This window comes from Rhincodon typus, chromosome 42 (genome assembly GCF_021869965.1).
Source record: "Rhincodon typus isolate 14 chromosome 42, sRhiTyp1.1, whole genome shotgun sequence".
In the NCBI taxonomy this organism is placed as follows: Eukaryota; Metazoa; Chordata; class Chondrichthyes; order Orectolobiformes; family Rhincodontidae; genus Rhincodon; species Rhincodon typus.
The window spans coordinates 3,698,816-3,770,904 of record NC_063373.1 but is presented as its reverse complement, the minus strand read 5'-3'; the positions used below and the strand labels follow the sequence as shown (position 1 = coordinate 3,770,904).

Sequence of the window (72,089 nt, the reverse complement as noted above, 5' to 3'; positions counted from 1 at the left end):
AAAGAAGTTCCTGGGACTACCAAGTGTCAGCTGCAGGCATAAATTACAACACCTACAAAGGAGAACTTTAGAGAAAACAAATCCAGAGCACCCAAGATGGCAAAATAAATAAATTAAGATGAAGGAGGAAAGCGTGTTTGTGACAGATACGAGGTTGCCAATGCAACTAGAACTAGGTGGAATTTGGAAGGTTCAGGGGGAACTGAATGAACAAATAAGAGAGGCAAAGAGACAGAATGAGCAGAAAAAAGAAGGAAAAATAGAAGGCTTATCATTTCAGGTTTGTCAGCATATATAAATTGTAAATATAATAAATGACAAGTGAAGCCAATTAGGAATTGAAAAGTAGATTTACAGCTGGGGGTAGAGAGATGACTGAGGTATAAAATCTCGATGGTTTACCAAGGAAGTTGACATTACCCTGGCCATGGTGAAAAGAAACGTCTTTAAAATTGAGGAGAAGGAGGCATCAGATAGGTTGTCTGCCAATATTGATAAGACATCAGGACCAAATGACACATATCCATGGATTAATGAGGGAAGTGAGTGTCGAGGTTCGGGAAGCAATTCAATTCCCCTAAGACCCAGGGATGGTGAGAAAGACCTGTAGAATTTTACATGTTACACCCTTGTTCAACAAGAAAATCATGGATTTGTTATGGATAAAATATATTTTGCTACTTTGCTTACATTTTTTGATGCCATAGCAAAGAGCTTTGTTACAGTTACAGTTAATGTTGTTGATGTACTTTACATGGACTTCCAAAATGCATTTGAGCAAATGCTATGCGATAGTCTTGAGAGGGAGGTGAGAGGTTCGTAGAATAACAGGAACAGTAGCAATTTGAATATGAGACTGACTGTGAGACAGGAGAAAGAGATAACTAGTTACTAGATGTCTTTCAGACTGCAGGAAGGTTAACAGTGGTGTCTAAAAATGTGGAGCTGAAGAACCACAGCAGGTCAGACAGCATCGGAGGAGAGGAAAGTTGACGTTTCATGTCTGGACCCTTTATCAGAACTGGGAAGCGATCTTTTAAATGCCCAGTTTGGAGCATGTACTCTAAAAGTGCCAGCAATTTAATATCCCATCTACGTGTTCACAGTGATGAGAGACCTTTTCAATGCCCAGACTGTGGGAAGTGCTATAAAAGTTCTGGGGATCTGACACGCCATCAACATATTCTTACCAAGGAGAGACCTTTTAAGTGCCCAAAATCCGGGAAGTGCTATAAAAGTCCCACGGCACTGATAAACCATCAAAAAGTTCACTCTGGTGACAAAGCTTTTAAATGACCAGATTATGGAAATTGCTTTAGAAGTTCTGGTGAACTGATGTCCCAACAACGTATTCACACTGACGAGAAACATTACTTCCCATCAACATGTTCAAACTGAGGAGAGATGGTTCATGTGTTCTCACTGTGGGACCGGATTCAGATGATCATTGGACATCACTGAACACTGGTAAATTCACACTGGGGGGAGGCTGCTCAAGTGCTCCATGTGTGGGAAGGAATTCATTCTGTCCTGTTGCCTTGTGGCACGCCAGCGAGTTCACACTGGGGAGAGGCCGTTCGCCTGCGCTAAGAGTGGGAAGAAATTCACTCAGAATTGTAACTTGATGAGACACCAGCGAGTTCACAAGTGATTTCAGGAGTTGGAGTTTACTGTTGGTTACTTCCAGGACTGAACCCTGTTGATTGGTTCCCTTTACTCCTGATGTTAACAAATGCAAACATAAGTTTTGGTCTTCCAATCCTGAATAAAAGTCAGCTAAATCGGCTTTGTGTTAAACACATAATGTGTTGAAACTTGTTAATATTTCTGATACAATTTAGGTACTTTTGTAGAACTTTCCCTTTCCTTTGTCTCCTCTGGATTCACCTTCAACTCGTGTGAGTTATGCTCTGTCAATAAGCTTCCAGTTCAGATTGGGAACACATTTTTCTTATAAATTTGCCACAGTTTCACCTTGATACTTGAGTCTTTGAGTTTTTGTAGGTTTGACAAACATTTGAGGCACTGTGCAGACGCATAAGAGTCTACCTTAAAATGCCAGCAGTGCCAGGGTAAGCAGTCTTCGGGTTCCTGGGTAAAAGTAGCCCTGTTGATGATCTACATTGATATTGATTACAATTAGTCAACTGTTAAATAATTCTAGGATGAAATTAAGGTGTGAATGTTTTGAAGGGACGGCATCATGAAGCATCAAGTTCCCGAGAGAAATTTCACAGTGAATCGACATGCATTTTCTAACCACCTATATTCATCCCAAAATTGCAGCTGCAGTGTTTCTGCTGTCTGTCTTTAAACCTCAATTCTTCAGTCCACATTAGCTGCAGCTGCCATTCATGTAGTGAATACAACAGACTTTAGCTGTTCCTTCACACCGAGCACTCAGAAAGCATTTCGTTTGATCAAGTCAATAAGATTTCTTTTCAAGTGCAGCTCTTGCGTCAAATTAGTCATTTATGCCAAAAGCACAAAGCAAGACTGACAACATCTGCATTGTAGGAGTGGATATACTTTGATTCAGACCTCACACTCTACCACTTCGTATGGCTGTGATGAACATTGAATCTTGGACTGAAAGCTGTGTTCGCTCTTGAACATAATCAATGACTCAGCCTTGGCAGTTGTCTGAGTAAATAATTCCATAGATTCATTACCGTCTGAGAGAAGGGATTTGACATCATTTCTGAAATGGCAGCTACTTGTTCTGAAATTACACCTTCTGGTCCTGGACTCTCCCACAAGGGGACATAACCTTTCTGCACCTATGATGTTAAATCTCCTAAGAATCCTGATTGAGTCACCAGACTCAAAAAGTTAACTCGGTTTTCTTCCCATAGATGTGGCCAGACTGTTGATTTTATCCAGCAACTTCTGTTTTTGTTCCAGATATTAAGCATCCACAGTGACTTTTTTTTTTCTCTTTTAGTTTGCCCCTAAATGTCTTGTACATTCAAATAAGGCATGGGTTTTTTTTGCAGTAATGTGGCCGAGCAGTCTCAGGTGGAGGATACAGGTGCTTCCTCCTCTTTGTTCACAGATCCATGCAATGCTTTCAGTTCTAATGTGAAATCCATAGTGATTCTGCACTAACGTAGACAATTCCTGGTCATTTTAGAACTTCTAGAAGAATAATATATTCCCCTTCCCTGACTAAGAATTGAATCCTGCTCACGGCAGTGAAAGTGCCAAATCCTAAGCACTAGAACTTCAGGGAACATGCCACCAATGGTTGCATCTTTTCTCAATGACATTGTTTTTGACTTTTGATTTTTCAGTCGACAGTATGTTAACCAGAGGTAAGTTTCTCCAAAATAAAAAGTCAAATCATTTTGTTTTTACAGCACAAAGAGAAGCCCTTCAGCCCAGAGTCCACTTTTTTGGTTCAGTGACCCTTCTTCAGAACTTGAATTGAATCTGCTCTGGGCGACAAATTACCTTCACTACTTGGTAATGCTTGTAGGCTCCATACATAATACAATGTCCTTCGTACAAAGCCTCAGCCTGGCTACTGTAAAGAAAGGAAGCATTCAGCCTCTCTCTTGTCTGTGTCACTGCCCCATTGGTTCCCCATCACTCTGCAGTTTATACTGCCTTACCTCGTTCTTCCTGTCAAATTGGAACATTGCTTACATCAGCTGCTTATTCTCCATCTGAATGCTCTTCCTTTAGTTCCTGGAAGGAGAAACAGGAATGTGGGATTCCAAACACAAACAGACCAACAATGAACTATGGAGGAAATTGAACCCTGTTAAAATATTTATCAGAAATACTAAGCACTCTTTCTTTGTTGTTGCAGGGAGCAGGAATATGAAACGTTCCAACTCACAGTCCCTGGTTTTCAAGGCCGGTCCTTCAACCATTGAACCATGGAGCCTCAGTTAAATAACTGCCTCTGATATGGACAAAATTGCGTGTATTTTGATATTAAAAGATACAGAGATGAGTATATTTAACCTGTGACAAGTCTAGAACTGTACCCGCTAAGACACCATCCCGTGCAATATAAACTACAATGTAATAGATAACTGGAAAGCCTGTGTAACATAAATCAAGACAACCGGATATAACAAGATGGAGGTAGGACCAAGTGGTTACAAACAGAAGGATGGGAGGACACAATGACGAATCAGACAGTGTCCAGATTGACGTAAACTGAGAGCTGGATCATTGTGATTTAATGTAGGGCCGACCCCTGCAGTGAAATCACAATTGTCCTGACTACCTAAAATGAGTGGGGTCACAATGAGCCTGACACCCTGCAGTGAGGTCACAATGGAGTGACCCCTTGCAGCGAGTTAAGTCACAGTGGCCCTAGCCCCTGCAGTCAGTGAGGTCATAATGTGCCTGAACCCTACAGCGAGTGAAGTCATAATAGCCCTAAACCCCTGCAGTGGGTGAGATCACAATGTCCTTGTTTCTCTCACTCCTCCTCAATTTCGGGCTCATTGCCGTTTATTGCCAGGAATTCACTCAGACAGGTTTGTGGTCATAGTGGCATTTGTTTGGTCCATAAAGATTTATTCAATTAATCCAGCCAGTTTATGAACGACTTTGTACCAAGATTCAATGTAATTGGTGATCAGAAATATTGGTATACTTAACATTTCCGTCCATGGAAGTTTACTGGGTATTCACAATGAAAGACACAAATTTACATCGATTCTCTTCATCTCCTTTTTTTGTCCCTATATCTTCAAAGGCAGACAATTCCCATAATTCCATCTTCAGTCACAAAATATTGACAGCAGAGTGTTCCACGCAATTAGACTGTGAATATACAATGCCAGATATTTACACCATGCAATGACATCAGCTGAAATCGGCATTGGCTTCATATTGGTTTATTGACAAAGTGAATGAACTGAATGTTCACAAAGTTTCGGGATGATATCTGGCAGTTGCTGACAAGTCTTAAACATATCACAACCTCAACTTAAGTAAACCAAGTGTGGAGAATGAAGCAGTCTATTAATGTGCAGCGAGGTGAAGCATCAGATGAATTGAAAAATGTTAACTTAAAATGTCAGCAAATATTTACAGTTTAGTTGATTTTGAATGGTAACAGTTAACAGAAGCCCAGGCAAGACAAAACTGTGATCAATGGGAAGCTTAGGAAACCTTTGCATTAGTTGGAGTCATACCCAGCAAAAAGGATGTTGTTGTCAGATGTAAATTATCTCGATCCCAGGACATCACGACAGGTGTGTCTCAGGTTAGCATTCTCCGTCCAACCATATTCCACAGTTTCATAAATAATTTGCTGCAAATCATAAAGTCATAGAATACTAGCTGATAATGTATTTATAAATGCTCTGCTTTACATCCTTTCTACTAGCCTCCAAGATTTTTCCATTAGCAAATGTTAAGTTAGCTGGTCTACAGTTACCTATTTTTGTCTCAATCCCTTTTCAAATCAAAGCAATATATTGGCAGTTTTCTAATCCTCTGAGACTTTTCCGAAATCTAAAGATTCTTGAAAGATGACTACCAGTGCATCCAGGATCTCTGTAGCTGGTTCCTCTAATGCTCTAGGGAGCAGCCCATTAGTTCCAGGGACTACTTTGTCTTCAGCTCCATGAGTTTTCCTAACACTTTATCTCTAGTGATAATTATTGCATACATTTCCTGATCTCCTTTTGCTGTTTGATTATTCAGTAATTTTTGAATGTAATGAATGGCGTCAATTGTGAAGACTGATGTAAAATGTTTGTTCAATTATTTTGCCATTTCCAGGTTTACCATTATTGTTTTCCCATTTTATTCCATAAAGGGCCTATTCTCACCAGGTTGAGATGGACGGATTTTTGTTTTTAATAAGAAATCAAGGGTTATGAGCAAATAGTAGGAGCGTGGAGTTGAGGATGATCAGATCTTCAATGATCTCCTTGAATGGTTGATCAGATTCAATGGGCCAAATGGCCTACTCTGTTCCAACATCTCATGAATGGCAGCGTTTTCATACATGGTGGAAGCCATACTATTGGCAGAATGCTGCTGTGGCATCTAATCCCGATTAGATGCTCTCCTTATGGATATTGTCAGGAATGAATAATCATTCCGACTACGAACCTTGTTGAAAAAGCTCAGCAGGTCTCGCAGCATCTGTGAAGAAAGTTCAGAGTTAACTTTTCCGGTCCAGTGACCCTTTCTCATTCCAACTAACTCGATTCCTTTTTATTGTCGTTACTTATACATTAAACCTGAAGCAATATGCCAATTTACTACACAAGTGCATCTTGCTCCACCGAATGGTGAATTTGACTACAGACACAGATTTTCATAAGCGTGGAAGGACAGATATCTGATCGGGAGATTTAAGCATTGCCTTCTGGGAGAGATGGCGTGGATTTAGGTGGGAACAATGCATTACAGGGCTTTGGACGGGAAAGACAGGTACAAATGGAGACACTAACTTGCAGGGATGGTGGGGTCGGCATGCGAATATGGCAGATTTTATAGCAAAAAAGATAGTACCTGTAGGAGAACTGTTACCAATGCAACAAATAGAGAGAAGTTCAGTGGTCAGATATTTAATGGGAATAGGGCCAATGGGCGGGAAGTGAGAGTGTTGGTCAAAGTGAGTCTTGACAACATGAACTTTGACAAGCTATGCCAGGAAATGAGAGGAAAAGTGGAGAGAAGTGTATGTTCAGGGTTCAGATACGGAAGAAAGTTTAAGGCAGTTTGTCCCAGAGACCAATTGGAAGGAAGGGAGGTAACAGAGCAAGCTGATCGATTGTCTTAGTCTTAATGACAAAGAAACTCATGCGTTCCTTAAATCTGTTGTTGGAGGTAAGGGTGGAGAAGGCAGGAGAGAGGGAGAGCCCATCAAAAATAACAAACTTCTGTTCATTATTAAAATAACTCAAAACACTGTAATTGATACACATCTGATATATTTGACACTCAATACTAGCACATTTAACTGGTCTGGAGTTTATTGACATTAATAGAAACAGACCCCGATGAACATGGATCAGTTCCAATGTGATTAACAGCAAAATCCCATCACTAGAGCTGCTTGTTGCATCGCTGCTATCTCACAAGATGGGATGAATGAGCAAATTTCTTCTCACGGGTGGAGCAGGCATATGGTCTCTTCTCAGTGTGAACTCGCTGGTGTATAGTAAGATGAGATAATCGTCTGAATCCAGTCCCACAGTGAGAGCACCTGAATGGTCTCTCGTCGGTATGAATATATTGGTGGGATACCAGTTCCCTAGAGCTTTTAAAGCACTTCCCACAGTCTGGACATTTAATTGGTCTGTCATCAGAGTGAACATGTTGATGATGCTTCTGGTGGCCAGAACATTTAAAGCACTTCCCACAGTCTTGGCATTTAAAATACCGGTCATCTGAGTGAACACGTTGATGGCATTTAAGGTGCCCAGAACGTTTAAAACACAATCGAAGAATTTAATTTCTTTTTTCATCAGAATGAACACGCTGGTGGAACTTGAGTGGGATAGGTCAATGGAATCCCTGCCCACATTCAGAGCAGGTGAATGGCCGCTCCCTGGTGTGGAGATGCTTGTGTATTGTAAGTTTAGAATATGTTTTAAACGCAGTCCCACAGTGACACCACCTGAACAATTTCTCACCAGTGTGAATATGTTGATGACCAATCAGTTCCCCGCAACATTTAAAAGACTTCCTTTAGTAAGGACATTTAAAATGTCTCTCTTCAGTGTGAACACTTTGAATGGATTGCAGTTGGCTGGAATTTTTAAAGCACTTACTGCAGTTGAGGTCTTTAAAACCAGCCACACAGTCACAGCATCTGAACCGTTTCCTCAGTGTGAACTCGCCGATGGGACATCAGAACACCTGATCTTTTAAAGCACTTCCCGCAGTCTGATCATTTAAAAGGTCTCACCTCGGTGTGAACATGTTGATGGGACTGCAGATGGCTGGAACTCTTAAAGCACTTCCTGCAGTTTGGGCAAGTAAAAGAAATCGCTGGTGTGTCAGCAGGGTGGATGACTAAGTGTATCCCTTTCCACACAGCGAGCAGGTTGAACAGTCTCTCTTCAGTGTGAACACGTTGGTGAATTTTCAGTGAAGAGTGGCGACTGAATTCTTTCTCACAGTCCCGCATTTCCACAGTTTCTCCCCACTGTGACTGCATTTGTGGTTATTGAGCTCAGTTGATTGGCTGAAGCCTTTTCTGCACACAGAACATGTGTATCTGTTCTGCCAACTGTGAAAGGCGCTTTCTCCTTCCATGGTTAAAATCTGTTAATCCTCAGGTTGTGATAAATTGAGTGACGCCGCGAAATCATGTTGTGATATTTGGATTCAGTTTCATGACTTCAAATCCTCCACTTCACATACCCTGTGAACTTGACTTAAAGCGGAAGAAAGGAATGAGAGAAAAGCCGCAAAAAAAAAAGCATAAAGGCACGCTATGAAATTGTACTGAGTTATCTGGCAATTTGCTGGACTGGTACTTGGGAAAAATATCAATGAAAACTGCTGAATTGACATCGAAGCTCAGCCAGGACTGAACTAATGTCAATCAGGGAAAGGACCTACTACTTGGTTTAAGTCTACACAGGACTGTTGGACCCCATACGGAGCAGAATTAGGGAGAAAAGGGAGGGACATGGTGAGGAGAGGCGTGGAGCAAAGGAGAGGGACTTTACATCTCTACAATGTGTCCAGAAATTTGGCAGGATCTCTCAAATCCTCAAGCTCCACCATTTCAAATGATCAGATCCTGTGGGATCTATGGGAAAACCATCATCACCAAGTTACTCTCCAAGATACACAGTCCCGATCTGTTTTTGGACTGGGGACTGGTGCAGGCGATCAGCGGCTTGTGAGCCTAGGTCAGACCACATGTGGAAGTCTCCTGCATTGATCTACTGCACGTTCTTCAGAGAAAGTCTGTATTGTTTCTGATTTCTCTTCGCTGATACAGCCAGACCTATTGCCTTTGTTTCTGATTAACAGCATCTGCTGTTCTTTCGGTTTTTATTTAGACTGTAAAGTTTATCTATTTAAGTTTAGTCCTTATTTTTCTAACACATACTATGAATGACTGTAAGGTAATGTAACTTTTTAAAATCTATTTTGTATCTAAAATTTATATCTAGGTACTTTGTACCTAAGATGGCGCCTTGTGGGTGATATTGTAAAACTTTCACTATACTGCTGTATCTCTGTACTTGAGTACACGTGACAATAAACCTTTCCTAATTCATCGTCTCTCCTGGTGCTGAACTACTGCACCTGCTCCAAAGCTGATGGCCATTACCAGTATACACGTGCCAGGAGGAACCCACAGGTTGTCCCATTTTGTGGAACACAGATTGATTGATTGATTGAGAGAGATAGTAGGAACTGCAGATGCTGGAGAATCCGAGACAACAGGGTGCAGAGCTCGATGAACACAACAGGCCAAGCAGCATCATAGCAGCAGAAAGGCTGACGTTTCGGGCCTGGACCCTTCATCAGAAATGGGGGAGGGGAAGGGGGTTCTGAAATAAATAGGGAGAGAGTGGGAGGCGGATAGAAGATGGATAGAGGAGAGGATAGGTGGAGAGGAAACAAACAGGTCGAAGAGGCGGGGATGGAGCCAGTAAAGATGAGTGTAGGTGGGGAGTTAGGGAGGGGATAGGTCAGTCCAGGGAGGACGGACAGGTCAAGGGGGCGGGATGAGGTTAGGAGGTAGGAGATGGGGCTGCGGCTTGAGGTGGGAGGAGGGGATAGGTGGGAGAATGAACAGGTTAGGGAGGCGGGGACGAGCTGGACTGGTTTTGGGATGCGGTAGGGGGAGGGGAGATTTTGAAGCTTGTGAAATACACATTGATACCATTGGGCTGCAGGGTTCCCAAGCGGAATATGAGTTGCTGTTCCTGCAACCTTCGGGTGGCATCGTTGTGGCACTGCAGCAGGCCCAGGATGGACATGTCGTCTGAGGAATGGGAGGGGGAGTTGAAATGGTTCGTGACTGGGAGGTGCAGTTGTTTATTGTGAACTGAGCGGAGGTGTTCTGCAAAGCGATCCCCGAGCCTCTGCTTAGTTTCCCCGATGTAGAGGAGGCCACAACGGGTACAGTGGATGCAGTATACCACATTGGCAGATGTGCAGGTGAACATCTGCTTGATGTGGAAAGTCTTACTGGGGCCTGGGATGGGGGTGAGGGAGGAGGTATAGGGTCGGGTGTAGCACTTCCTGCGGTTGCAGGGAAAAGTGCCGGGTGTGGTGGGGCTGGAGGGGAGTGTGGAGCGGACAAGGGAGTCACGGAGAGAGTGGTCCCTCCGGAAAGCAGATAAGGGTGGAGAGGGAAAAATGTCTTTGGTGGTGGGGTCGGATTGCAGATGGCGGAAGTGTCGGAGGATGATGCGTTGGATCCGGAGGTTGGTGGGGTGGTATGTGAGGACAAAGGGGATTCTTTTTTGGTTCTTATTGCGTGGACGGGGTGTGAGGGATGAGTTGTGGGAGATGTGGGAGGTGCGGTTGAGGGCGTCCTCGACCACTGAAGGGGGGGAAATTGCGGTCCTTGAAAAATGAGGACAACTGAGATGTATGGGAGTGGAATGCCTCATCCTGGGAGCAGATGCGGCGGAGGCGAAGGAATTGGGAATAGGGGATAGCATTTTTGCAGGAAGGTGGGTGGGAGGAGGAGTATTCTAGGTAGCTGTGGGAGTCGGTGGGCTTGAAATGAATATCAGTTTATAGGTGGTTGCCCGAGATGGAGAATACCGCTCACGCTCGGATATAGCGCAGTTTTTCTGCCGCCTCCGCCTCCACGATTACTTCTTCAATGTGAGCCTAACCCTTCCTCTACTGACCCCTTCTCCCGCCTCCAACACACCCCCTCCTCCTGGACACCACTCCAAGGCCTCCTACCCTCCCTCGACCTCTTCATCTCCAACTGCCGTAGAGACATCAATCGCCTCAACCTCTCCACCTCTCTCACCCATTCCAACCTCTCCCCCGCAGAACATGCAGCCCTCCGCTCCCTCCGCTCCAATCTCAACCTCACCATAAAACCCGCGGACAAGGGAGTCACTGTTGTAGTATGGCGCACTGACCTCTACATCGCCGAGGCCAGACACCAACTCTCCGACACCTCCTCCTACCGCCCCCTTGATCATGACCCCACCCCCGAGCACCAAACCATCATCTCCCAAACCATCCACAACCTCATCACCTCAGGTGACCTCCCACCCACGGCCTCCAACCTCATCGTTCCCCAACCCCGCACCGCCCGCTTCTATCTCCTTCCCAAAATCCACAAACCTGAATGCCCTGGTCGACCCATTGTCTCCGCCTGATCCTGCCCCATCGAACTGATCTCTAACTATCCGGACTCCATTTTCTCCCCCTTGGTCCAGGAACTCCCTACCTATGTCCGTGACACCACCCATGCCCTCCACCTCCTCCAGAACTTCCAATTCCCCGGTCCCCAACACCTCATCTTTACCATGGATGTGCAGTCCCTCTACACCTGCATTCCCCATACAGATGGCCTAAAGGCCCTCTGCTTCTTCCTGTCCCGCAGGCCCGACCAGTCCCCCTCCACTGACATTCTCATCCGCTTAGCCGAACTCGTCCTCACCCTCAACAACTTCTCTTTCAATTCCTCCCACTTCCTACAGACAAAGGGGGTAGCCATGGGTACCCGCATGGGCCCAAGCTACGCCTGCCTCTTTGTAGGTTACGTGGAACAATCCCTCTTCTGTACCGACACTGGCCCTAAACTCCACCTCTTCCTCCGTTACATTGATGACTGTATCGGCGCCGCCTCGTGCTCCCACGAGAAGCTTGAACAGTTCATCCACTTCACCAACACCTTCCACCCAACCTTAAGTTCACCTGGACCATCTCTAATACCTCTCTCTCCTTCCTGGACCTCTCTGTCTCCATCTCGGGCAACCACCTAGAAACCGATATTCATTTCAAGCCCACCGACTCCCACAGCTACCTAGAATACTCCTCCTCCCACCCACCTTCCTGTAAAAATGCCATCCCCTATTCCCAATTCCTTCGCCTCCGCCGCATCTGCTCCCAGGATGAGGCACTCCACTCCCGTACATCTCAGTTGTCCTCGTTTATCAAGGACCGCAAATTCCCCCCCTCTGTGGTCAAGAACGCCCTCAACTGCGTCTCCCACATCTCCCACAACTCATCCCTCACACCCCGTCCACACAATAAGAACCAAAAAAGAATCCCCCTCGTCCTCACGTACCACCCCACCAACCTTCGGATCCAACGCATCATCCTCCGACACTTCCGCCATCTGCAATCCGACCCCACCACCAAAGACATCTTTCCCTCTCCACCCTTATCTGCTTTCCGGAGGGACCACTCTCTCTGTGACTCCCTTGTCCGCTCCACACTCCCCTCCAGCCCCACCACACCCGGCACTTTTCCCTGCAACTGCAGGAAGTGCTACACCTGCCCCCATACCTCCTCGCTCACCCCCATCCCAGGCCCCAAGAAGACTTTCCACATCAAGCAGATGTTCACCTGCACATCTGCTAATAGAACATAGAACATAGAACATTACAGCGCAGTACAGGCCCTTCGGCCCTCGATGTTGCACCGACCTGTGAAACCAATCTGAAGCCCATCTAATCTAAACTATTCCATTATCATCCATATGTTTATCCAATGACCATTTAAATGCCCTTAAAGTTGGCGAGTCTACTATTTTTGCAGGCAGGGCATTCCACGCCCTTACTCCTCTCTGAGTAAAGAACCTACCTCTGACATCTGTCCTATATCTATCACCCCTCAATTTAAAGCTATGTCCCCTCGTGCTAGCCATCACCATCCGAGGAAAAAGTCTCCCACTGTCCACCCTATCTTATCGTCTGCTCATCTTGTATGTCTCTATCAAGTCACCTCTTAACCTTCTTCTCTCTCACGAAAACAGCCTCAAGACCCTCAGCCTTTCCTCATAAGACCTTCCCTCCATACCAGGCAACATCCCAGTAAATCTCCTCTGCACCCTTTCCAATGCTTCCACATCCTTCCTATAATGCGGTGACCAGAACTGTATGCAATACTCCAAGTGCGGCCGCACCAGAGTTTTGTACAGCTGCAAGATGACCTCATGACTCCGAAACTCAATCCCTCTACCAATAAAACCTAACATACTGTACGCCTTCTTAACAACGCTATCAACGTGGGTGGCAGCTTTCAGTGATCTATGCACATGGACACCGAGATCTTTCTGCTCATCCACACCACCAAGAATTTTACCATTAGCCCAGTACTCTGTATTCCTGTTACTCCTTCCAAAGTGAATCACCTCACACTTTTCCGCATTAAACTCCATTTGCCACCTCTCAGCCCAGCTCTGCAGCTTATCTATGTCCCTCTGTAACCTGCAACATCCTTCCGCACTATCCACAACTCCACCAACTTTGGTGTCATCCGCAAATTTACCAACCCATCCTTCTACGCCCTCATCCAGGTCATTTATGAAAATGACAAACAGCAGTGGCCCCAAAACAGATCCTTGAGGTACACCACTAGTAACTGAACTCCAGGATGAACATTTCCCATCAACCACCACCCTCTGTCTTCTTACAGCTAGCCAATTTCTGATCCAAACCGCTAAATCACCCTCAATCCCATGCCTCCGTATTTTCTGCAAACGCTTACCGTGGGGAACCTTATCAAACGCTTTACTGAAATCCATATACACCACATCAACCACTTTACCCTCATCCACCTGTTTGGTCACCTTCTCAAAGAACTCAATAAGGTTTGTGAGGCACGACCTACCCTTCACAAAACCGTGTTGACTATCCCTAATCAAATTATTCCTTTCTAGATGATTATAAATCCTATCTCTTATAATCCTTTCCAACACTTTACCCACAACCGAAGTAAGGCTCACTGGTCTATAATTACCAGGGTTGTCTCTACTCCCCTTCTTGAACAAGGGGACAGCATTTGCTAGTCTCCAGTCTTCTGGCACTATTCCTGAAAACAATGACGACATAAAGATCAAAGCCAAAGGCTCTGCAATCTCCTCTGTAGCTTCCCAGAGAATCCTAGGATAAATCCCATCCGGCCCAGGGGACTTATCTATTTTCACACCTTCCAGAATTGCTAACACCTCCTCCTTATAAACGTCAATCCCGTCTAGTCTAATAGACTGTATCTCAGTATTCTCCTCGACTACATTGTCTTTTTCTTGTGTGAATACTGACGAAAAATATTCATTTAGCACCTCTCCTATCTCTTCGGAGTCCACGCACAACTTCCCACTACTGTCCTTGACCGGCCCCAGTCTTACTCTAGTAATGTGGTATACTGCATCCGCTGTACCCGTTGTGGCCTCCTCTACATCGGGGAAACCAAGCGGAGGCTCGGGGACCGCTTTGCAGAACACCTACGTTCAGTTCGCAATAAACAACTGCACCTCCCAGTCACGAACCATTTCAACTCCCCCTCCCATTCCTCAGACGACATGTCCATCCTGGGCCTTCTGCAGTGCCACAACGATGCCACCCGAAGGTTGCAGGAACAGCAACTCATATTCCGCTTGGGAACCCTGCAGCCCAATGGTATCAATGTGGATTTCACAAGCTTCAAAATCTCCCCTCCCCCTACCGCATCCCAAAACCAGTCCAGCTCGTCCTGGCCTCCCTAACTTGTTCATCCTCCCACCTATCCCCTCCTCCCACCTCAAGCCGCAGCCCCATCTCCTACCTCCTAACCTCATCCCGCCTCCTCGACCTGTCCGTCCTCCCTGGACTGACCTATCCCCTCCCTAACTCCCCACCTATACTCATCTTTACTGGCTCCATCCCCGCCTCTTCGACCTGTTTGTTTCCTCTCCACCTATCCTCTCCTCTATCCATCTTCTATCCGCCTCCCACTCTCTCCCTATTTATTTCAGAACCCCCTTCCCCTCTCCCATTTCTGATGAAGGGTCCAGGCACAAAACGTCAGCCTTTCTGCTCCTATGATGCTGCTTGGCCTGTTGTGTTCATCCAGCTCTGCACCTGATTGATTGATTGATTTGATTTGATTTATTGTCACGTGTACTTAAGTACAGTGAAAAGCTTTGTTTGTGCGCACACAGGCACATCATAGTAAGCAAGGACGTACAGAGTATAGGGTGAAAAAACAATTGGACAGAGTAAGGCATACTGGTTAGACCGCTCGGGACATGTGTGAGGCAAAATCAACATTAACAACGTCAGTATTATTTGAAGTTCGAGAGTTCATTCATACTTATGATAATGGCAGGGAAGAAGCTGAACCTGCTGGTGTGTATGTGTGTCTTCAAGCTTCTGTACCTTTTGCCTGAGGCTGCTGGAGAGCATTGTCGGGGTGGGATGGGCCTTTTCATGGCAATGAGATGGATTGGAAGGTTGGCTTCCACGACGGTCTGGGCTGTGCACACAACCTTCTGTAGTTTGTAATGGTCCTCAGCACAGCAGTTGCCATACCAGGTCATTATGCACCGGACAATATGCTTTCTATGGTGCATCTGTAAAAGTTAGTGAGAGTCCTTATAGACATGCCAAATTTCCTGAACTGCCTTAGAAAGAAGACGGTGTTGTTGTGTCTTCTTGACTGTTGAAGTCCAGGACAAGTTGTCGGTTATTGTCACTTCCAGGAACTTGATGCTCTCAACCCTCTCAACCTCTGCTCCATTGATGTAGGTGGAGTCGTGTTCTCCTCCTTGCTTTCTGAAGTCAGTGATCAGTTCTTTAGTTTGCTGACATTGAGAGGGAGATTTTTTGTCATTGCACAACTTCACCAAGCCCTGTATTTCCTTTCTTTATTCTGAATCATCGTTTTTTGATATCCGTTCTACCACAGTGGTGTTGTCAGCAAACTGATAGATGGCGTTCATTCAGAAATTGTCACATGCCTTGCCAATTTTTGGCAGATTGGCGACAGAGTAAGACACTCCTGCCTGAGTTCCTCTGCTCTGCCTGTTGTTTTTCTTTCTTTTTCTTTTTCTTTTTTTCTCTCATTTTCCCTCCCCTTAGCCCCAGCGGCAAATTCTGGATCAGCAGCAGGGGCTGGGAGCAAGTCACAGAGCAGCGTGGGCAGCGAGTCTTGGAGTAGTGCGTATGCTGTGAGTCCCAGTGCAGCACATGGTCAATGAGTCCCAGGCAGAAGCCGGTGCAGGGGAGGCAGTCCTGCAACTGACCTTGGAGCAGCTGAGTGTTGGCATCGAGCAGACTGGAGGCTTGAGTGGAGGGGGAACAGCTGTTGGTCTAGACAGTCAGACCACATGCAGAGGTTCTGCATTGAGCTGCTGCAATGTCATGTTTATTTGAAAATTTTACCCGATTGTAATGTCATTCCTTTTACAATGTCTTATTCCTAACTTACTTTTTAAACTCTGTAAAGTAATGCAACTATTTTTTATTCCTTTTTTGTATCCAAGATTTTTACTGAGGTACTTGTACCTAAGATGGTGTCATAAGAGGCATACATTGTTAAAGATTTTCACTCTATTCCTGTACTTCTACAAAGAAGTACATGTGACAATAAAAGATGTTCTGTTTTATTCAGAGATTTATGAGGTTGGAAGACATTAGAGATACATCAGGGTTATGAGGCCAGACAAGAGTATGGATTTGGGAAATTTGTGAGGCTGGAGGGGATTACAGAGATAGGAAGGATTGTGAGGCTGGAGGATTTTACAGAGATAGGGATGTTTGTGAGGATGTAGGAGATTAGAGATCAGGAGTATTGTAGGGACTTGAGGAGGTTGCATAGATAGGATGTTTGTGAAGTTGGAGGAGGTTACAGTGTTAGGATTGTGAGGCTGAAGGAGATTACAGAGAAGGGGAGTTTTGTCATATATGGAGGAGGTTGCAAAGATAGGGAGTTTTGAGGTATTGCACAGCTAGGGACAGTGGTTGTGGCTGGAAGAATTTACAAATGTAGCAAGAGTTCTGAGGCTAAAGTCGATAATAGAGATTGTGAGAATTCTGAGGCTGTAGAGATTACAGAGGTAAGGAGAATTTTCATTCTGGAAAGGATGACAGAGATTTATTTATTTATTTCCATTATACTTCATTTGGAGAGAGAAATTGTCACAACTTTTGGTCACCACTTTCAGGTAATTGGCATATAATGAAGGGTGAAAATATGAAGATTATTTCACAATATAAATTGAGAAGAATTTGCAGACCAGGAACTCAAAACAAGTTCTGACAGTCAGAAGAGTCATCAGAATCTGAATATCGTTGGCATTTAACTGTGGAAGGAAAAAGGTTTGTATGTTGTGTCTGTAGGAAAAATAATTCCGCTATGTTTGTAACTCTAAAAGCAGCTAGATGTTTAAACTCATGGTTAGATCACCCCTGGTGTATGTGTTCAGTTCTGGGGTCTACAGCTGAGGAAGGAAATATTGGGGTATTGGCCTGAAAGGGGCACAGATTTATCCAATAACATGTTGTCTCTTTGAAAGAACTGTCATATTTTGTCCCAATCACCCACTTTATGATTTTAACTATAAATTCCTCATTTTCAAAATTCTACAGAACTTCCTTCTAACATTGCTTATGGACTGGAATTCCAGCACCCTTTCAGGTGGAATGTTCCAGATCCTGACAACTCTGTTGTCCTGAATATGCTGAAGTCCATGTTGAGTATTTTGGGTTATAAAGGGCTGAACTGAAAGATGAAATGCTGTTCCCTGAGCTCCCAATTAGCTGTATTGGAACAGTACAGGAGGTTGTGGTCATAGCAGATGTGAGCAGACAACTTAAATGATAACGCTGCACTGTGAATGCTGTTTGGCTCAACGAGAGTGCTTTGGAGTTGGGTGAAAACAGATAGTGAGGTGAGAGAGGGAGAAGGTGAACTTGAAAGATTGAGTGTGGTACTCAGTCTCAGTTTTGGCAGTTCAGAGAGTGACACGATCCCAATGGAAACAGCCAATTATTAAGTGATACCTGCAGGGAATTCTCTTCAAGATTTTTGAAGTGTAATATTCAGCTTAAGTACAGACAGGAGCTTTCAATTATGTTTGAAACGAGGGATAAATCCCCAGCTCAATTACATTCTCTTCAATGGAGGAACTAGGATATTCTTGAGAGAAGACATGACAGGAGACCTCATATCCCTGGCGTGGTAATATCCCCATCTTGCACAATGTGGGAAATAAGGGACACTTCCAATGTCCCTGATGGCTACGTGTGCAAGAAGTGTGTCCATCTGCAACTACTCGATAACCTTTTCGGAGTTGGAGCTGTGGGTGGAGTCATTGTGGAGCATCTGCAATACAGAGAATTTCATAGACTGCACAGTTAATTTCATAGAATCCCTACATTGTGGAAACAGGCCCTTCAGCCCAACAAGTCTACACTGACCCTCAGAGCATCCAATCCAGACGCATTCCCTTACAACCCACCTAACCTAAACACCCCTGAACATGCTGGGCAATTTAGCATGGCTAATCCACCTAGCCTGCATATCTTTGGACTGTGGGAGGAAACTCACGCAGACACGGGGAGAATGTGCAAACTCCACACAGACGGTCGCCCAAGGGTGGAATCGAACCCAGATCCCTGGTGCTGTCAGGCAGCAGTGCTAACCACTGTGCCACCGTAATCTTTAGCGGGGGCAATTTGCAACAGCGTTTATTCTCATGCTTGTTCCTCGGTGGGGGCAGGGCAATTTGAAGAGGAGCATTTACACAGAAAACTGAAGCCAAGAAAAATATTTGTCTTCCTTAGATTTCTAAACGGGGACTGAGAGTGATTTTTTCTTTTGTGAATTCATTTTACAGGATATAAATTGAGAAGAATTTGCAGACTGGGAACTTAAAACAAGTTCTGAGAGTCAGAGCAGTCATTAGGATCAGAATATTGCTGGTATTTAACCGTGGAAGGAAACAGGTTGGTATGTTGCATCTGTAGGAAAAATAATTCCGCTATGTTTGTAACTCGAAAAGCAGTGAGATGTTTAAATTTGTTGTTAGATCACCCCTGGTATATGTGTTCAGTTCTGGGGTCTACAGCTGAGGAAGGAGATATTGGCCTGAGAGGATAAAGAGGATAAAGATGAATGCGTGTCTGGAGAAATGGTAAACAAGAGAAGGGTTTAGAATCTTGAAGCATTCGGACAGTTTCTGAGGAAGGTGGAACCTGTGTAAGTCGTCTGGTTGCACCAGGCAGAGCCAAGACAAATATTCTTGTCAAGGATTTTGCCAGTCCCATTGATGAGGTTTTAAACTAGTATGGCAGTGGGATGGGAGCCGAAGTGTCAGCTGGGACATGTCAGATTCAGATCAGGAAATGGGAGGTCAAATCTTAGGAGGAATTGAAGGGGATGGGGAGAAAACAGGAACAGGGTTGAGTTACAGGTCTATAAAATGCTTCTCCTTCATTCCTGCCTCTTCCACCGATTGGGTAATAGTCATACAGCATGGAAACAAACTTTTCAGTCTAACTAGTCCAGGCCAACTCTGTTCCCAAACCAAATTAGTCGCGTTAGAACGTAGAACATAGAACAGTACAGTACAATACAGGCTGTTCGGCCCACGATGTTGTGCCAACCTATTATCTACGAAGATCAAACCACCCTGCAAACCCGACATTATACTATCATCCATGTGCCTATCCAAGAGTCGCTTAAAAATCTCTAAAGTATCTGACTTCACTACCCCTGCCAGCAGTGCATTCCACACACCCACCACTCTCTGTATAAAGAACCTATCACTGACATCTCCTCTATACCATCCTCCAATCATCTTAAAATTATGCCTCCTTGTCTTAGTCATTTCCGCCCTGGTAAAAAGTCTCTGGCTATCCATTCTACCTGTACCTCTCATCATCTTGTACACCTCTGTCAAGTCACCTCTCATCCTTCTTCTCTCCAATGAAAAAAGCCCTAGCTCCATCAACCTTACCTCATAAGGCCCGCCCTCTAGTCCAGGCAGCATCCTGATAAATCTCCTCCGTACCCTCTCTAAAGCTTCCACATTCTTCCTATAATGAGGCTACCAGAACTGAACACAATATTACAAGTGTGGTCTAACCAGGATTTTGTAAAGCTGCAGCATAACCTCGGGGCTCTTAAACTCAATTCCCCTGCCAATGAAAACCAACACACCATACACCTTCTTTACAACCCTATCAACTTGGGTAGCAACTTTGAGGGATCTATGGACGTGGACCCCAATATCCCTCTGTTCCTCCACGCTGCCAAGAATCCCGCCATTAACTCTGTATTCTGCATTCAAATTCAACCTTCCAAAATGAATCACTTCACATATTTCTGGGTTGAATTCCATCTGCCACTTCTTTGCCCAGCTCTGCGTCCTGTCAATGTCCCGATACAACGCACAACAGCCCTCCACGCTGTCCACAACTCCACCAACCTTCGTGTCATCGGCAAACTTACGAACCGACCCTTCCACTTCCTCATCCAAGTCATTTATAAAGATCACAAAGAGCAGAGGTCCCAGAACAGATCCCTGCGGAACACCACTGTTCACAGGCTGAATACTTTCCATCTACTACCACCCTGTGTCTTCTATTGGACAGCCAGTTTTGTATCGAGACAGCCAAATTTCCCTGAATCCCATGCCTCCTTACTTTCTGAATGTGTCTACCATGGGGAACCTTACCAAATGCCTTGCTAAAATCCATATACACCACATCCTCTCCTCTGCCTTCATCAATGTGTTTTGTCACATCCTTAAAGAATTCAAAAAGGCTTGTTGAGGCATGACCTGCCCCTCTCAAAGCCATGCTGACTATTTCTAATCAAACTGTGCTTTTCCAAATAATCATAAATACTATCTCTCAGAATCCTCTCCAATAATTTGCTCACCACAGAAGTAAGATTGACCGGTCTGTAATTCCCAGGATTATCCCTATTCCCTTTCTTGAACAAGGGAATGACATTTGCCACCCTCCAGTCATCTGGTACTATTCCAGTGGGCAGTGAGGACACAAAGATCATTGCCAAAGGGGCAGCAGTCTCATCACTTGCATCCCATAGTAACCTTGGGTATATCCGGTCTAACCCAGGGGACTTATTTATCCTCATGTTTTTCAAAATTTCTAGCGCATCCTCCTTCCTAACATCAACCTGTTCAAGCATATCTGTCTGTTTCATGCTGTCCTCACAAATGGCAAGGTCCATCTCATTGGTGAATACTGGAGCAAAGTATTCATTAAGGTCCTCCCCTACCACCTCTGACTCCGCGCACAAGTTCCCTCCATTATCCCTGATTGGCCCTACCCTCACTCTGGCCATCCTCTTGTTCCTCACATAAGGATAGAATGCCTTGGGGTTTTCCTTGATCCTACCCGCCAAGGCTTTTTCATACCCCCTTCTAGTTCTCCTAAGTCCATTCTTCAGTTCCTTCCTGGCTACATTGCAGACCTCTCGAGCCCTGTCCGATCCTTGCTTCCTCAACCTTAGGTGAGCTTCCTTCTTCCATATCCCTCCAAACCTTTCCTATTCAAGTGCTTAGCCAAATATCTTTTAAATGTTGTAAGTGTACCTGCACTCACAACTTCCTCTGGCAGTTCATTCCTCATGCAAACTACTCTCTGTTTAAAAAAAAAAGTTGCCCCTCATGTCCTTTTTTTAAATCTTTCTCCTCTCATTTTAAAACTTTGCTCCCTTGTTTTGAAATCCCCCCACCCAAATGAAAAGATCCTTGCTATTCACCTTGTCTATGCTCCTCATGATTTTATAAACCTCTAAGGTCACCCCTCAACTTCCTACACTCGTGTGAAAAAAGTCCCACCCTATTTTTATAACTCAAGCCCTCCATTCTTGTCAACATCTTGGCAAGTCTTTTCTGAACCTCTCCAATTTAATCATGTCCTTCCTACAGCAGGGTGACCAGAACTCTACACACTTTTCCAGAAGATGCCTCACCAACGTTCTGTGCAACCTTAACTCCTACAGTCAATGGTCTGAGCAACGAAAGCAAGTGTATTAAACGCCTTCTTAATCATCCTGTCTATCAGTGACGCACATTTTCAAAGATTTATATACCTGAATCTTGAGATCTGTCTGTACTACAAGACTACCCAAGGCCCTACCAATAATTGTATAAGTCCTGTCCTTGTTTGTTTTACGAAAATGCAGTACCTCACACTTATCCAAATTAAACTCCATCTGCCACTCCTCAGCCCATTGACCCAATTCATCAAGATCTCTTTGTAATATTAGATAATGGTTTTCACAGTCTACCATACCACCAATTTTGGTGTCATCAGCAAACTAAATTCTTATCCAAATCGTTTATGTAAATGACTGACAAAAACAGACCCAGTACCGATCCCTATAGAACATCACTGGTCAGAGGCCTCCAGTTCGAAAAACAATCCTCCACCACCACCCTCTATCTCCTACAGTCAAGCTAATTTTGTATCCAATTGGCACACATACCCTGAATCCCATCTGATCTAACTTTACTAATTAGTCGATCATGTGCTAAAATGTCACAAAGGCTTTCCTAAAGTCTATTTAAACAAAGTCTACCGCTCTGCTTTCATTAATCATTTTAGTCAGTTCCTCAAAAAACTGAATCAAGTTTGTGAGACACGGTTTCCCTTGCATAAAGCCACACTGCCGATCTTTCATCAGTCCTTGCCTCTCCAAATGGAGACAAGTTTTATTGTTCAGAATCAACTCCAACAACTTACCCACCACTCGTCAGACTGACAGGTCTATTTTTTCCAGGCTTCTCCTTACAGCCTTTATTAAATAAAGGCACAATATGAGTCACCCTCCAGTCCTCTGGCACCTTATCCATGGTGGTAAATAATACACTAAGGTCACTGCAATTTCTTCCCCAGAGATTTATCCACTGTTAATGTTTTCTAAGACCTCCAGCACTTCCTTTCCTGTAATGTAAACTGTTTTCAAAGCAGTAATAATTATTTCTCTGAGTTCTCTAGCCTTTTCTTTCTCCACAGTAAAAACTGACATGAAATATTCGTGTATTTTCTCTCCCAACTCCTGAGTTTCAACACGTAGTCAACCTTGTTGAGCTTTAAGGGACCCAATTTTCTCTCTAATTTATCTTTTGCTCTTTATGTACTTGTAGAATCTCTTTGGCTTAGCCTTGGCAAACAAGATTAAGGATATCTCATTCCCTGTTTGCCTTTCTGATTTCCCTCTTAAGAATGCCCCTACACCCTTTATACTCTTCAAGAAATTCAGTTGATCCCAATTATCTATATATGACCCTTTCCTATCCTCGATCAGAACCTGAATTTCTTTATTCATCCACTACTGCCTACTCTTACCAGCATTACTCTTCACTCAAACAGAAACATAATGTTTCTGAACTCTCATTATGACACTTTTGAGAGCCTCCCACTTGTCAATCATCCCTTTACCCAAGAACAATCTACCCCAATCAACTTTTGAAAGTCCCTATCTTATACCATTAAAATTTGCCTTACTCCTATTTAATGTTATTTTTATGGAAAGCCACTTTTCCCATAATTATTTCAAAGTTATTAAAAATATAATCATGAGTCCAAAAATATCCCCCTTACACTTGAGTAACTTGCCCTGCCTTCCTTCCCAAGAGAGTCAAGTCTAGACAGTACATTTACAAATTAATAAAGAAAAAAATCTTGAACACATTTAATAAACTCCTCACCTCCAAGCCCTTAACACTGTGGCAGACCCAGTCAATGTTTGGAAAATTAAAATCCCCTGCTTTAACAACCCTATTGCTCTTACATATATGTGAAATCTCTGTACGCATTTGGTCATCAATTGCCCTTTGATTACTGCGGGGTCCTGTAATATAATTTCATCAAGGTGATCATCCCTTTCTTCTTTCTAAGCTCTACCCATATAGCTTCACTAGATGATCCCTCAGAAATATCCTCTCCAATTAAAGTAGTAAGGTTTTTCTTTATCAAAAATGTCACTCCCCCTCTTCTCTTTCCTCTCTGAAATCCAGAACATTCAGCTACCAGTCTTGTCCTTCAAAGTTTTAGCAAAGATTTGTAGCTTGGGTTGTGGGTGAGGTGTTGACTTGCTCGCCGAGCTGGCTTGTTTTCTTTCAGACGTTTCATCACCATGCTAGGTAACCTCATCAGTGAGGCCTTCGATGAAGCGATGTTGTTCTATTACACTTGGAATTTATACTGTCTGGTCTGTTATGGTGAGTAGTGTCATTTCCAGTTTTGATCTGTATGGGTTTGTATATGGGGTTCAATTCTATACATTTCTTGATTGCATTACAGGTGGAGAACCACGCCTCCAGGAATTCCCATACGTGTTTATGTTTGGCTTGGGCTATTATAGTTATATTGTCCCAGTTAAACTGATGGCCTTCATTATCCAAATATACTGATATTAAGGAAAGTTCGCCATGTCGTTTTGCTGCTAGCTGATGTTCATGTATTCTGATGGCTAGTTTGCTTCCTGTCTGACCGATGTAATGTTTGTGGTAGTCGATGCATGATATTTTGTAAACCACATTGGTTATGCATTTTGTGGGAATGGGGTCTTTAATCCTTGCGGGTGTTTGTTGTGTTAGTAGGCATCTGCGGATGAAGTTGCGTGGATATCTGTTCATAGCGAAGATTTCGTAAGGGTGCTCTTCCTCTTTCCTGTGTAGTTCTGGAGTGTTGGTGTACTATTGATCTGTTTGAATACTTGACCATTAAAGATGAAGTGTGTGGTGAGGCACAAGTCTAGTAGTTTGTATGGTACACCAATCGGGTCACCCATCTCGGGACTCATTGCAGAAGCAGTCATGCGTGGACTAGAACCGTCCGTCGCATTCAACCTAAACTGTGTATCCAGTACATGGACAACACATTTGTCATTGTTAAACGCAACAAAATAGAAGAGACCCACCAAGTCATTAACAATGTATTCACAGGAATAAATTCACAAGAAAAGAAGAAAACAACAATCAGCTTCCGTTTCTGGGCGTCAGAGAAAATGTATGACCAACAGGGAGTTCCAAACTTCAGTAGACAGAAAAGCAACCCACACTAATCAAATCCTCAACTTCCACAGCAACCACCCCAACATGCACAAACAAAGCTGCATTAGGACACGACTTAAACGGGCCACGACCCACTGCAACATTTCAGAACTATGCAGGAAAGGGGAAGAGCACCAATACAAGATCTTCGCTATGAACGTATATCCCTGCAACTTCATCCACTGGTGCCTACTAAACAGATAACAAGAGGACACAATACACCCTAACACACTGGCCACACTGCCCTATATCAAGAACGCATCAGAATTGACAACAAGACTCCTAAGACCACAAGGAATCACTGTAGCACACAAGTTCCCAGCCACTCCACGACAAACACCCACAAGGATTAAAGACCCCATTCCCGCAAAATGCAGAACCAACGTGGTTTACAAAATATCATGCAACAACTGCCACAAACGTTGCATCAGACAGACAGGAAAGAAACTAGCCATCAGAATGCATGAACATCAGCTAGCAGCAAAATGACATGACGAATATCAGTACACTTGGACAATGAAGGCCATCAGTTTAACTGGGACAATATAACTATAATAGCCTAAGCCAAACATAGACATGCATGGGGAATTGTAGAGACATGGTTCTCCATCTGTAATGCAATCCACAAACATATAGAATTAGACCTCATGTACAAACCCATACAGATCAAAACCGAAAATGACACTACTCACAATAACGGGCCAGATGGTAAAAATTCCTGTGGAGTAGAACAACATCACTTCATCGGAGGCCTCACTGGTGATGTTACCTAGCATGGTGATGAAACGTCTGAATGAAAACAAGCCAGCTCAGCGAGCAGGTCAACAACGTCAGTCCTGTCCTTCCCTCAGCCAAGTTTCTAAAATAGCTATTTCATCCTAATCCCACATTCCCATACATGCCCTCAGTCCATCAGCGTTACCTGTAAGACCCCTCGCATTTAAATAAATGCAGTTTAATTCTTCAGAGATACCCCATGCTCTGACTGAGGAAGTTCTGAGGAAGGGTCACCGGACCCGAAATATTAACTCTGTTTTCTCCTCCACAGATGCTGCCAGACCTGCTGAGCTTTTCCAACAACTTTGGTTTTGTTCCATTCTCTGACTTGCTGTTTTCTGCCTTTTTAATTAACTTGCTCTTTTTTCATTCAGAACCATCCTCATTTCTCTTTCTATTTTCATTGCAACTTAGGAAGCCCCCCGCTACCCCCCCCCCCCCCCCCCCCCCCCCCACACCCACACACACACACACACACACACACACACACACCTCCTTTCTACTAGTTTAGATGCTCCCAAAATAATACTAGCAAATCTCACTGCTGGGATATTGGTCCTTGTCAAGTTCAGGTGAAATCAACCCCTTTTTGAACAGATTTTGCCTGTCCCAGAAGAGATCCCAATAATCCAAAAACCTGAATCCTTGCATATTGCATCATCTCTTCAGCCATTAATTTATCTGCCCTAAAGTTTTATTTCCTACTCTCACTAGAATGTGGTACTGGGAGTAAACCAGAGATTTTAAAAGTACCTTTGAAGCGCTGCTTTTTAACCTTCTTCCTAACCTCCCTTATTTACTCTGCAAAGCCTTAACTCTTTCTTTAACCGTGCCATTCTTACCAATGTGTACAACAACTTCTGACTGCTCATTCTCCTCTTTGACAATATGCTTTAATTATTTTGAAAGGTCCTTGACACTCGCACCAGAAAGGCAACATACTATCTGAATCTCCTGCCTGTGCCCCTGACTGAAGAGTTCCCCCATCACAATTATTCTTTTAGATCTTGACAAACTCTGCTTAACATTAGATTCATTCCTCATGCAATAAATCAGCTTTTTGTTAAACTATTGTGCATTGAGTCTTTATCTTATTGCTAAAGGAGACACAATTATTTTGACAGCATGTTCCTCTCCCCTATCTCCTCTATCCTCACCACCAACAAGTGTGAGGAACTCATTGAGTTTGTCACTGAGTGGGACAATCAGTACGTTTCACGAAGTGGTTGGGACAAGGCACATTCAGAGTGAGGGGCAGCCTGTAATGCTGGAAATTTAGTGCACCATTGGAATTTTGCGTAGAGGGGAAGAATTTTTTTGTTCTTTTTCAGATGAGCACAAAAAGAAATGCGGATGCTGGAATCAGAAATAAAAACAGAAATTGTTAGAAAATCTCAGCGGGTCTGGCAGCATCTATGGAGAGAAATCAGAGTTAATATTTCAGGACCAGTGACCCTTCCTCTGAGGAACCTACTGAGCTTATCCAGCAATTTCTGTCTTCACTTCCCATGAGTAGTTAGGAGAAGGCACATCCAGCGTGAGGGATGGCCCATAATGCTCCTTAGCGCCCGAGGCCCACAGCTGTGTTCCCGTTTGCTACAAACGCGCGACGGGGAGTGTCTAATTCGGGTCGAGCCGACACCGGGTCTTTATGAAACGACCCAGTGCAAACTGACTGCTTTTCATTCCCAGCTTCTGCTGTACCTCCTCGGGTAGACAGTCATGTTTCATTCCGCTAGCCGCGCCCCTATTTCACTCCAATTGGTTGGAGGACCAGGCGCTTCGTTTTGGTCCGCCAGCCTCACCTACTCTCCTCCTATTGGTCGGTGAGCTGCCGTCAATCAGCCGGGACCCATTGTGAGGTGTTAGGTGGGATCCTCTCTCCCTCGGCCCTGGGACCAGCTTCATCGTTCACAGTGAATGAGGCAGTGTCACAGAGCGCAGGGTCTGGTGGCTATTCAGCCCATTGGGGCTTTACTCTCTCTCGAGAAACGCTGCAAATTTATCCCAGCTCCCCGACCCTATGCCCAGAGCCCTCCAAATCTGTGTCTCTTTTTGCATTTTCTCGGGCTCCGTCTCGATGCATCGGCCTCCCTCCCCTCGCATTAATCAGCATGCGTACCACCATTCGGCCTGCTTTCAGTTCCGGTGAAGGGTCACTGCACTCGACACCTTATGTCTCCTTTTATTTAAAGATGCTGCCAGACCTGCGAAGTATCTCAAGTGATGTGTTTGTTTCAGATCTTCAGCCTCTGCAGTTCCTTGTATAATTTGCCCTCCAAATTCTTCCTCATGAAGTTACATTCCAAATCGATAGTAAGAATGACAGCTGAACCTGCTTACACTCATCAATCAGCCTGTTCCAGATTTCCAGACCTCTCTGAGTAAAATAATCTGCGCATTTTCACTCGACATTATGTGCCAGTTGTCTGAAAGCTGAATCCTGTGGATACCAAACGTTCTGCCAATATAAATAATTTCTCCGTTGTGCTGATGAAATCTTCTGGAAATAAATTTATGTATTGATGAAATCATTGCTTAACTATCTAAGCTCCAAACAGAATTATCCATGCTTCTACAAGCATGCCACATATCAGAACACCCTCAATTTTTCTTCATTCATAGGATCAGCTGTTCCCCACATAGATTAATGTTTATTACCTATTTACTACCTGAAAAGGTTGATGTTAGCTGCTTCTTGAAATGCTGCAGCATACATGATGCAGGTACACCCACAATGCTTTCAGCAAGGGTGTTTTGGCATTTTGACCCCATGATATGGAGTTAATTGCAATAATATAATGGTGATGGGGAGGTGATGGCCTAGTAGTATTATGGCTAGATTATTAATCCAGTAATTTAGAAAATGTTCTGGGAACCCGAGTTCAAATCCCACCAAAGCAAATAGTGGGATTTGAATTCAATTTTTAAAAATCTGGAAGTAAGCATCTACACATGACCATGAAACTATTGCCGAGTGTTGTAAAATCCCAACTTCAGTGAAGGAAACCGTCCTTCTTCACCTGTTCTGGCCTATATCTGACTCCAGACCCAAAAAAATGTGGTTGACTCTCAAGTGCTAAAGTATTAAATGCTGGCCAGCTCATGACACCTACATCCCACGAGTGAGTATTAACAAAAAATATAGTTCCATGTCAAGGTAGTGTGTGACTTGGGGTGAGAGGTAGTTCTAAGTGATGGTGTGCCTGTGATTCTGTGCCCTTGCCCTTATCGGTGGGAGAAGTTGTTCGTATGGAAGGGGCTGTCAAAGGACCATTGGTGAGTTACTGTTGTGCATCCCATTGATGATACACACTGTGCTTTACTGGTGAAAGGAGTGAACATTGAAGTTGCCGGATGGGATAGCATTCAAGTATATTGTGTTGTCCTTGATGGATTTGAGTTTCTCCCCACAGGTGATTTTTCCTTTGTTAACTCTAGATTTAACTATTCTAATACATTCTCAGACAGTCTCCCACATTCAATCTCCCTGTAATCTCAAGCTCATCCAAAACTCTGCTGCTCCTGTGCAGACTCTCTTGTTCAGCCATCACCATTCTAAAGTTCGAATTGGATGGCAAGATATCCAGTGAAATTAAACACAGGGAAGTGAAAAAAAAACCTAAAAGATTTCCTAAATTGGAAGGAATAAAGAATTCACAAGCAAAGGATAATATGCAGAGGAAATGAGCAGTAAAGAGATGGGAGATTCTAGCCGATGCCCTATTTTATTACTCACCAATTTTGAGAACCCAGGATCCACTTGTCAGCTTTTGTCCTTTCCAGAGATGTTGCCTGACCCACTAATGTTTCTGCAGTTTCTGTTGGTGTGAATAAAAGCAGCAAACAGTCAGAAATTATTCTGTCAAAATTACATTAATTTAAATTACCATTACTTGCAACTTACATGGGGAAAATCAGAGGTAGCTGTGCACTTAGACTCCAATACCGTATTGCAGCAAGGGAGTTTATTTTGTTTATTCATATGATGTGGATGGTGATGATGAGTCTCTATGCTCCATTGCTGGTTGCCCTGAAGAACGTGCTAGTGAACTGCCTCTTGGACTTGTGACAAACACTGGGGAGCAGGAACAGCCGCAGTGCTGTGAGCAACTGAGTTCCAGGGTTTTACGCCCTGCTGCACATTGCCCTCTATAAAAAAGGTACCCATGCACAGATCTCACTGAAAGTTGCCCCTATTAATGATGAAAACTCAGGCCTGTCGCTGACTGAGGCCTGTGGCTGTTTTCCCATTTGCTGCAAATGTGGAAATGGACGTTTCTAATTTGTGTCTAGCGGCATAAACTATTCATCATATACTCTCCTGCATTTAGTCCCCTTAAAATGCATCACCTAACACTGTTCAGGATTAAATTCCATTTGCCACTGTTCAGCCCTTCAGACCAGCCCTGGTATATCATCCTGTAGTCTAAGGCTTTGCTGGTAGAACCCACAGTGGGAATCAGCAACAGCTTATTGCTTCACAGCATTGTCCATGGCACCTCCCATTAGTTTACTCACAATTGATATTTGATTGATGGAGCAGCAACTGGTCAGTTTGGAATTGTCCTGTTTTGTGTAAGGACAAAAATAAATCTGGGAAATTTTCCATATGTTTGGGAAGATGCCAGTGTTATGACTGTACTGTGTTTACTACACTCCATGAGACAGGTTTATGTTTTTGACTCAAAGATGACAAGGATTTTGAGAAGATGAGGTTCGAAATAGTAGCATGGACAAAAATCTGATCAGAGGATTTTGAATGTGGAGTTCTGTGAAGGTAAAGCAGGGATTCAGGAAGTGCCAAAACATTCCAGGACATTGGAGAGGAAAGGGACATTGCAGACAGGGCAGTAGTTTGCAGGACAGGCATTGAAATGTTTTTGACCGATATTAATGGCACATTTGAGGGAGGGGGAGAGGGAGGGAGAGAGAGAGGGAGACAAGATTTGATGAGACACAACTATCAACAGTATCAGCAAATGTGTGGAAGTGACGTGACCACTTACTGGGAATGAGGTTGAGGCATGGACAGGTTGAGCAGTAAGTGAAAATATGGGGAGATGGGAGAGAAACTGAATAAAGTGTATGTTCAGGACTCAGGAAAGGGAAGCTTTAGAAGACAGATTGCTCCCAGAGGGCTAGTGGGAGAGAGGGAAGCAACAGAGGCAGCTGATTAAATTGTCTCCATGTTAGTGACAAGGAAACTCCATGAACTCCTCCACTTCGTGCTGGAGGTGAAGATGGAGGAGATAGGGAAGAAGAAGAGCATTTTGAAAGGCATTACCCTGTATTGGAAACATTAAAGACTTGACACGCTGCATGTTTAACACCAAACTGATTTATTTGACTCCTGTGACACATATTATAAGTTGTAAAACTTGGCTGAGGTTCATGAGAATTATTCGAAACAGATGCCACTGAACAGGGTTCACTCCTCGATGTGATCGACAACAAAATCTAATCACGGTCGTTCCTGGTGAACTCGCTGATGTTTCCGCAGGCTGGCTGACTGAGTAAATCTCTTCCCACACTCAGAACAAGTATACGGCCTCTCTCCAGTGTGACTGCGCTTGTGTCTAACAAGTTCAGACGATGTCTTGAAGCCAGCACTGCAGTGAGAGCACTTGAATGGTCTCTCGTCACTATGAGCACGTTGATGACGGATCAAATCCTCAGAACTTTTATACCATTTCCCACACTCTGGGCATTGAAAGGGTCTCTCATCAGTGTGAGCCCGCTGGTGTCTCAGCAGATGAGAACTATCAATGAATCCCTTCCCACATTTAGCGCAAGTGAATGGCCTCTCCCCCGTATGGATTCGCTTATGTTTCTGCAGGTCAGATGAGTCAGTGAATCCTTTCCCACACTCACAACATCTGAATGGCCTGTCTCCAGTGTGAAATCGCTGATGTTTCACCAGCTTGGATGACTCTGAGAATGCCATCCCACATTCAGAACATCTGAATGGCTTCTCCCCCGTGTGAAATCGCTGATGTTTCGCCAGTTTGGATGACTGAGTGAATCCCTTCCCGCACTCAGAGCAGGTGAATGGCCTCTCCCCAGTGTGAACTCGCTGATGTACAGTGAGTTCAAATGATCGCCTGAAATGAGACCCACAGTGAGAGCACTTGAATGGTTTCTCGTCAGTGTGAAGAATTTGATGGGAAATCAGTTCACCAGAAGTTTTACAGCATTTCCCACAGTCTGCACATTTAAACGGTTTCTCCCCAGTGTGAACTTGCTGATGTGTCAACAGTTGGGATGATCTAATAAAACCCTTCCCACACTCTGAACAGCGGAATGGCTTCTCCCCAGTGTGAACTCGTTGGTGTTTAGTCAGGTCAGTTCCTCGTTTGAACCCAGTCCCACAGTGAGAGCATCTGAAGGGTCTCTCATTGGTGTGAACATATTGGTGGGATACCAGTTCCTCGGAGCTTCTATAGCACTGTCCACAGTCTGGACATTGAAACGGTTTCTCCTCAGAGTGAATCCGCTGGTGTCTCAGCAGCCTGAATGACTGGGTGAATCCTTTTCCACACTCAGGGCAGGTGAACGGTCTCTCTCCAGTGTGAAGTCGCTGGTGAACAGTGAGCTTCGATGAACACCTAAACCCTTTCTCGCAGTGAGAGCACCTGAATGGTTTGTCATCTGTGTGAATGCATTGGTGGGACAGCTGTTCCCCTGAACTTTCATAGCAGTTCCCACAATCTGAGCACTTAAATGGTCTCTCATCAGTGTGAACATGTTGGTGGGACAGCAGTTCCTCTGAACTTTTACAGCAGTTCCCACAATTCAAGCATTTAAAAGATCTCTTGTCAGCGTGACCCTGCTGGTGTGTCAGCATGGTGCAAGAAATGTTGCATCCCTTCCCACACGTGGAGCAGTTGAACAGTCCCTCCTCAGTGTGACTACGCTGATGTGCTTCCAGCTCAGATGGGAATATGAATCCAATCCCACACTCTCCACATTTCCATGGCTTCTCCCCAGTGTGAATGTGTTTATGCCTCCACAGGCCAGATGATCAGCTGAATCCTTGTCCACAAACAGGACACGTACAGATTCTGCTCAGTGTGTATGGAATCCTTTTGCTTCCATGATCAAAATCTGATGCTCTTCAGGTTATGTTAAATGGGGAAAGTGTCAGATCCTGATGGGATGTTTGGTTTCAGTTTCTTGGCAGCAAATCCTTCCCTTCTAATACCCTGTGAAACTGATTTAAAACAGAAAAAAAGGGAGTGAGAGAGAGAGATGGCTCGAGGATGAAGTGAACTTTAACGCTTCTAAATTTTAGAAAAACCCAACTGGTTCTCTAATGTCCTTTAGGTTCTCTATCCTGAAGGACATTAGAGAATCTGGTGCCCTTCAGGACATAAACAAGACTGTCCCATTCATGGGAGCAGAGAAAGTCAGTGGGACAGGCAGGGAGTATGAGACAGCTTTTTATAAATCTACAAACCAAGCACAGGATTGATAGAATCTCCCAAACCCTCAGCCTCCACTAACAAGAAGAACTGAGATAGCAGGTGGATGTGAACATCATCACCTCCGAGTCATGCACCATCTGATATCCAGTACTGGGTAAGCAGAAATATCTCCCATTGAAATGAGGAAGGTTGAAGTCACTGTCTTCTCCCCCTGTCACAAACAGCACTCCCTCACCAACGATTTCATCCCTCTCCCTGGTAACTCTCTAGGGGTGATCCAGACTGTTCACTATCGTGGAGATAAATTTCACTCCAAGATGAGCTTCCAACAAAACATCCCCATTAATCAGCAATACACCCTACTTCCAGCTCAGTAACATCATCCCACCCCACCCTAGTCTCAGCTCATCTGCTGCTGAAACTCTCATCCATATCTTTTATTTTCTCTCGACTTAACTATCCCAATGTGTTCCCAGCTGACCTCTCACATTACCAACTCCCCCTAATCCCGGCATACAAACCTCTTCTGCCTCTGTGCTTATCCACACCACCATCATCCCTGACCTCACTGGCTTAACAAGAACCAAGATGCCACCCTAACTCTAACCTCTCTTGCAGCCCCACAACCTTCCCTCTCTCTGTAACCTCCTGCAGCCCCACAACCCTCCCTCTCTCTGTAACCTCCTGCAGCCCACAACGTTCCCAAAAACAAAAAAATGCTGGAAATCACAGGAGGTCAGGCAGCATCCATGGAGAGAGAGCAAGCTAATGCTTCCAGTCTAGATTACTCCTCATCATGCTCTGACGAAGTCATCTAGACTCAAAACGTTACCTTGCTCTCTCTCCATGGATGCTGCCTGAATCAGTGTTTTCCAGTAATTGTCATTTTCAGTACATATTCCAGTATCTGCAGTAATTTGCTCCCACAATCTTCATTCTTTCTGTAACCTCCTCCATCTCTCTGTAAACTCCTTCATTCCCTACACTCTTCCCTCTATGCAACCTCCTCCGTCGCCTACACGTCCTCCATCTCTCTGTAATCTGCTTCATCCCCACACACCTCCATCTCTCTGTAACCCCCTACAGCCTGAGAATCCAATCACATACCTGTAATCCTGTAATTCCAACTTCTTTGTCCAACTCATATTTGTTCTGAAACAAAGCATAGAGGATCCTTTCGAAACCCAGCAGGGCTGGCAGTATCTGTGAACAAAAATTACTGTTAACGTCTGGAGTCCGGGCCGGCTCGTCTTCATAACTGGAATCATACGAGACTCAAAACGTTAACTCTAAATGTGGATTGGAGTTTGCAATAAGGTGAGCCACCATATTGTTGATTATAATTGTCTCTCTATCGTCGACACAAAACAGCAGCAGGACTAACATGTACGAGAAGCAGTGGAGGTATTGACCCCATTCAACCACCTTCCACATTCACTGCCTGCACCAGTGACATATATTGACTTCACTCTGGTCTTTGTTCAACGTGCGCATGGCGGTGGTGCATGCGCACAGCTGCCAATTGCCCCGCATGAGAATGTCGGCCCAGCTACCAATTGCCCCGCATAGAAATGGCAGCCGTAAATCCGGGCCAAATTCCCGGGCAAAAGAAGGCGGCCGCCTAATCGATGCAAACAGGGATGCGCAGGCTCTTATTCACGGTCTCAGACCTACACCAAGTGTCTATGAAGGCTTCCCTCTCCTCCACCGGCTCCGTTTCTCTTCATTCCCTCAGTCACTCCGTGTCTTTTATCCTTTGCTGCTTTCCCCGTAATCCAACTCTGACTTTGCCCAGGCTGACACCGCGCATGCTCTAATCGCTCCCAGTCACTGCGCCTGCGTAATGATCTCCGATCGTGAATGTGGAGCACATTCTCGTTCTCCATGGATGCTGGGTGACAACATTACCATTAAAAACTGGTGTTCTGTAATTAACAAGCACTTTTCATGATCTGATTAAAATTTCAAATAAAGATTTTAAAATCAGTAGGCTATCAAGTACACCACGATCTATACCGTGTTTCTATCTGTGAAGTGTTCAACAATAGAAAATAAATTGATGACAGACATGAACTTTTAGGGGTCTCAGCAGATGCTCTTTTCAAGCAGAGGAACACCGAATGTCGTACAGCTATCAGTTTATGCATTCAGTTAAACTCTAAAAGACATGATCTATAAAAATTCCATTCACTATGACATTCAGAGCATTTGATAATGTTTCCGTCCGGTTCAAACCGACAACTTCATGTGTGGTGAAAACGTAATAAGTACGCCAATGTACTGAGAACATTCACAGGCATCTTGCCAGAAGATCAACCTGTGAATTAATGCTTTATTTCAAGAGTTTTATTTTTTGCTGGCATTGCGGAATATTTTAGATAAGTTGATCGAACCGCTAAATTAGTGGAAGCCACATCTCAGTTTGAAGCAATTCAAATTATTATGTCTGTGCAAAATTTAATTTTGAAAGTCTTCTCAAAAAAGTCCTAATATTCTTCTCGGTCTCTGTTTTGATCCCACCCCACAACCCCCCCCCCCCCACCCCCACCACTCCTCGCCAGTCCTGCCTCCACCTTTGTCCCTTTCAACTAATAATCGAATTCTTTTCAGAAAAATATGAGTTAATAAAAAAGAAATAGAAGTGCAGGATTGTTTGCAGTCCCAATACAATGTGTCAAGTTTAATAAAGTGTCCCTGCCAAAATGATATGAACAATTAGACATGAGTTTTGGCGTGTGTGTGTACGTGTGTGTGTATTTGCTTACAAATTGGGGAACAATCTGCAGTAATGCTTATTCTGGTCGAGTATGATTTCATTTACAGAATCCAATTTCCACCAATGTACAACTTGTTCAAGAAGTTATGGAAAAGAGAGAATGTTTTCTTCCATCTGTACAAAGTCTTCATTAGTTTATACCTGGACGATTGGGGATGTCACTTGATAAATTATTCAATGTTGGTCCTGGAAACATGGCAGTGCTGATTCAACCAAACGTCTGTTCTGGAATACAAGGGGACATTCTATTTTCTGTGAACTGACTAGGAGACACAATGATTGATACATTAATTTGATTCTCAGTCTGCAGACAGGAAGCTGGAAAATGAAGACAGACAGAGGAGGGGGAGGAAACTGGGAGTGGAGGAAAGAAATAGGGGAGATGGGACTGGATTTCAGCCCAGGGAGGGAGGAGGATATGTGAGATTGGAATTTACAAATTTTGGGGAACAGGAAAAGAAAGAAAAGACTTTTGTGCTCTGATTTCTATCTTCTACTTCAAGTAATGACTTTTCTAAACAAATTTTACAGGGTATTAGAAGAGAAAAATTTACTCAATTTATCCTGACCTGAATATCATTGTCCTTTGAATGTGAAAGAAGAAATGTTTCTCTGTAGGAGAGGCTGAATAGGCTGGGGCTTTTTGCCCTGGAGCATCGGAGACTGAGGGGTGACCTTATAGGGGTTTATAAAATCATGGGGGACATGGATAGGGTGAATAGTCAATGTAATGTTCCTAGGGTGGGTGAGTCCAAAACTAGAGAACATAGGTTTAAGGTGAGTGGGAAAGAGTTCAAAAGTACCTGAGAACTAAGTGAATCTCTTTGTAGCCTCAGTGCAGGTGAATGATTTTTTTCATGAATGATGGTCTGCATCCATTGCAGTTTAGAAGAATGGGATGTTACAATGGGGAATGGTCAGACCCCCCTGATAATGAAAACTAAATCACAAGCCCCAATCGGTTATGACAGGAGTAGGGGTTCCCCTCTAGCAATTATGCTGAAACACCCAAAGAAGCTTATCTTTCCCCTCGTAGTCTATTAAAAGAATGGTTAAAGGAAAGAAAATCCCTGATCTCCACTTTACAAGTAACAAGAAACAATTTATTTATTTAACCCAACAATGAATAAATTAACAAAATTACTAACAAACCAACAATTCCCCCTTAGACTACTAACTGCTCCCTAACTGGTCTGAATTCTACTGGAATGCCATTTAAATAAAAACAAGTCCCACTAATATAAACCCAATTAATAAAAAGCAATAAATTATAACTTAATCTCTCCAAGTTTGCACAGACTGTCTTCTGGAATATTCTGCCAGCTCTCTTCACAAACACCTTTCTTCTGTTCTGCCATCAGGGATGTTTTATCTCTATAATTTCTTCAATGAAGCCTTAGAGCTAAAATACTGTGATACCTTTGATTAATTAGATTGGCTTTCTCTGACAGCTGAATTGTGCTAACTTTGGCAGGTGACAGTTGTCTCTCTTTCAGATGGCAGTTGGCTCTCTCCAATTTTCCAAATACCCTCATCTCATACATCCGTAATAACATAACCAAATTTTTATAATATGATTGGTTTCAGGTTGTCAACACCATCAGTTTTTAAATTCAATTGGCCTTGAATCACTGAGTTTGGTTTTAAATTAATTGGCTGAATTCAAATTCATCACGACATCAAAACAAGACTCTATTTGGCCTGCTACTTGTAAGGCTTTTTTGAAAAACTTGTTTCACTTTTTGACTCTCTCTGTGTTGGCTACTTCAGCTGCTGCTCACAAATAAATCTTTTAAAGGAACCACACATTTTAGTTTCCTGGCTTCCACTTCACAATTACTTTACCCAACTTCGTATCAGGGAAGCGATTGCATTGAAATTTATGATGTCCTGAGGTGACTTGGTAGGGTGGATACTGAAAGGTATTTCCATTTGTGGGAGAGACTAGAACTAGGGACACCATGAACATTTCTGTCATTTGTGATCAGAAATCTATCAACCTGTACTTTAAGTAGTCTCAAAGATTGCACATCCTCAGCGTAAACAAATTCTCTGTATCTTGGAGACCCTTCTAAAGAATGGTCACTGGACTCAAAATGTTTGCTCTCCACAGATGCTGTTGAATTTCTTCATCAATTTCTGTTTTTGTTTCAGATCTTCAGCATGAGCAGTTCTTTGTTTTATTTATTATCCTACATCTGCCCCACCTTCTCACGTGTACTTGGCCTATTTAATTACACTGCAGACCCTTACTATCTTCCTTACTATTTGCTTTCCTACCTATGGTAGCAAAAGCAAAATTGGCTACATTAGAGACAGTTCCTTTATCACTGAGGACCAAAAGCCTTTGATCCAGTGCAATACATCAGATACGCAAGCAACCAGACGGAAACATCTTCTTTGCAGCTACCCTGTCAATCCACTTAAGTAATGCGTCGGTGTCAACGAGCTCCCCTCTCAGAGAGAGGAGGGAAATGAAGGGAAGAGATTTTGCTAAGTGTACTCCCCTCCCCTACTCCCTGAGCTGGTTCGAGAGAGAGGGGGAGGGACAACGGCTTCTCGCTCCAACCCGAGCCAGCAGCGGTTGCCCTGGAAACCGTGGCTCCAGGACGGGCAAGGGGAGCAATGGATGGGGGCGGGGTTCCTATGTCCGCGCGCCTGGCCTGAGCTTGGAACCCGAGGACGTCACCGCCGAGCACAGCGACTCCTATTGGGAGATAGTAAGAACTGCGGATGCTATTCAGACATTGCCTCTGATTGTGAGCAGGAACATATTTCTGTGGCATTGATGGGTCAGCAGCATCCCAGTCAATTATGCCTGGAACTTTTTTTAAATATAAACCCTAACTCAAAGAAAGAAAAATGTTCTTTTTAAATCTGTAGATAATTATCTTCCAAAAGAAACTAGTTTGAAACCCAGGAACCACCCAAATTGTTTATCATTTATTCTTATTAATTTTTGATTATCCCTTATAAACTTCGGCTCAATTTCCACTTGAATGGTTTAGTTAGAAACTCACATCAATTGACATTTCAGAACAATTATGCCCATGTTTGGGTGGTTTTAAATTATGCTTCTACATCGGAGATAGAAGTGCTTGCCATTAATTTAGAGGTAACCTTCAAATCATCAGTTCTCAAGCAGTTTGTGTTGAATGAGAACACATGAATGGTTAAGGCCCAGTCATCACAAACCAAAGCCTTTTTAGTTTATATTATTACCATTTTGTGATGTTTGATGTCTGTAGTTTTCTTCATGATTTCCTAAAACATTCTACAATTCCTGCTGTAGAATCATGTTGCTCTAGAAACTGTCATCAACTGTTTGAAAAACAGACATTGACCAAGAGCCCAATGAGTGAACATGTCCATGAGAACAACCAAACATATAAGAGCAAGAATAATACTCAGACAGCCAGTGCAGATACAATGGACTGAATGGCATCTTTCTACACTGTAACAATTCTGTCATTCAAAAGTGTCAGACCAGAAATAATCCCAAGTAATGACGATGTATTATTGTTCAGTAATTACATTCTCATCATTGAGTCAGGATGTTGTTAGTTCAAACATCCCATTCAGATTCTTAACCTTAAAATCTCGGCTGATATTCTGATGTAGGACCAAGAAAGCACTGCACTGTCAGGGATCCCGTCATTCAGAGGGAACCTTTAGATGTAGCCGCATCTTCCTTCACAGGTGGACATAAAAGATCGCATGAAATTGTTTCAAAGGACATGACAGGTCTCAGGTTTACAGCTCAAATAAACATCCCTCAATGATCATCACTAAACAGAATGTCTGCAATAGCCATGTTTCTGTGTGAACTCTTTCTCTCCCCACAGATACTGCCTGACCTGCTGAGTATTTCCAGCATCTTATTTCTGTTTGTGAGAGTTTGTTGCACACAGTTTAGCTGCTGTATCTCCTACAACAGTGATTAGACTTCACAAGGACTTCAGTTGCTGTGAAGAACATTAGGACATTTTGAACATGTGAAAGTCATTTTATAAATACAAGCTCTGCATTAACGTTGAAGGAACGGCCCAAGAACAGGCCAGTAACAGGACATATTATCAGTCTCCTCTAATCTGAGAGAAATCAAGGACACAAACACTGTGTATCTGATATGACTGATATATGGAGAATTAGACACCAGTTTGATTAAAGAGATTATGCATACCCACTGAAGTAAACCCCAGCTACAAGAATGAACAAGGTTCAGTTCTGGCTGCAGTAATAGCAGAATACAATCACATGAGACCTCGCTGGTGTCTCAGGCATGTGGATAAATCATTCAATTCCTTGCAACACACAGGGCAGGCCAATGGCCTCTCCCCAGAATGTGTTTTCTGGTGTTTCATCAAGTCATTACTGCTTCTAAAGCTCTTCTCACAGTCACAGCATTTAAATGGTCTCTCACTGGTATGAATAAGCCCATGTCTGCTCAGATTGGAGGACCAAGTGGATCCCTTCCCACTCACAGAGCAGGTAATATGTTTCTCTCCAGTGTGAATACGCGGGTGCTCAATGACTACAGATGACTGAGTGAATCTCTTCTCAATTCAGTGCAGGTGTACGGTCTCTCGCTAGCGTGACCATGCTGGTGTATCAGAAGCTGTGCTTCCCGCACAAAGAGCAGGCGTCTCTCTCCAGCGTGAACATGCCTGTGATAAGTGACGTGGGAAGACAAGTGAATCCCTACCCACACATGGAGCAGTTGAATGCCTTCTTTTCACTGTGAACATGTTGATATTTAGTGATGCTGGATAACTGACTGAAGCTGTTCCCATACTGAGAGCAGAAGAACGGTCTCTCTCCAGTGTGAAATGGCTTATGTGACCTTAGGCTGGATGCTGACATGAATCCCCTCCTACATACAGAGCAGGTAAAAGGTCTCTCTCCAGTGTGAACCCGATTGTGTGACATTAGGCTCAACCACAAAGTATATCCCTTCCACACACAGAGCAGACGAAAATTCTCTCAACATGGTGAAGATATTTATGAGCATCTTTAATTTACACATTATGGCGGCTTCCATCAGAGGCTCTTCTTGTGAGACAGCCTCTCTGGCTGCTTGGCCAGCCAGACCATTTCCTGGGCTTCTGTTTTCTTCGTTTTCTTTGGGTGTTTTCTTTGGTGTCGGTTTTACTTTCCAGGATGGAGACTTCTTGGTGTAACTGTATGGCTTCAAGTAGATTTATGACTTCGTTCCCATTTTGGATGGGGGTACCTGCAGTTGAAAGGAGCTCTCCTTTTGCGATAGTGTCCCAAAATTGTGGGCTACTCCAAATGCAAAGCGAGATTCCATGTAGATATTTGCTGTCGGCCCCTCTACTATCTTGCATGCTTCCAATAGAGCATGCAACCCAGCCTGTTGGGCGGATGTTCCGGCCTGGTCCAGCTTGTTGTGTGCTCTGCTTCATGGACACCTGGCTCACCCTTACCATTCCTGACTGCACCCTACAAGCTGACGGGTTCTGCATAACCGCATGGACAACACGGTGTCATTGGGTCAGGCGAAGAGCGGAGAGGTACGCTTTCTAATCAATACCTTCTGGTGCTCGGATGTAGCGACACTGGCAAGACGTTGTTCCCCAGACCTTGAATACCTTACAATAAAATGCTGTGCCTACTACCTACCACAAGAGTTCACCTCTGCCATCCTAACAGCACTCTACATACCACCTCATGCAGATGTGAAGAATGCCCTAGACAGGATTTACCTAACCACAAACACTCCAGAAACAAATTTCCCTGGGCCCTATTCATTGTGGCTGGTGACTTCAACTAAGCCAACCTCAAACGGGTGATGCCCAAGTACCGCCAACACATCTCCTGTCACACCAGGGGACTGAACATTCTGGACCACTGCTACACAATCATCCAAGATGCCTACCGCTCCAACCACCACTCACAGTTTGGAAAATCAGATTGCAGCACTGTGTTCCTCCTCACAGCTTACAAGCAAAAGCTGAAATAGGAGAATCTTTCACGAAAAGAAGTATTGTGCTGGTCTGAGGCAGCAGAAGACTGTGGACTGGACCACGTTCAAGTGTTCAGCAGAAAACCTAGACAAATATGCCACCACAGTCAAGGACTTCATTAGCAAATGTTTGGAGGTCTGCATACCAAAGAAGTCTATCCAGGTGTTCCCCAACCATAAACCTTGGATGAACCAGGAAGTCCACTCCCTACTAAAGACCAGATGTTTAGCATTCACGTTGGGTGACCCAGACCAATACAGGAAATCCAAATATGATCTCTGCATAAAACTAAAGAACTGATCATTGACTTCAGAAAGAAAGGAGAACATGCCCCTCCCCACCCCCCGCCCATCTACACCAGCAGAACTGGTGAACAGTATCAAGTTCCTCAGAGTGATGATATCTGACAACGGGTCCTGGACTTCCCACGTAGTTGCAAAAGTCAAGACGGCACAACAACACCTTTTCTTCCTCAGGCTGCTCAGGAAATTTGGCATGTCCATAAGGTCCCTCACCAACTTCTACAGATGCACCATTGAAAGCATAATGTCTGAGTGCATAACGGCCTGGTATGGAAACTGCTCTGCCCAGAAAAGGTACTACAGAAGATGGTGTGCACAGCCCAGACGATCACAGAAGCCAACCTTCTATCGATGGTCTCCATTTACATGGCCAACACCATCAAAGACTCACACACCCTGGTAATGATCTCCTACAACCTCTTCCATCAGGCAGAAGATACAAAAGCCTGAACACGAGCAGGTTCAGGAACAACTTCTTCAGTTATCAGACCGATGAATGGACTCTCTAGCCTCAAATAATGCTGGTCTTGCTAACATTGATCTCGCCTAGTGCATGCCCTGTTCAATGAAACCTGTATACCCACGTCTAAGTCTTTGTGATCTGCTCATCCTTTGCTTACTATTATCTGCCTGTACTGCTCATAAACAAAACTTTTCACTGTATTTTGGTACACGTGAAAATAAATGAATAAATACTTTTTTTTAACCATGACTTCACACAGATTGGTGACAGCTCATCCTGCTTTTCTGATCCCGTTTTCAATGAAAGAGGACCCATTCATAGGAAGAATGAGGTCCAGCTTCCGCAGAGGCTCCTCTGCTGCTAAAGCTGCTTCATCTATTTGTTTTCAAATTTCCATGCAGTCATACTTTTCTTCATACTTGTCTCCTCTTCTTGCTCTCTGAACACTGGGAGCATAATTGAGGGGTTAACTGGGCTAGCCAGCCCATGTTGAGATTGGGGGCTTCTAAGACTGCTGTCCAGCGGGTCTTCCTGGCTGCCGTTACTTGCAATACTCTCTTCATTGACAGTAAGGCATGTACTGTGTGGAGGCACTTGACAGTTAGTTTTTGGTAAGGACCAAACATATTATGGTAGCCATCACAGCTCAATATGTGGCTTCCATGGCCCTCAAGCAGCTTCCCCATCCCAGGGCAACTGCATTCAGTTTTGTTGAGTAGTATCCAACAGGTCTTTGTAAATCCCCATGCTCTTGCATTAGTATAGCTGTCATGTATCCTTCTTTTTCATTTACAAAAAGGGTAAATGGCTTCCCACTGTCAGGAATATCCAAAGCTGGTGCCAAGCATAAGACCTTTTTACATTCTCTTGTTGCTATTCCATTAGGGTGATAACCTCCTTTGATGTTCTCTTGCCCTTTAAGAGGTCATTCAGTGGCTGTGCTCGTTGTGTGCGGGAGTCAATCCAGTTCCTGTTAAAGTCTCACAGTCCTAAAAAGGATCTGAGTTCCTGGATAGCAGTGGGCTCTTGGGCCTTCCGAATTGCTGCAGGTCTGTCCTGGGTAAGTTCTGTTTTTCCCCCTCTGAAATTTTGTGTCCCGAATACACAACCTCTTCCTGCAACACTTGAGCCTTGTTAAAATTGGCTTTATGTACTCTGGAGTGCAAGTGGTCCAGCAGGACTTGCAGATCCTGTTTGTGCTGTTCCTCTGTATTGGAGGCAACTAGAATATCATCCACATACTGAATAATCGTAGAAGGCACAGCATGTAATTATCACACATGATTTTCTAGGGCCATATGAAGTATAGTAGGAACCCTGTGGCAGCCAGGTCCAGGTGTACTTTTTTTTTTAGAATCCCTACAGTGTGGAAGTAGGCCATTCTGCCCATCAAGTCCACATCGACCCTCTGAAGATCATTCCACCCAGACCCACTCCATCCCTGTATTTTCCATGCTAACCCATCTAGCCTGTGCATCCTGGACACTAAGGGCAATTTAGCATGGCCAATCCATCTAACCTGGACATCTTTGGACTGTGGGTGGAAACTGGAGGACCCAAAGGAAACCCATACAGAGAATGTGCAAACTCTGCACAGATAATCGCCTAAGGATCGTATTGAACCTGGATCCCTGGCGCTGTCAGGCAGCAGTGCTAACCACCGAGCCACCATGTCACCTCTGTGGTTGCTGGATGGTGAAGGCAAACCACTGTTGGACTTCAGGTGCCAAGGCTACCAACCAGAATCCATTGGCCATGTCTATCACTGAGATGTATTTATGTTCCAGTGTATGGGCATTAAAAATACTGGCAGGACCAGTGACCAAAGAACTTTCTGATCAATGCATTGGTTGGCCTTTCTGTTGATGGTCAGGCACCAAGTCATGTCAGGTTTCCTCACTGGCCGTATGAGGCTGTTGGAGGAGCTGTGTGTTTTTACAAATATGCCTTTTTTTCCACTTGTCGTATGATGGGCAAGATCCCAGTGATTGAGGCTGGGTTAATGGAGTATTATTTGGTGCATGGAGGGGTGACTCCCGGTGAATGATGCCAGTTCCATTTGGAGCAAGCTGCAATCGTTCTTCTCCTTTGCCCAGATTGGGTGGTCTCTTGACTCTTCCTTTTTCATGCATCTTGTGGACCAGGTAACTTTACCATCCCCAAAGTGCAAGGAGGTGCTTACCTGGGTCAGAAATGTCCATTCCCAAAACAGCTTGTTCCACTGATCCTACCCAGACCGAGGTCGTTAATTCATGCAGGCCCAATTCAAAGGGCACCAGATATATTCTTTTAATAGTACGACCTTCGCTTCCTGCTCCATGTGCTGTTAGTGTTTTCCTGTTTAAGGGTAGCTATTGTCCATAATAAAGAGGGATACAGGCCAATTCTGCTCCAGTATCCAAAAGACAGATTATTTCTTGATTGCCCAACCTGAAAAGGATGTAAATGCCTTCCCCTCACTGTTGTACGAGAGACATCAGGGGTACGGTAAGGGAAAGGGCAGGCTCCTCTAATTCTTTTCTTTTATTCAACATTTCCTTCTGTTGTTCCACAGTCATATTCTTGATGCTGTCTATCAACAATTATTATGGGGAGGGGTTTGATCCTGGTTTAGAACTGTCTTGCGCACCATCTCGGTGGTCTTGTCACTGACCCCTACAAGTTCTTGTCCGATGACCTCCTTGCTGCAATAGTGGCATTTTTCAGTGTGTGGGGGTTTGGGTGGAGGTGGGAGAACTTTCCTGACATTGATTCTCACTTGGTTTACCACCTGTGACTTGCATTGCTCTCACCTTATCACCCATGTCCCTGTCCAGCCTAAGGCACCGATGGTCCAGATTTCCAACTGTCATTAAATCGTCCATCCAGTCATGATGGGCTACTTTCAACATTTTAGCTAGTTCCTACTTCAGTCCTGCCACAAAGGCAGCCTTTAGAGGTCTCACACTACTGTCATCCAGGTCATTGCGTTCCCTAATATCAAATCCAGAGTGATCTGAACATGCCACATTAAACCTTTCAAAATAAACAAGTGCATCCTCACTCTTTTTTTTGTGTTCATACCATCACCTTTGTCCAATCCATCTTTGGTGGACAAACATTTCACAACCAATTCTGTATTGCTGCCCAGCCCCTGTTCAAATTTTGCTCATCCTCGCCCAATCTTCGTACACTCTCCTACTCAATCTTTTTCCTTCGCTAAGAGTCATCAGCACTGACAATATCTGGACCCCATCTATCGTTTGCAGATTGTAAATAATCCTCAGCTGTTCCAGTTGCTCCCAAATTTTCATTCCCTCTTTTTTAGGGTTGGGTATCTCTTTCGACCGCTTATCTATTGTTACAGGGTCCGCAGGCATACGGTAGTAACATTTTCTAGAAATGTAAGTGATGGTGGTGCCTCCATTATCCCTGTTGTCTCTCTCCTCTGTTTTAACTTTTGCCCATTTACTTCTCAAGACAGCAAGTTGTAATTTGGTTCCTTCTTCTGAGTCACCAGAATCTGTCTAAATTGGCCTCCCTCCTTTATGCCCTCCATTGGTCCTTGGCCAATTGGTTTAAACAGGGTTATCCAGACCAGGATTTGGCACTCTTCCCTTTGGGCTCAGGCGCTTGATAGGGTCTTTAGATACTTGTTTCTGGAGTTTCTCATTTTCTGATTCTAACTCCTTACACTTTCTTCTAGATTCCTGTGCTTTATTTTTTAGCCCCTGTTAATTCTTCACACACCACTTTTAATTGCTCATTAATGCTGGTTAAATCTCATTCATATTGAGAGTGTTTTATAATTTTGTTTCGCTGTCAGACCTGTCCTATCAGAGCAAGGGACCACCTTACTTGATCTTTCTCTTTCATACAGGTTGTTTCTCCCTAGACCCTTTTAATATCATTCAGGGACCATTGTCCCTTGTAGCTATCGTACTTTTGCCTGATCTTCACAGAGGTTTTAGGTTAGCTGAACTGTTGCTCTATATATTCCTTTAGTATCAGTGGAATTTCATCTCCTGATATGTCAGGTGGGGCCAGCCCATCCTTGGCAGTTCTGCATTCTGATCAACCACCACTGGGATAATTATGGGTCTCAAGTCGAGCTTAATTAGCCTTGGTCGGAGACTATTACCTCGGCTCCACTGTATGCAGAAGCCTGATTTCAGGGACCTCAAATCTCCCTACCCCACCGGAATTCAGAATCATGTGAAGGCAGAGACCACCAAGTTTAGATAACTGACCTTGGACTTTCATGGGCGCAGAGATCATCTCAATTCTACAGAGAGGTTCCTTCTACAGTTCCTTCAGCGATCCTGCCAGACTACACCAAGTTGTTAGATCTCATGTTTCAATGAAAGTCTGGGTTGCAGGGTGGAATCAGGTGACATTTATTTGTGATTTACAGCTCAGTTACAGCAGAAAAGCACACACAAAGCTTCAGAATGTCCTAACTTCACAAGTTAAACTTAGAGTGCACATCCACCCCCACCCCTTGATTACTATTGGTCAGTGGCGCCAAGATGTTCCTCTGTAATTGGCTCTTGGGTACAGCATCTTAACACAGTTCAAGCTTGCTAATCACAGAGATGGACAGGCTTGTGGTCCACCCCAGTCCTTCATAATATTTTCCAAATTCTTATCTCCCTTCTAAGGCTTTTCACAATGGATACTGTATTCAAGTAACATTTGCCAGCTGCACCACGTTAGCTGCCAATTAATTAGATTTCAGGACCTTGCAAATTTCTCATTACAGGAAATACAGAAGAATATTGATTTTTGATCAGTTCCAAAGTTATGTAGTTATACCCAATGTTAGAATTCTTCAGCTAACAAGTTTTGTCTTAAATGTGTTCAATCGATCCACATTCCAATGTCTGCTAAGCTCTGTCTACATTCCTTCTTGTAAACCGAGATAGGAAGGAAGTTCGAAAATGTTCATGTGTGAGACAGAGAGAGAGGGGGTGGGGGGGCGCAGCTTTCATACTGCATTCACTGGACTAATTGTTACCTATTCATGGTCTGGTCTGCATCTCCTCCTTTTGATAACTAATTCAGAATCTATATCTAGAATTATTGGTTAAATAACGAGTTTGCGCGACACGTCTTATTCCAAGTCAAATGTTGAATGTTATTATCTATATCTTACGGAGTTGCTATTAAGACTATATTATCATCTATTTCTTATGCGTTTGCTGAATCAAATGTTAAATGCTATCATCTATGTCTTACAGAGGCACCATTGTTACTCAAATGTTAAATGCTATCATCTATATCTTATGCACATTCAGCAACCTTGTCAGTAACTGTTACTGTCAGCAACCATGGGCAGCTCTAACATGGACTGAAAATTTTTGCAAGTGCCCCTGCTATTTCATCCCAACAACTTATTGTCCCAATGATATAGGATATGTTTCACCTGACTCTGGAGGTTTATCCACATTTAAGCCTGCCAGATGATGTAAAACCTTCTCTCTCTCGATTCTAATTTCTTTAAGGACCACAGCAGTAATCTATGTGTAGAACCAGAGGATGTAGACTTGGTTCTAAATGAATACTCTGTGTCAGTTTCACTAGTGAGGGAGATGAATCAGGGGGAAATATGTGATAGTGAGGCCCACTGAATTCTCTTTCCACTGTTATCCTTTACCCACTAATGCACCTGTAAAAGGAAATGAGCATTTTCCTTTATTTTACCTGGCTATATCAATTCATGTTCCCCTTGCAGCGCTCCTTATCTCTCCATTTAAGTTCCCTCTTGCACATTTACCTGAAATTATCTGCTCCCTGCGCACTCTGGCCAAATCACATCTGGTCTTATTAAAATCAACCAATTTAGTGCTTTGATTTGAGGCTCGTCCTTGTCCTTTTCCATAACAATCCTGATTCTTTATAACCATCTGCAAAATACTCCCCCACTGATACTTCAACCACTTGTCTGCCTTTGTTACCTAAGGTTAAGTCTAGGACTTTCCTCTTCCTTGTTGTGACTTTTACATCCTGGCTTCAAAAGTTGGACTGGATCTATTTTAAAAATTCCTCTATACTTTTCACACTATGACAACCACAGTTAATGTTGGGGAAGGTGAAATCCCCCACTATCACGACACTATTATTGTTACACTTACCTTATAGTTTCCTCCTGGCCAGCTCTCCTTATTCTATCCATAAGGGTTTATTTAAGGAGTTTTCCAAGATGTTATCTCTCCTTAGTGTTGTACTAAATTCCCTAAACATTATTGTGACACCTCCTTTTCTTTGCCTCCTTCACTGTCTTGCATGAAGACCTTGTATCCTGGAGTATTGAGCTTCCAAATCCTGCCTCTCTCTCAACCATGTCTCAGTGACAGCAATGTTATCATACCCCATTTTTAATTTGTATCCTCAACTCTCGTAGCATTAATATCAATGCCATGCAACCATGTCAAACTCCCTTGTAGCTGAACTGGCCTGTAATGTCAATGCCTTCCTTACTCATTTGCTGATTCTTGTCTTTTCTTCCTACCCTTTGGATATTCTCTCAGGATCCCATCTCCTTGCCAAGTTAAGTTGCACACACCCCAGTAGCACTTGTAATGATATTTCCAGCATTTCATGCTATATCTCACTCTGGATGTGCCTTCTCTCAACTGCACGTGAAGGGTACTAATTGTCTCATTCTGAGTGCCTTAAGAGGTAAGAAAAAGACTTGATGCAATTTAGTTTTAGATTTGTATTACTTTTATCCCAAACAGGTAACTGAACCTGTGTTGTTTACAAACATCATCAGAAATAGGGCAAGAAGGGATGGTTTGGATTTGGATAACAATAGCATCAAAATCCAACGCTGACAGTTACTGGGGAACTCGTTGTTGTTTAATCAATCCTGATGAACCTCAAAATCACTTTACAAACAATATACAGGTGGACAGTCTTTACCCAATGTAAACATGTTGATGTACAGTCACATTGTGATTATTTTCAAATACTATCCTGCAGATACACAATTGTATCAACGTTTTATCGACAATATCAGCCCTTTTAATAGAGCAGGGTTTAAAAACATCAGTTCAGATAGCCCAATGACTAGGGGTTCCTTCCTTGGTGTAAGTAAAAGCAAAACCTTTCACCTGTAGTTCTTTGTGAATTTGCTGGTGCGTTAGCAAACACAAACATGGCAGGTGAATGGGATCCAATGGGTGTCATTTCACTCGTGTGTTAAGTTTGAAATCCCTTCCCACACACAGAACAAGTGAACAGTCTCTCTACAGAGTTAAAAGGCTGCTGTACCAGCAGGCAAGTTAACTGAGTGAATGTTTCTCCACAGTGTGAGCTCGCTGGTGTCTCAGCAAGTTGGATGAACGATTGAATGCTTTTCCACATTCAGAACAGCTGAATGGTCTCTCTCCAGTGTGAACTCGCTGGTGTTGCAGCAGGCTGGATGACCAAGTGAATCCTTTCCCGCAAGCAGAGCAGGTGAATCGTCTTCTTCCAGTGTGAACATGCTGATGTTCCAGTAGTTTAGATGAGAGAGTGAATCCTTCCCCACAAGCAGAGCAGGTGAACGGTCTCTCCCCAGTGTGAATTCGCTGGTGTTCCAGCAGGCTGGATGACCGAGCAAATCCTTTCCCACACTCCAAGCAGGTGAATGGTCTCTCCCCAGTGTGAACTCGATGGTGTAACAGCAGGCTGTATGACCGAGCGAATCCTTTCCCACAAGCAGGGCAGGTGAATGGTCTCTCACCAGTGTGAACTCGCTGATGTTCCAGTAGATTAGATGACTGAGTGAATCCTTTCCCACAATGAGAACAGGTGAATGGTCTCTCTCTCCTATGAATTCGCTTGTGTGTCTGCAGTTTGGATAACTGACTGAATCCCTTCCCGCAATCAGAGCAGGTGAACGGTCTCTCCCCAGTGTGAACTCGCTGGTGTATCTGCAGACTGGATGCCTGAGTAAATCCCATCCCACAATCAGAGCAGATAAATGGTCTCTCCCCAGTGTGACTGCGTTGGTGTATCCGCAGGCTGGATGACTCACTGAATCCCTTCCCACACTGGGAACAAGTGAATGGTCTCTCCCCAGTGTGACCTCGCTCATGCCTTAGCAGGTTGGATGACCGAGCAAATCCCTTTCCACAATCAGAGCAGGTGAATGGCTTCTCCCCAGTGTGAGTGCGTTGGTGAATTTCCAGCTTGGATGGGGAAAGACATTCCTTCCCACAATCCCCACATTTCCACATTCTCTCCCTCATGTGACCGAGCTGGCGTTTGGACATTTCAGAGGAATCTCCACAGACTCTTCCGAACACAGATGACATGTGTTTCTCCCACTGTGAACGGTGCTTTTTCCTTCAATGTTCAAAATCCTGAGATAATTAGGTTACGATAAACACAGTGACTGTCAGATCTGGATGTGGTTTCATTTGAAGGCTCTAATTGCAAATCAATCTTTCAAACACAAATCAAATGTATTAGGAAAAACGAGAACACATAGATTGTGAAACCGACAGCAATTAATCTGGTCAGTTGTGGAGATGACACGGAGGGAAAATACTGGATTGTGATTAAAATCAAACTGGTTTGTAAATCTCCTTCAGCAAAGGGAACCAATCAGTGTTTGCTCAAAACTACGGAAAGAGATACAGGTGGGAGAGGCAGATGTGAAGCAGAGGCATTTTATAATCTACAACTCAAACCTGTTCCTGCTTTCTCCCCATAGCCTTTCAGAGAGATTGAAGGGTAAGAACAAGTGCATGGTTCCTTGAAAGGGGAGTTTCAGGTAAATAATGTGGTGAAGAACATATTTCATTGCAACAAGTATAGGAGTTGCGAGGTCATATTGTGGCTGTATTAGACATTGGTTAGGCCAATTTTGGAAGACTGCATTCAGTTCTGGTCTCCCTGCTGTAGGAAAGATGTTAAACTTGAAAGCGTTCAGAAAAGATTTACCAAATTGTTGCTGGGATTGTAGAATTGAGCTATAGGGATGGGCTGAATAGGCTGAGGCTTTTTCTTCTCTGGCATGTCGGAGGCTGGGGAGTTACCTTATGGAGGTTTATAAAATCATGAGGAATACGGATAGGGGGAACAGCCAAGATCTTTTTCCCCAGGGTAGGGGAGTTCAAAACTAGTGGGCATAGGTTTAAGTTGGGAGGGGAAAGACTTAAAAAGGACCTGAGGGGCAATCTTTTCACACAGAGGATGGTGCGTGTATGAAACAGGCTACCTGAGGAGGCAGTGGAGACAGGTACAAATTACAACAACTAAAAACTATCTAGTTGGGTACAAGAACACAAAGTGTTCAGAGGGATATGAGCCAACTGCTGGCAAAAGGAATTAGATCAGTTTAGCATATCTGATCGGCATGAATGAGTTGGACCAAAGGGTCTGTTTGCATGCTGTATAAATCTATGATACTAAGTGCTTCAGCAAAATGGTGGAAATACAAGATCAAATCAGAAAATGCTGGAGACATTCAGCAGGTCTGGCAGCATCTGAAATGGTAACAGATGAATGAAGCATTGCAACTTTGAAGAAATGTTTAGATGATCACACAAGGCACCACAATGTAGGTTACATGCTGAGTGCTGGAAAATGGGACTACAGTAAATAACTGCTTGATGACCAGCATGGATACAATGGGGATATGGTGTTCAACAATTTTACATCCAAGACTCTGACTGCATTTTGTTCTGTCTTTCTGTGTGACTCTTCCTTTTAGTAAATAGGCAGGAGCAGCAAGCAGTCAAGAATGGAAATGATACGTTGGTCTTCATAGTGAGAGGATTCAAGTACAAGAGCAGGAATACTTTTCTGTAAGGGTACTGGTGAGACCAAACCTTGATATCGTGTGCACCTGTGTTCCCCTTTCCCAAGGAAGGATGTCCTGACTCTTGAGAGAGTGTAAAGAAGGTTCACCAAACTGATTCCTGGGATGTCAGGACTGATGTATGAAAAGAGAATCTATCCTCACTTAATCCTCCTTTCTTTTGTTGCGGTTGGTTCGCTCGCCGAGCTGGTTTGTTAGTTTGCATACGTTTCATTACCCTGCTGGGTAACATCATTAGTGCAGTCTCCAATGAAGCATTGTTGTATTTTCCCGCTTGTTATTTAAACTCTGGGGTGCGTTGGAGTTGATTACCTCATTGACAGTTTTTCTTTGCAGTGATGTGTATACATGGTCTAATTCTATGTGTTTTTTGATGGCCTTCTTGGTGGAGAACCCAGAAATAGGAAACCTACGCCAACAACAGAGCACCACCCGTGAGCAACTCTGCTTCCTCCACAGATGCCTCAGGAACCAGGTACGACAGGGCAGTGTTAGGTGCAAACCTCCCATCAACAACCCACAGGCACATAGGACAGCAGAGCACAATGGCCGCAGAATGGTGAAGGTAATGATTAATGACACCCACAACCGAATCCACAGACATGACAGGGAAGTTATGTGCCAAAAATCCCTATACCTAGATGCAATCAACCCACAGTGGACAACAGACTTCGAATGAGCCATTAACGTCAGTGAACAAAAAAACCAAAACCAAAACCAAGAAAAACTAGCCAAACTAACCAACCAAAATGACAGCCATAGATCAGACACTTGGATAAGAAAGCTATCTGAAAGAAAACTAACAGACACAGAGAAAGCTGTACTAATACATGGACTCAATTACTACCACAGAGACGCTAACAAGACATAATTCCTAGCCACACTAGAATGCACACTGAAGACCAACGGCAATGAGGAAACACAACAAGCCATAAGACAGACAGTGGTCCTAAAACTGACCGAAGGAACGAACTTAACACTCTCAACACAACAGAAAGGAAGGCCCTGAAAGGACTGAGAAAAGACAGAAACATCATAATCCTACCAGCGGACGAAGGACGCATGACAGTAATTCTTAAAAATGAGACTACATTACTAAAGCACAGACTCTATTAGCAGACACTAATACATACTGACACGTAGAAACAAGCCTGACACCACAACTGGAAATAAAATCATCTACATGCTAAAGAGACTCAAACAGACTGGACAAATCAACAAAGCAGACTACGTAAAAATGAAGGGACAAACATCCCCCGATTCTATGGCCTCCCAAAGGTATACAAACTGGAAGTAACCCCCAGACCCATAGTCTCCCTCCCAGGCACACCAACACACAGGTTAGCCAAGGAATTACAATGAAGACTAAAGCACCTCGTCTACAATTCAATCCACTTAGCCTAGGAGTTCCTCAAAACCGTCAAAGACATAAGAATAGACGAGGACAAAACCATGGTGTCCTTTGACATTACCGTCCTATTCACATCGATTGACATACCACTAGCAAGAGAAACACTAGCAACACTACTGAGAGAACTGGACTGAGAACACCATCTCCACAGACAACACACTGAAATTACTGGACCTATGCCTCACGACCCACTTTACCTTTAATGGCCAGATCTATGAACAAATCAATGGGACACCTATGGGGTCACCCATCTCTGGACTAATAGCAGAAGCAGTGATGCAGAGACTCAAAAGCATGGCCCTTCCGAAGATCCAACCCAAGCTATGGATCCGATACGTGGACAATACTTTCGTCATCATCAAACAGACTAAACTGGACAAAACATACCAACTTATAAACAACATTTTTACTGGGATCAAATTCACCAGAGAAGAAGAAAAAAACAAACAGCTCCCATTCCTGGATGTGATGGCAGAACGCAGGGCCAATGGGGAATTTCTGACAAAGTACACAGAAAGGCCACACACAGACAAAGTCCTAAATTTCAACAGTAAGTACCCCAACACCCACAAATGGAGTTGCGTAAAAACACCGTTCAAATGAACCACAACACACCGCAGCAACCTAGAATTAAGCCAAAATGAAGAAGAATATCTCCACTAAGTATTTGGAGACAACGGATACCCGAACAGCTGGATCCAATGATGGCTGTCACACAAGCAACAACAGGAAGATACAGTATGCCCTGACACACTCATCATGTTACTGTACCTCAAGAACATATCTGAACCGACCACAAGACTCCTATGGCCACTGGGCATCAGAGTAGCACACAAACCCACGTCAACTGCTCACAAGAACCAAAGACCCCTTACCTATTATGGACAGAACAAATGTAATATATTAAATTCCATGCAAGGACTGTGACAAATATTACATTGGATAGATCAGGAAGGAAACTGGCTACGAGAATACATGAATACCAACTAGCAACGAAAAGACAGACCAATACTGACCCGTGTCCATACACACAGACAGGTGAATCACCAGTTCAATTGGAACAATGTCAGGATGCTAGGACAAGCCAAGCAGAGACAAGCACGGGAATTACTAGAGGCCTGGTTCTCCACCAAGAAGGCCATCAATAAACAAGACCCTATATACACACCACAGCAAAGATAAACCGGAAATGAGGTAATCAACTCCAATGGACACCAGAGTTTAAATAACATGCGAGAAAATACAACAATGCTTCATCAGAGGCTGCACTGATGATGTTATCCAGCAGGGTAATGAAACATTTGCAAACTAACGAACCAAGCACAATATCCACAAACCGAGCTACAAATCTACTCAAGGTCCTTTCTTTTGTCTCTCGGAGCTGCTGAATGCATCACTAGTAATATTCTACCTCCTATTTCCTGATCTGAATCCGACCCATCAAAGCCTACACTTTGTTTCCCATTCCTCTGCCATACTTGTTGGAAAACCTCACCCAAGAAACTAGTACAAGGTCAATGAGGAGGTTTGTCCCAGCTCTGCCCAGGCTTGTACAGGTCCCAACGCCCACAGAAATGGTCTCAATGCCTCAAGAATCTAAACTGTTCTCTGGTACACCATTTCTTCAGCCACATATTCATCTGATTTATCCTCATATTCCTGCTCTTGCTAGCATGTGACATTGGGAATAAGTCTAACATTAAAATACAGGACTTCAAATGTAATAATGTCTCTTCTATCTTCCTGTATTCAGTTTTCAAGCCCTCATCCTTTTGCTTAGCTATGCCATTGGTGCCTATGTGTTCCACGACCATTGGCTATTCACCCTCCAGTTCTAGTATGTCCTGCAGCCACTCCATGATATCCCTGATTCTGGCACCAGGAGATCACATACCATTCTGGATACATGTCTACGGTCACAGAAGTGCCTGTCTGTATCCCTGATTATTGAATTCCCCCATCACTATAGCCCTGGCACTTGTTTTCCTCCCCTTCTGTGCAGCTGAGCCACCCATGGTGCCATGAACTTGACTGTTGCTGACTCCTCACCACCAAGGCCACCCCAAACAATATCAAAAATGGTAAATCTGCTTGAGGGGGGGCATGGCCCCTGGGGACTCCAGCACTTCCTTCCTGAGCCTTTTCTTTATCTGAAGGTCACTCATTCCCTTTCTGCCTGCATAATGGTCATGTGCGGCGTGACCAACTCACTAAATGTGCTGTCCACGACATTCTCAGTGCAACGGATGCTTGACAGTGAATCCGACCATAGCTCTGGCTCCAAAAAGCGGTTAACCAGTAGCTGCAGATAGACATACTTCCTGCACATGTCGTGGTCAGCGACACCAGAAGCTTCCCTCTATTCCCACATTGTGCAAGAGGAACATGCCAACGGTCTCAGGTCTCCTGTCATGACTTCTTTGTAAATTAACAGAGTTACTTCTTTCAACAGAATTTAATTGAGCTAAGGATCTTACTTTATTTCAAACATTTCTGTTATAATCGAAAACCACTGCCTTTACAGGAGCTGATATATTAAGCTTGAAAACTGTAAGAAAATCTTCTGCAGGTATACTTATTAATTGGCTGTTCCCATTGGGACTGTATCACTTTCTGAACTGCAAACTAAGACTGAGCACCACACTCAATCTTTCTGCTTCAGCTTCTCCATGTCTCACCTCACTCTCTGTTTTCACCCAACTCCAATGCACTCTCACTGAGCCAAGGTGCACTCACAGTGCGGCCTTGTTATTTTAACTGTCTGCCCACACATACATTGACGTCAGCCTCCTCTACTGTTCCAATTCAGCTCAGCGGGAGCTCAAGGAACAGCATCTCATCTTTCAGTTCAGCCTTTTATAACGCTCCAGACTCAACATGGGCTTCAAACGGGTTCAGGATCAACAGAGAGTTGTCAGGATCTGGAACATTCCACATGAAAAGGGTACTAGTCCATAAGGAATTTTAAAAGGAAGTTTGCAGGTATTTGAGAATGAGGAATTTACAGGTTAAGCCATGAAGTGGGTGACTGGGGCGAAATATGACAGTTGTTTCAAACAGACAAAGTGTAATTGGATCATTCTGTGACCCTCTCAGACCCTCCTTCCCCAGCTGCAGGCCCCAGAACCGAGCACATAACCCAGGGGTGATCTAACCACGAATTTGAACACCTTCCTAAATAAAAACTGAAAGAACTGCAAATGCTGTAAATCAGGAACAAAAACAGAAGTTACTGGAAAAGCTCAGTAGGTCTGGCAGCATCAGTGAAGAAAAATCAGAGTTAACATTTCGGGTCCAGTAACCCTTCCTCAGAACTCACCCGACCGGAAACGTTAACTCTGATTTTTCTTCATAGATGCTGCAAGACTTGCTGAGCTTTTCCAGCAACTTCTGTTATTGAACATCTTGCTGTTTTTCGAGTTACAAATATATCGGAGATATTTTCACACAGACAAACCTTTTTCTTTCGACAGTTAAATGCCAATGATATTCAGATCCTGATGACTCCTCTGACTACCAGAACGTTTTTGATATTCCAGTCTGCAAATTATTCTTAATTAATATCCTGTAAAATGAGTGCACAAGAGAAAAATCGCTGTCAGTCCAGGATGAAAATCGAGAAAAGACAAACATTTCTCTCGGTTTCAGGTTGCTATGTAAATACTCCACTTCAAACGGCCCCGCCCTCAACCAGAATGGAACAGACACATGCGCGCTGCTGCACCTTGCCCCCAATAAAGATGGCGGCAGAAGCCCGAGGCCGATCACCACGTGAGGCCCGCAGCCGTTTTCCCGTTTGCTATAAATGCGGCACCGAGAGTTTCTAATTTGGGTTTGGCAATCTACACCGTGTGCTCGTAAAACCTCCGAGTCCGCAGTGACTCCATTTTTCGACCGGTCTCCGCTGTTTCTCCCCACCCTTCTCATTTCGCACTCACTCAGGCATCAGTCATTGCGACACCGTGCCATCGGCGTTAATGATCACGTGTGGTCCTGCTCGCCCCGCCCCTCATCATCCCCTATTGGTTGGATGACCAGCAGGTCCCGCTTGAGCAGCCAATCCCGCCCACCCTTCACCTATTGGTCAGTGATATGCCGTCAATCAGTCGGGTTTTCGTTGTGACGTTGTGATAGGATCCTCCCTCTTTCTTACCCCTGGGATGAGATTTATAATTCAGTGAATGGTGCAGTGTCACAGAGCGCAGGGGGCTAGTGGCCATTCAGCCCACTGGGGCTGTACTCGACCACTCGAGAAACGCTGTAAATCCATCACAACTCCCCTGCCTTTTGCCCATAGCCAATATCTTTCCTTAAAAAGTTAAATTCCAATTCTATTTTGAGAATGACTGCTGCATTTGTATCCATGTGCTGCTCAGACTGTTCCAAATGCTCGGAAATTGCTGAGTAAAACAATCTTCACATTTTCACCCTGCATTATTTGCCAATTATCTGAAAGCTGTGTTCTGTGGTGACCAAACATTGTGACAATGTCAATAATTTCTCCCTCTGCAAATGAAATATCTTGAAAACAAATCTACACCTCAACTGGATCACTGCTTAACGTTTTCAATGATCAAAATTCCAGTTGCACTCTGAGGTTACCTTCTTTGCTGTCCACTACACCTCCAATTTTGGTGTCACCTGCAAACTCACGAACCATACCTCCTAAGGTCACATCCGAATCATTTATATAAATGCAGAAAAGCAGTGGACTCAGCATCAATCCTTAAGGCACACAGTTGGTCACAGGCCTCCAGTCTGAAAAGCAACCCTGCACAACCACCCTCTGAATCTTCTACCTTTGAGCCAGTTTGGTACCTGAATGGCTAGTTCTCCTTGTATTCTGTGTGATCTAGCCTTGATAACCAGTCTACCATGAGGAAACTTGTTGAACGCCTTACTGACATCCATATAGATCACGTCCAGCACTCTGCATTCATCATCCCTCTTCCTTACTCCTTCAAAAAACTCAATCAAGTTGGTGAGACACAATTTTCCACATACAAAGCCATGTTGACTATCCATAATCATTCTTTGTCTTTCCAAAGACATGTAAATCCTGTCCCTCTGCATTCTCTTCAACAACTTGCTCACCACTGATGCAAGGCGAAATAAAAACTGAAAGAACTGCAGATGCTGTAAATCAGGAACAAAAACAGAAGTTGTTGGAAAAGCTTAGCAGCTCTGGCAGCATCTGTGCAGGAAAAATCAGAGTTAACGTTTCAGGAAGGGTCCTGACCCAAAATGTCAGCTTTCCCGCTTCTTTCATGCTGCCTGGCCTGCTGTGTTCCTCCAGCTCCACACTGTGTTATCTCTGACTCCAGCATCGACAGTTCTTACTATCCCCAACGATTCTAACTGACACCTTGTCCTATTACTCACCAAATTCGACTGTCTAGCATCAGCAATTTCACACATTATTGAGAAAGTTGAGCAGATTCTCTGTCCTCTATTGTATCTTATATGGATCCATCAAACAGAGTGAACATACACAGGGTCAGCTGCTGGATGGAACCTCAGCACCCTGAGCTTGATCTCTGGTGGCTGCAGTCCCAACTGCCCCCTTACATCAGTATTCCTTTACTCTTACAACCAGCTCTGGCCCTTGACTCTTCTTTGCTTTCTCTGCTGGGAATTGGTAGCAAGTGAGGAAAAGACAGCTGGAATTTCTCTTATCTGTGATTTACAAGGACACATTCCATGGTTCACAGCTGTTACTTTTCTTCAGTAATTTTCACATTCACCCTACACTCTCCTGTTGCTGTTAATTCTGTTATTTCTGACAGTTTCACAATTATGGATATAAGCATCACACATTTGAAGCCTAATCTATTTTCACACTCACTCTGATTGAATGTTATATTGTGGTAAATCACTGAAAAATCATGTCCTTTTCCCTGACCTGATCTGAGTTTCCAATGAGATGATTCTCGGCAATGGAATGTCTAATCTGTGTTGCCATGGTGATCTGGCTGCAGGGAAGTAGCTGTTTGTGTTTCTAACTCAGACTAAACTTCTTGTTCCCATAATACACATTGTATCGGAAATTACACCTCAATGTCTCTCAGACATATTAGTATCTATAAAACCGACAAGAAACTCAGAGACACAAACGTTTAAAAGTGGGCAGAGAAATTGATGAAGTGATCATAAAGCCAGTGGGCTCTGAAGTTTTATAATCCTGGCTATAGATTCTGAAAGGACAGGAGTAATGTGAACTTGTTAAGCATTAGTTACACTGAGTTAGAATATGTGTCTTTTTTCAATAAGCGTATCTGAGACACAAATCGGACTGAACATTTATAGAGTACTAATTAAAAGCAAATTAAACTGGAATTTTGTATTTTTTTGTTTAAAGAAAACTGGAGCTTCCAGTATGGGACAATAAAGAAGTAATGCCAGGATAAATATTCAATGTTGAAATTAAATTGATTCTAGTGGACCTGAAGGAAACCACATTTCCCAGCTTTCAGTGCAGAAACTGAGTCAATAACCATCAACATTAATATTTCTTGTCAATTTATTCTCAACGCCTCAAATTGTTAAATCAACAAATCAACTGTCAGCTCGGAAGAGAATGCCTGTGCAGAAATCTGTTGACCTTTTAAGTTACAGAATCTTCCTCAGAACAGGCAAGGTTTAAAGAAGGAAGGTCTAAGTGAATATAAAGGTGGATAAATTTCCAGGACCTTATCTAATGTATCCCAGAACGTTGTGGGAAATAAGGGAGGACATTTTGAAATATTTGCAATATCTCTTGGTACAGGTGAGGTGTCTGATAACTGAAGGTGAGCCAATGTTGTATCTTTGTTGAAGAAAATTTGTAAGGAGAAACATGGGAACAAAAGACCTGTGAATCTGACTTCAATTGTGGGTAAATTATTGTAGGTGATTATAAAAGACAGGATTTATGGACATTTAGAGATAAGGCATAGTCAGCATGGTTTCGTGCAAGGAAAATCATGTCTCACGAACTTGATTGAGTATTTTAAGGAAGTTACCACAACGATTCATGATGGCAGAGCAGCGGTTGTTGTTTACTTGGACGTAGTAAAGCCTTCTACAAGGTTCTGCATGGGATTCAGTGTGAGCTTGCCAATTGGATACAGAACTGGCTTAACGTAGGAGATAGATAGCATGATGGAGGGTTGCTTTTTGGACTGCAGGCCTGGCACTAATAGCGTTCCACAGGGTCCTTATTTGTTTGTCATTTGTAAAAATTATTTGGACAAGAACATAGAAAGCACGGTTAGAAACTTGAAGAAGACATCTAAATTGGTGGCATAGTACACAGTGAAGGTTTTCTAAGATTACAAAGGGATCTTAATTAAATGGGTCAATGGCCTGAAAAATGGCAGATGGAGTTCAATCTGGATAAATGTGAGGTATTGCATTTTGGAACAACAATCAAGGGTAGGGCTTATACACTTATTGGTAGGGCTTGAGGCAGTGTTATAGACCAGAGGGACCTAGGGATGCAGGTACATAATTCTTTGAAGTTTGCATCACACATAGACAGGGTGGTTAAAAAGTCATTTGGTATGCTTCTACTCATTGCTCAATCCTTTGAGAATAGGAGTTGGGCATGAGGTTGTACAGGATGTTGGTGAGGCCACATCTGAAGTACTGTGTCCAGTTCTGGTTGCCCAGTTAAAGGAAAGATATTATTAAGCTGGAGAGGGTTCAGAAGGGATTTACCACAATGTTGCCAGGACTTTTCTCATGGAGTGTAGGAGGTTGAGAGGCAACCTTATAGAAGTGTATAAGGTAATGAGGGTATAAATAGAGTTAATGGTAGTTGTATTTTCTCTAGTATGGCAGATTTCAAGACTAGGGGACACATTTTTAAGGTGAGCAGAGAAAGGTTTGAAAAGGCATGAGAAGCAATATTTTACACAGAGGGTGGTTCACGTATGGAATGAACTTCCTGAGGAAGTGGTGGATGTGGGTGCAATTACAATCTTTAAAAGTCATTTGGATAAGTGCATGAAGAGGAAAGGTTTGGAGGGATATGGGCCAAGAGCAGGCAGGTGGGACTAGTTTAGCTTGGGATTACATTTGACATGGACTGTTTGGGCTGAAAGGTCTGTTGCTGATCAATGCAGAAGAAGAGGCAGCAGGGATATTAATAATAGATTATTAATATACTTGGATTGATTATTAATGCAAAAACATTCAGATTATTCATCTTTTTCAATCGGCAAATGACTTTAATGTAACAGGATCCTGATTATTGAAGTAATACGGCTCTGATTATTAATTATATCAATTGTGTTATTTTACATACTAGTGGCGATTTTTGGTGAAATTACTGTCCAATAATTGAAGGAAGAAACAACTGATTAAACAACTAATGAAAAAGGAACTGAGTAAATAATTAAATCACGATTCATCATAAGCCCATTCAATGAAATCTTAACAGCACAGAAGGTAGCCATCCGGCCCATTGTGCTGATACTGTCTCTGAAAATGCTGCCATTCGGTCCCAGTACCCTCTTCCTTCTCTGTTACCCTGAAAACCTTTCCTTATTGAGAAAAAGTGCAAACCACTTTTGAACATTACTGGTAGATTTCATTCCACCAGACACTCAGACAAAATTCTGCAGACCATAGAATCATAGAATTTACAGTAGAAGGACGCCATTTGACAATCGTGTCTATATTGATGCCCAAGAAAGCTAGCCAGCTTGTTTCATTCTCCAGTCCTTTCTCCATAACCCTATAACTTCATTACTTTCAAATATATATCCAGCTCTCTTTTGACACCTCCTATAGAATCCGCCTCTACCACTCCCCAGACAGCACACTAAAACCTAACCACTCTCTGAGTAAAGATGTTTGTCCTCATCTCACTCCCAGATTGCTTCCTGATAATCATAAAGTTGTGACCCCTAGTTACTGACATGCCAACCAGTGGAAACAGAATATTCTTTTTTAATCAGTCAAAATTGTTCAGAATTTTAATAAAGTCATATAGGTCAATAAGGTCAACTCTTAATCTTCTCTGCTCCAAGAAGAATAAGCCCAATTTCTCTAATCTTTCCTTGCATCTAAAATCCTTCATTCTTGGTATCATTCTAGTAATTCTCCTTTGAACTCGATCCATGGCTTTAACATCCTTCCCTAAATAAGGTGCCCAGAACTGAACACAATACTCTACATTTGGACTGACCAAAGATTTGCAGACGTGTAGCATCATTTTCTAAATTTTGCACTCTATGCCTCTTTGTATAAACCCAACGACCCTGCAAGCTATCTTCACAACTGTTTCAACTTGCTTGGCCACCTTAAAGGAATCATGCACATGAACCTCAAGGTCCCTCAGCTCCTGTATTTCCCTCAAAGTTGTACCATCGAGCCTGCATTGTGTCTCTGTTTCTTCTACCACAGTGCAATATGTACATTTCTCTGCATTGAAATTCATCTGCCAAGTGTCTGCCCATTTGGCTAACGTGTCAATATCTGTCTGAAGTCTCTCAGCATCTTTCTCACAATTCACTATTCTCCCTGGTTTAGTGTCACCTGCAAATTTCAACTTGCCTCAAAACCCATCTCCAAGTTGTTTATATAAGACAGAAAAAAAACAGTACCAACTCTGATCCTGAGGAACACCACATTCAACTCATCTTAAATCTGAGCAATGCCCATCTGTACCTACCCTCTGTTTTCTATCTTTTAGCCAACTCCTAATCCATGCTGACAAGGACCCAACAATCCTAAACATTTTTAATTTACTAACCAACCTTCCATGTGGCACCAGAGAGGCACCAGGTGAGTGGAGAGGGAAGGATAGAGTTGGAAGGGTAGAGTTGGGAGGGTAGTTTGGAGACTGCAGAAACATCTTGTATAGGCCTCAAGCCCGGAATACCGAACCCTAGTGGTTGAACTAGTGGAAAGGGCTCGGGCTCGGGCTCGGGCTCTGTCCGCGAACAACAGGAGGAGCAAACGTTGATGCAAACTGGAATTGCTTGCTCTGAATCTCTATCCTGCACTGACAGGGGTGAGCCCTTCCGCAAACTCTCTTCACAGGGTGTGAGGAGGGAAGGGTTTACAGAAATAAAACTCTAACCAAACCAAATGGTAAAGTCACTCCCGACTTGGATATCATCCACCTGGAAATGTGAAAGGAGAAATCCTTCTCTGCTCTGAATGTGGGAAAAGATTTCAAACATCAGATTAACTGAAGAAAACACAGAGGCACACACTGGTTCCATTGCAGAAAGGTCTCAAGATAGTTACACAGCCTTCATCACACTATCCACAATGCAGGAGAAATCATATGTGTTCTCTGTGTAGAGAATTAATCATTCAATTAACCATCGAACCAGGAGAGCCTCAAGGATACCTGCACCATGGAGAAACTGTGAAATTGTATGGATTGTGGGAAGGATTCAAATGCCTGTCGAATTGGGAAACTCATCTTCACAGTCATACTGGGGAGAGGCCCTTCACTTGTTCTGAGTGTGGAAAGGGATTCACCAGGTCATCGCACCTGCCGACACTTCAGTGGGTTCACACAAACAAGAGATCTTTTTAATATCCAATATGCAGGAAGTTCGATAAAAGTTCCAGGGAACTGATGCTTTATCAACACGTCCGCTCTGATGGGAGACCGTTCTCATGCTCTCACTGTGGGACTGGGTTCAAGTGATCATCTGACCTCACTGTACATCAGCGAGTTCACACTGGGAAGAGGCCATTCACCTGCTCTGACTGCGGTAAAGAATTCACTTAGTTATCCCACTTGCTGACTCACCAGCGAGTTCACAAATGACTAGTGGACTGTTATTTTCTTATAATTACAGCGAGACTGAACCACGTTCATTGGGATCTCCCGCTCAAGATCAATGCAATGATACTGCCAATTAAAAAACAAAGAATTGTGGATTCTGGAGATCTGAACCAAATACAGAAATTGCTGGAGAAATTCTGCAGGTCTGGCAGTGTCTGAAGGGAGAAACCAAGTAAAGTGAGGGCCAGTTGCATCCTCCTGTACTCAATAGGGATTGACTTTAACAAACAGTCAAAATCCTCTGAATTTCAGTGTTACAGCAATAACATAATTTAAAAGAGACTTAAGAAAAAAATTAGAAATCCTGGAAAACTGAAAAGGACAAACATGTGGATAGGTCCCGCATCACTTGAAAGTGATAAATTAATGGTGACAATTTCAGTTCAGACTCCTTCAGAATGAACAGCTCCCATCACCAACATTAACCCCAATCACACCCCTTCTAATCAATCAATACATGTTCTGTGTAGTTATTTAAAAATGAAAGTTAACGTTTTGTCAACCTCCCCCATAGTCACAATTTTGGTGAAGTATAATTTCTAGCTCAGCCTAGTTTGCTAAACACTGTTTTACCTTTATGAATATAGGGGAAACTTAAACCTCCAGGTTCACTTCCAGTTAGGAACAGATCACAGTTTTACACTAAACTCTGATTGAAACACATTTCCAGCATTCACCATTGTTCTTCCTCTGACTCCAAACTCAGTTGGAAACGAGATTCTGTTCCGTGTCTAAGAGTTCTGAGCTATGGAAGACAGTGGTTAGGACACATTTCTTACACACCTCAGAATTAACCAATCCTGGGGCTTTGCTGTCAGTGAAGAGACGAGAAAGACCATAGTGCTATTTGGCCCCCTCAGTGTGACCCTAAAGGATGTGTCCAGGCTGACGTTCTGCTGCTGCTGTATGATCCTCCCCGAGATTGTCTTTTCTGAGCTCCAGGTGATATTAAACCCTCAGGGGAGAAACATAACTATTCACAGTGATATGTTTGAAGCAAAGATGATTTATTTGACATTTCTCTCGAATATTAAACTTCAGTCCAACTGGGGAGGTTATTAACATTATCAGAAACAAACTCCAACGGTCAGAATAAAAACATCCAAATGTTACAGCACAGTTCAAGGCCATTTGGATGATCATGTTTGTGTTGGAACTATCAAGCAGAACTATCAAGGCTGATCCCATTCTGCAGATCATAGTCCATAACGCTGCATGTTCCAGCATTTCAAGTACATCCATGTTCTTTCATTTTAACGTGATGAGGGTTTCTGCCTCTACCACCCTATCAGACTGACAGTTCCAGTTCCCCGCCAGGTCTGGATTTCTCCCCTCCCCCTCTTTCTGTGAATTGCCTTAAATATAAAACCTCGAGTTACTGACTCTCTGTTAATGAATAGTTCCTGCCTAGCCACTCAATCTGGACTCTATAATTTTATCACTTCAATGAAACCTCACCTCAGTCTCCTCTGTTCCACAGAAAACAACCTCAGACTATAACCAATCTTTCCTCAGAGTTAAAATTCTCCAATCCTGGAAACATCCTCATCAATCTCCTCTGTACTGTCTCTGGTGTGATGACATCTATCCTGGAATGTGGGGACCAGAACTGAGTGCAGTGCATTAGCTGTGGTCAAATGTGTGTTCTTGTCAGTCATAAGAATTGCATCTCTGGTGTCAAAGGTTGACAGGGTGATGATGAAGGCATTTGGCATACTTGCCTTTATTGGTCAGAGCAGTGAGTACAGGAATTGGAGCATCATGTTACAGCTACACAAGATATTGGTGAGGCCACATTTGGAGTACTGCACACAATTCTGGTGACCCTGATACAGGAAGGATGTTCTTAAACTGGAAAGGGTGCAGAAAAGATTTACCAAGACCTTGCCAAAACTGGAAGATTTGAATTCTAAGGAAAGGCTGGATAGACTGGGACTTTTTTTACCTGGAGTGTAGGAGGCTGAGGGGTGATGTTATAGAGATTTATAAAATCATGAGGGACATAGAGAAGGTGAATAGCCAAGGTCTTTTTTCCAGTGTGAAGGAGTTCAGAACTGGAGAACGTGGATTTAAGGGGAGGGGGGAACATTTAATAGGGTCCCGAGGGGCAGCTTTTCCACACACAGTGTGTTCGTATAAGGAACAAGCTGCCACAGGAGTGGTAGAGGCAGGTGCAATTACAACATTTAAAAGACATTTGGATAAGTACGTGGATAGGAAAGTTACAGAGAGATATAAACCAACACAGGCAAATGGGACTAGTTCAGTTTAGTAAACCTAGTCAGCATCAACGGGTTGGGACGAAGGATCTGTTTCTGTGCTGCAACTCCAATTGTCCGGATTTTCCTACATGGAACTGGAAGTGCACTCTATGAGACTGAGATACCCTGCCTTGTTTTTGTTTGTTATCTTGACCAAAATAAACTTCAGATTATAATAAAGATAGATTCATCATTGACTCAACAATCCACTTCTCTTGTGCAGAAGTCACCTTATTTAATAGGAAGTTAACCATAATGTTTTTCTCTTAATCATTACAATGAACACTACATATTTTAATTGGCTGGAAAAATTCTGACATTTTCACTGTTACAATACCTTGTAGGTTAATTTAATCTTCATCAGCCACATTTCATGAATTGAACACTGACTGTAGTTATATAAATAAAATCATTAATTGAATGCTACAGCAGCTCAGTGGTTAGCACTGCTGCCTCACAGTGCCAGGGACCTGGGTTTCATTGCACCCTCAGGCAATTGGATGGAGTTTGCACATTCTCCCTGTTGTCTGTGTGGGTTTCCTCCCACAGTCCAAGGATGTGCAAGTTAGGTGGATTCGCTTTGCTAAATTGTTCCGTCGTGTCCAGGTATGTGTAGGTTAGAGTGTTGGCGATGGGAAATATAGGGTGGGGGAGATGGGTCAGTCTGTGATTCTCTTCGGAGGGTCGGGGTGGACTTGGGTCTGCATGGGCTTCCTCCGGGTGCTCTAGTTTTCTCTCACAGTCCAAACAGGTTAAGTGGATAGATCGTATTAAATTGCCCTTATGTCCAGGGATGTAAAGGCTAGGTGGATTGGCCATGGAAAATGCAGATAGGGATAAAGGTTAAAGGGATAGGGTATGGGGGTTGGGACTAGGTGGGTTGCTCTTTGGAGGGTCAGTGTGGACTCCATGGGCTGAATGGCCTGCTTCCACATATAGGGGATTCTATTAAAACTGAAATCAATTTCAGAGAATATGATAATTAATCCTGTTTCAGTTTCTTGTTGATTAAAGTGGCAACCTCAGTACTCTAGCTCTGCTCTTACCAGCATTTTCTAAAGTTCCAGCATTGTCTCCCTGCTCTCACATTCTCAGCTCAACCAAACATCTCATTGACCTTCTTATCGGCCTCTCCGGCCACCTTTGGGGAATCTGTGGCCATCACTCCGACTGCTTGCTGTTACTCTATGCTTCTCATTATCCGACCAATTATTGTGCATTTTCTTGCCCTGTTTGCCCCTGCCCTCCCAGATTCATTATCTCCAGAATGAATCCCATTGGCCATGTTTCTGTCTGCTTGAGTCATCCATTGACATCATGCAGTCTGCAGTTTTCTTCCTCATTGTCCACCACATGGCCAACTTCTGTGATATTTACAAACTGTTTCATCATGGCCACTAACTGAAATCTAAATCCTTGATATGTACACCACAAAGCTGTAGAAACCCCACTGGAAATGGGCAGCCAGATAAGGTTCAGTCCTGGATAGAGTTAACAGCAGCAATAACAGCAGAATCCAATTGCTGCTCTCTCAGGCGAAGTTGCTGGTGTCTCAGGAGATTGTGTGACCGAGCCAATCCTTTCCTGCACGTACAACAAATGAAAGGTCCCTCCCCAGTGTGAATATGTTGATGTTTCAGCAGATTCCGTTTACTTTTGAACCTCTTCTCGAGTCAGAACATTGGAAAGGTCTGTCATCAGTGCAAACAAGTTGCTGTGTCATGAGGTGGGATGACTCAGTGAATCTCTTGCCACACAGGAAGCAAGTGTATGGTCTCTCCCCAGTATGAACCTGCTGCTGGATCAGAAGGTTGAATAGATCAACAAATTCCTGTACACACTCGACACAGGAGAACAGCCTCGATAGTGTCTCAGCAGATGGGATAATTGAGTAAATTCTTTCCCACAGACAGAGCAGGGGAATGGCCTCTCCCCTGTGTGAATGTACTAGTATTTAAGAAGATGCTTTCTGCTTTTAAATTTCTTCTCACTGTCAGGATGCCCAAAAAGTCTCCCATCAGTGTGAACAAGTTGATGCGTCAGACGGTCGGATGAAGTAGGATGAACTAGTGAATCCCTTCCCACACATACAGCAGATAAACAGTTTCTCACCAGTTACAGCACATTGATGGTTCAGTAAATCCTTTTTACTTTTAAAGCTCTTCAAACAGTCAGAATATTTTAAAGGTCTCTCATCAGGATGAACAAGTTGGTGTGTCAGGAGATGGGTTGACTGAGTGAATCCTTTCCCACACACTTTGCATTTGAATAGTCTCTCCCCAGTGTGACTGCATTGATGTATCAATATATCCTTTCTGCTCTTAAAATTTTTGTCATGGTCAGAACATTTAAAAGGTCTTTCATAAGAGTGAAGCTGCTCGAAAGTCCGGAGGGTTGATAAAGCATTAAATCCCTGCCCACACATGGAGCAGGTGAACAGTCTCTCTCCAGTGTGAACGTGCTATTGTGTGTGTAGAGGCTGGATGATTGAGTGAATCCCTTCCCACACACAGAGCAGCTGAAAGGCCTCTCCCCAGTGTGACTGCATTGATGAGTTTCCAAATCTGATGGGTAACAGAATCCCTTCCCACAGTTCCCACAATTCCATGGTTTCTCCATGGTGTTGGTGACATTGAGTCTTTCCAGTTTCAATGATTGACAGAAACTGACATGCGCAGACAGCATGGATGGTGTAATTATTTTTTAGGCTGAGTAACTACTTAATGCGCTTTCCACAGTCAGTGCACTGGAATAATCTTACTCACGTGCGTTTCTTGATGCTTTTGCAGTCACACTGATATTTAAAATCTTCTCTCACTGACAGTGTTTCTCAGTCCACATTCAAGGGGCCGATAATGTTCGGATCCTGAAGAATTGACTGTGTCAGATCTTGGTATCATGATTCTGGTCTGTAAATACAATCCTCTGAATATGCTGTAAAAGGAGTTTTAATTGAAAAACTTAGAATATGAAACAAACAAACAGGCCATTCAGGTCAATTACTCTGCTGTTTTGATTTTTCCCTACTCCATTCACCTCATTCTCAACCTTCCAACTTATTTTTCTGATCCTTTTTCCCACTCAGACTCCTGTGGACGACATTATCAATTCACACAATCATTTATAGCATGATGTTTGGCCTGGGTCTTCCTGGCCTTGGCTACATGTGAATTCACTGTTTAAGTCTGCAGGGCAGATGATTCAGAGAATCTCTTTCCAGACTTAGTGCAGCTGAATGGCCTCTTCCCAGAGCGAACTCACTGGAGTCTCAGCAGATGGGATGACTGAATGAATCTCTTCCCACACTTCGTGCAGGAGAACGGTCTTTTCCCAGTGTGAACTCTCTGATGTACAGTGAGGTCAGATGATCACCTGAAACTAGTCCCACAGTGAGAGCATCTTAATGGTCTCTCCCCTTCTAACATCCTGTGAAATTGATTTAAAACAGAAAAAAAAGGAAGAGAGAACCTGAGAGAGAGAGAGAGAGGGAGCAAGAGAGAGAAAGGGCTGGAAAGTAAGAGCAGAGAAGAGAGCAGACAGTGTAACAGGGAGCAAGGTGGGAGAAAGAGGGAGCACAAAGAATAGAAGCAAGCAGGAGCACTGGAGAGTTACAGGACTGTTTGAGTGAGGCCTGTGCAAAAGCAAGGGAAGCGATATGTGTTCAAATAGCTGGGGGATGGGCAGTGATGGAACCCTCATTTAGGTATGGTCAGAAGAAACAATGATAAACTATCACATTGGGCTAAAACACTCTTATCAAAGGTAGAGGAGGTTAGATGATCAGGGAGGATAGAGATGAAATACAGCAATGGATGGACTTAGGTTCAAATCCACAGTAAAGCGGTTACACCAGCCCCAGACCCATGAATCACAGTACAGCAAGATAAGCCAAAGATGTGCAGGTTAGGTGCATTGGCCAAGCTGAATTGCCCATAGTGTCCAGGGATGTGTAAGTTAGATGGATTAGCCATGGGAAATGTAGAGGTACAGAAATAGGATGGGGGGGGGGGGGGGGGGGGGGGGGGGGGGGGGTGAATCAGGGTGGGATGTTCTTCGGAGAGTTGGCGTGGACTTGTTGAGCTGAATGGCCTGTTTCCACACTGTAGAGATTCTATTAAAATAAGCATTGAATTGTAGATGAATGCTCAATAATACTCACCTCTGAAACAATTTCATCATTATTAAATGTAAAATCTCCTGCTGTATCTTGCAGCTGGGAAGATGGCAGAACTGGAATCAGAAAAAAAATCAGAATTTTTGAATCTTATATTTCTCTGTAAAATGAGAAAGCAAAACAAAAAGGATCAGGTGAGAGTGAAATTCAGAAGAGACAAAAATTTCCCTTTGTTCGAGCGCTAAACATCCACCTGTTAAAGGAGTTTCCAAAATCCATCACCATTAGTTCAGGACAGGAATTTACAACGTAATTCCAGGGATGAAGTATTTAAATTTCAAGGCTATGTTGTAGAGAGTGGGTTTGAGAGATTTGATACATGAGTCCCACTTAACGACGTCTTTCTGTCCGCTAATTTGGCTCTTCCAGCAGTTATTTGATTACTAGAGACTTGAAATACAGGAAGGAGAAAAACATTAAATCATTAGAATCAGTCTTCAGTAACAACCAAATTCAATGGCGGCTTACGTACCCAGAAATCCCCGCGGTGATGAAGTTCCCCTATACACGCCACAAGGGTGAGGCGCCGTGGAAGCGATGGCGATGGGGAGACTCTCCTTCACAAACGGTAAGGGCCGGGAGCCAGATGGAAGGATGAAGCTGGAGAACGGACGGACAGGGTTTATAATCCGCTAGGTGAGAGGCAGGAACCTTAAAAAAAGAAGCTGCAGTTTCGGGTCTTCTCCCCGGGGACGGTCCAAGGTAATCAACCGCCATCTTGTCCCGAGCTGGGCGCATGCGCGGGCGGGACGTTTACGTCACGGATCAGGACGGTGCTTAATAATGGACCTTGCAGATGCTGGAAGTCGGACAGCAAAACAGAACGTGCTTGAGGAACTCAGCAGGTCTGGCAGTATCCGTGCAGAGAGAAAAACAGAATTAAGGATTCTAATCTAATGTGCACCTTCTTCAGAACCCAGTGCCCGGGAGGTGCAGCGCCCTGGGCGATCGCTTTTTCTCAGTAGCTTCATCTACAT

General features: G+C 43.6%; 2 protein-coding genes across 5 annotated transcripts; both read right to left on the bottom strand.

The window, feature by feature from the left end:
- Positions 1 to 15,575: 15,575 nt before the first annotated feature.
- Positions 15,576 to 57,870, bottom strand: LOC109937933 (zinc finger protein 23-like). Of its 3 annotated transcripts, none has more exons than XR_007265917.1 (5): positions 57,824 to 57,870; positions 57,343 to 57,450; positions 34,261 to 34,356; positions 29,466 to 29,547; positions 15,576 to 18,237 (listed from the first exon to the last, which is right to left on the bottom strand). XR_007265917.1 is itself a non-coding variant. In XM_048619131.1 (5 exons), the coding sequence occupies exon 3, from the start codon at positions 32,571 to 32,573 to the stop codon at positions 31,191 to 31,193; it is 1,383 nt and encodes a 460-aa protein (XP_048475088.1). In that variant the 5' UTR covers positions 32,574 to 32,939; positions 34,261 to 34,356; positions 57,343 to 57,440; the 3' UTR covers positions 15,576 to 18,237; positions 29,466 to 29,547; positions 31,014 to 31,190. The 3 variants fall into 3 exon arrangements, 2 of the variants coding, with proteins under 2 accessions (XP_048475088.1, XP_048475089.1); XM_048619131.1 differs by lacking the exon at positions 57,824 to 57,870 and adding an exon at positions 31,014 to 32,939 and having other exon boundaries at positions 57,343 to 57,440; XM_048619132.1 differs by lacking the exons at positions 57,343 to 57,450; positions 57,824 to 57,870 and adding exons at positions 31,014 to 32,939; positions 34,828 to 34,990.
- On the bottom strand, positions 49,369 to 57,450 carry LOC109937934 (zinc finger protein 239-like). 2 transcript variants are annotated; one of them, XM_048619139.1, is made up of 2 exons: positions 57,343 to 57,450; positions 49,369 to 51,011 (listed from the first exon to the last, which is right to left on the bottom strand). In XM_048619139.1, the coding sequence occupies exon 2, from the start codon at positions 50,961 to 50,963 to the stop codon at positions 49,947 to 49,949; it is 1,017 nt and encodes a 338-aa protein (XP_048475096.1). In that variant the 5' UTR covers positions 50,964 to 51,011; positions 57,343 to 57,450; the 3' UTR covers positions 49,369 to 49,946. The 2 variants fall into 2 exon arrangements, with proteins under 2 accessions (XP_048475096.1, XP_048475097.1); XM_048619140.1 differs by having other exon boundaries at positions 49,369 to 51,093; positions 57,343 to 57,449.
- Positions 57,871 to 72,089: the final 14,219 nt, after the last annotated feature.

Excerpts from the sequence above, each read along its gene's own strand:
- LOC109937934 (XM_048619139.1), bottom strand. The coding sequence starts at position 50,963 with ATGTCATCTGTGTTCGGAAGAGTCTGTGGAGATTCCTCTGAAATGTCC.
- LOC109937933 (XM_048619131.1), bottom strand. The coding sequence starts at position 32,573 with ATGCTGACACACCAGCAGGGTCACGCTGACAAGAGATCTTTTAAATGC.